Raw genomic sequence first — 72,089 nt, 5'->3', positions numbered from 1 at the left:
GCACACCCAAATTACGTGTTATATAACCACAGTAGTGTATCGCAGAGGAAACCCAGTAATCTCCCACAGTGCTACACTTACAGACTAGTCCCTCAGTCACGGTTTGCATGATGGGCATTTGGGGTACACTCAAGAGGAGGAAAAGCAAAGTTTCCAATGATAATACTGAACTGGTTCTATCACCTGACAATTTGTGGCAGAATTTTCCAGAAATCCAGATTATACTGTCTAGAATCAAACTGGAGTGCTGGGAGGACTCAGATTACTCCATTCTAGGTGCAGAATCCAGCATTTTGACATGTTAAATTTCATCCCATCAATCATAGACCAGTGCTCCAATCTATCCAGATCCCTCTGCAGGACCTCTTGTCCCTCAAGAGAGTTAACAGCACCTCCTAGTTTGGTATCATCAGCAAACTTGCTAGTCATACATTCAACTCCTGCATCCATTGTTGATAAATATATTAAGCAAAACTCACCCTAGAATTGAACCCTTATGAACATCATTGGTGTCACCAGCCTGATGGAACCCCATTCAATACAACCCTTTGAGCCCTGGCGTTCAGCCAGTTCTTCACCCAGCACAATGTGAATCTTCGCATCCCACAGTTGGATAACTTGTCCAGAAGGATGCTGTGAGGGTCAGTATCAAAAGCCCTACTAAAATCCAGAAAAACTACATCTACTTCTTTCCCTTCATCCACTAGGCAGGTGACCGTATCATAGAAAGATCTCAAATTAGTTATACAGGACTTCCCCTTTGTTGACTCTGCCTAATGATTGCATTATTCTTTAAATGCCTTTCAGCAGTACGCAGTATAATCTTCTCCATAGTTTTTCCAGAAAATGAGGCTAACAGGTCTGCAGTTCTCTGGGTCTTCTCTCATGCCCTTTTTGTAGACTGGAATAACACTGGCTAGATTCCAGTTATCAGGGCCCTTTCCCAGACTCCCAAGACCTTTGGTAGGTGATCAAGAAGGGTCCTGCCATGACATCCCCTAGCTCCTTTAGTACTCTGAGATGAATCCCATCAGGCTCCACGGACTTGTGAACATTCAGCTGATATAGCTGGTCCCAGAAAGAATGCATAGGGACGGGCTGGCTCAGATGGAGCAAAGATGGATCCAGGGGGGCTGAAAGCAACTCTTGGTACTTGCAGGGAGGTGGTAAAGAGTGAGCCAGTGATTCAAGGGCATCAGCTGAACCAAGGAAAAGAGGTCCAGACAGGATGTGAGGAAAAGGCTTTTCCCCTGGGGCCAGCAGGGGAGCAGTGCAAGGTGTCCGGGGAGACTGTGCTGGCTCCATCCCTCCTGGGGCCTATTGGAGAGGTGTCAGCTGCAACTTTTAGAAAAGGGAGAACCCCACCAAAAACACTTTGTTAATTTGAATTGTGCTATACCAAACTGAGGTGCTGAAAGTTTGTCTATTCAAGTGGAAGTAAAAGATAAAGACGTGCTCATAACTTTATCTAATACACAAGTGCACTTCCAGCTATATTCTACTTCTGAAGGTGCAGGAGAATACACTATTTTATTCCAGTAAAGAAGCTGGATAACTCTCAAATTGGTATAATGAAACCCTTCAAACCAAGAAGTGCTCTTAGGCCTCAGTGGGAGTAAACAAAGATGGTCAAATTACTTCTCAGATTCCATTTCACAGTGCTAGACTTTGTATTAGGTACAGTTATATATATATATAACAGTTTTTGTTATAATGGAAGAATTTTACTCTGAAACTAAAGTTTTCATCTTTCCATAACATCATGAAGAAAATAAAATCTGAACTTTGCTGTAACTACAGGAATATGATCACACACATCCGTCGATATCTGTGCTTTTCTACACAGAAAATCAGAGCTCAGGAAAAAATAAACTGAAGGGAGAATGAAGAACTCCAGCTGTTCGGAAGAGAGCATATAAAGAACACTGATGACTTAGAGATATACTTAAGATAGAAGCGGCAGTGTATAAAAGAAAGTCTTGTAACATGCATATTTAATTAACAAAATTATATTGTACCTCAGTTGGGATAAACTAAGTGATTTATCTCCCTTGCCTAAGCACTATCGAGGACTTGTCTTTCCCACGGAAGAATCGTAGGTTCAGCTGTGAGACAATGGATACTTGGAAGGTCTCCAAATATGAGATTTCAAATCGTTAATACTGAAAAATGCATTAGTACCTCATAGTACATATTTTACATAGTCTTAAACAGCAACAGAAAAGTGTCACCGTAATTCCAGTTTCAGGTTCTGTTGGGGATCATTCCAGCATACATGGCCAGATACAACACATGAGTTTGAGATCAGTTTTTCTGAATTGTCATTTATGCTTCCTTTTTGAACTTAAACTGTAAAAACTTTCTTTCAAATATCAGATTTATGGATTTCTTTTGCAACAGTTTCTTACAGGTCAATTGAACTTCTAATTTTTACATAGATATAATAAAAGTTTTTCTATAAACATGTTGTCTCTTATCAGACAATCAATCAGTCAGATTGATGTGAGAGTATGACAAGTGTGGCTATTCCACTCCTTTAAAAAGTTGAAAAATAAACAAGGGCAAGCTCACAAACTCTTGGCAAGAATTCTCTCCAGCTTAAGTTAGAGCCGTTTTGGTACTGAACACACCATGGACTTTCCTAGGGCCATCAATCCCCTCAGGAAATGTGAGCCTATGCGTTTGTGGAAAAAATGGTGACATAAAAGCATATACAACTCAAAGACCAATTTTCATTTGCCATAGTACACTTAACATGCCTCACTGGGTCAGGACACTACACAAGCTAGGGCTATAAACTGGCAATTGGAGAGGCAAAAGCTGATAAAGGTACTTACAGCATGAACAGGAAATACTACAGCATAGAATGGATTTTATATTGAGACTATTTACAAATGTTTCGTCATTGTTCACTGTCAACATTACTGAAAGGATATAATTATGGGAAAGTTGCTTTTCAGCTTTTTAAAAAGAAGAGGAATCTGCATGAGTAGTTTTAAGGTTATTAACACTGTACACAAATGTTGATGCTTTTTGTTCTGTGGAAATTATGAGTCCTGCGATGAAAAACATAGCTAGGAGGCCTGTCTACTGTTTTAGGAGTGTTTGAGGAACACTGCTTTGCTGATTGATGAGTAGAACATCAAAAGTTAACTCAATTGTGGAGATGTGGTGGGATACTAGCAGGCAAAAAATGGCAGCTGAAATAATAAAGTCATACAGTTCAATATTGGTTATGACTATAAATAATTTATCCTGAACCTCTGGACCTCATAAATATTTTATTTTCACCAAGATAAGCACCAGTAACTGAGCTACTGAAGGGTGATAAAGAATTGGATGCCGTTGAGTAAAGCACAGTTTCTGATATACATCCAGTTTTGAATGGGAGAAAAGAGAAATGGGACTCCGGTGTCTCTTGACTTTTTTCTTTTTTTTTTTCCTACTTTTCCTATTGATGCAGTCCATCTAGCTGTTAAAAATGTTTTTTCCCCTCTTTTGAATTTGTCTGGCTCCAGTTTCTAGACATTGTTTCTATTTTTTTCTCCCTGAGATTAAAGAACACTTTCTTGATGAGAAAATGGCTAGAGAGAACAATCTAGCAGAGCCAAACACTGAAAAGCACTTTCTCTATTATATTCATAGCATAGAAAGAATACATTTTGGAGAGGCAATAAAAATTTTCACATGAGTGGGGCAATTGCTTGGTGGAGACACTGCTTACAGACAGCACCTTTTTATTGTATTCATATTTGTCTGTAATCAAACAATGGAGAGTTTTAACTATCTTACTGAAGTATTCTCCAATTCCTTTTACAATTTCAATAAATTCATTGTAGTTTTTACTTTCCCTTTAAAAACAGGACCCCGTGTTTTATGGAGTAATTTGCTAATAACTTCACAATGCCTCATACTGAATGAAATTAGCTTGTGCTCCCACCTCCATTTTTATATAATATCTTACTCAGTTATGTTTCCCCAATATCACATTCAGTGTTCATGCTTTTTCTTTACCTATTATCAATTATTTCTTCTTTTCAGTGTCACTGATACTAAGACGAAACTCCAATTTTTTAAGATGTGGACTGAATATCTTATTTCTAGTCCATACATTTGCTTTAAACTCTAGCAAGAAGTCTAATGTTTGAAAGAAGCTAGACCAGTAAGTGACCAGGAGAACCCTCACTGTTTGTTTGCCACTGCAGTAATCTTTGTGTCATCTTGCAAATTAGTTTTGGTTTGATATTTCTTTCCAGACCATTGATGAAAATTTTCAGTAGCATCAGACCTGATACTACTGATAGTGCATATAGAAACCAAATAGTTTCATTGCATGATAATGCTATATTAGTTTTTGTGATTTATCAACCCACTTCCGCAACAGAAGATAGAACCTTTGGAAAAAAAAAAAAAAAAAATTATCTAAAACATTGCTTTCTAGGTAACCATGCTTGAATAAAGTTTGATAAGTTATTATCAGAGCTTTAAAGGTGATTAATATATTGTCATAAGCATTTTTTATGCACAGCTGTAAAAGAATTAACAGAATATGTTATAGAAACATATTTAAATGTATAATTCAAATATCATTGAACTTCTAAAGTAAAAACAGGATTGCAAACTCTTGGTTTCATAATTTCTTGATGAAACAATACTCTCCATTTATTGCTGAAGGTACAAGTGAATTTCCTGAGTTAACCCTTTCCATGCTATTCTTCAGACCTTGCTAACTATCCAAGAGAAAACTATCTTAAAAAAACACGCTGTTTTGAAATTAGTTGTTTTTTCTATTCTTTCAGCTACACTAACTGTGGTTTACCACACCTTCCAGAATTCACTACAGCAATAGAATTTCCTTCCTTTAAGTATTTATGAAGTTGAAAAAGTTCATAAATATGCGATATATGAGAGCAATCCTATTGAACTCCGTCTGAACTAACTTCATCCCATTCTAACAGGCATCAGCATATCTGCAGGAATAAGCACTGGTACAATGAAGAAAAATAGCTTCAGTCCCTTTCTATTTTCAAAGTTCTTATCCAGCAAAACATACCAGTATGCATTGAACATTAAGCACATGTTCCAATCCCTTCAAAGTCATATAAGCATTTAGAATGTGCTTTGCTTAAGTGCTGCTTAAATCAGACTGACGGCAATTTGACTTAAGCATACGCTTAACTGCTTTGCTGGATTGGGATGGGATGGGATAACTAATGTCTTTAAGACTGGAAATGTGCTGCATACGGAGTGAAGGCAATGTGATACTAACAGAAAGTTTTTGTTTCTGCCTGGACTCCACCATCTGCTTCCATTTCTTCACCGCCATTGTCAGTCAGGTTCCAGTTCACCACAGCACCTCGGCAAGTGACTTGCCATAAAACAAGTGTAGGAGGGTCATAAGCTACATGCTGCTCTTTATTACTTCAGAGGTGGAGTGACAGTGAACGCAGGTCGTAAATGAGTCCCAAAATCTGGGTCCTGAAAGAAGGACTCCATAGAGACGTGTTCTTTAGGAAAGTTCAGAAAACAGCTATCTTGGTGGTACTCCTACAGTGGGTAGTTCCTTCTTCTCCTAGTTCCTGCCTTTGCCTTCTCCAACTTGGACGGTGCCACATGCATTTCATGGTCAGTGCAGCCAAGGCTGCCCTTGAGCTTCACATTCCCCACCAGCCCCTCCTTGTTGGTGAGAATAAGGTCCAGCATAGCACCTCTCCTTGTTGGCTCCTTTTTGTTAGGACTTATTTTCTTTCAGTATTTATAAAACTTAAACTAATTAATGGTCTACCCCAACTTTTGAAGATCTAAGAGTCTTTCATAGCAAAATAAAGGGCAGAAGAGGGCTTTTAGGACTTTCAAACTCTATGCCACGTTAATAGAAAATGGCTTCAAGAACAGCTCTTCCCATGTTTTTTCAGATCAGCAGGGAACCCTGAAGCACTGGAATTCCCATTTGTGCAGCAATGTGCCAGCAGGATCCCTCTGAAGTAAAGGGCCCACAAGCATTTACAATGCCTAACCCAAACACTGTGTACGTATTATGAGAGGTGTCCAGAGAACTGCACCATCCATGTTTTTGTGATGCCACAGCTTGGCAGATCCACTTGGTAGGTTTCATTGGAACCCTCCTCATGCTTTGGAGGAAACTACAAGTATAAAAAAGATTTCTACAGAACAGATTTCTGACAAATCTATGTATTTCAGAGGAAAATGTTGTAAGGCTTCCAGCAAGCTCTAATCTTTAGGAGAAAACCTTTGCTACTCAGCTTAACAGTGGCAGCTGTCCAAGAGAATAAGATGTATATGCTTGCAATGGCTTGAGATACTGTCACTTAAGTGTAGCAGTAATTCAAGGAATAAAATGCTGACAATATGCAGCTCTGAATTACATCATCTTTAACCTACAACAAAACTGATTGCAGTGAGTAAAGGAGATATTGGTGCTACTCCTCATTCCTGCAGGAGAAGTCACTGTGGCCCTATCTGTCACCCCAAATGCTTGAACTCCTCTGCCTTCTCTGGGGGGAATTATGGCTACAGCCCTGCTGCCTGTACCAGCACCATAAATTCTGACAAGGTCATGCACATCAGTAAATACTGATTCTCGTAGGGAGGGAAGACAGAGAGTGCCTGAACTCATTTACTCCAAGAGGCAGTCTGCACAATAAAGACTTCAAGATAAAACACTCTCATGCAATACAACAAAATAGTACAAACACTGTCTAACAAGGTAATTGTAATGGGTAATGGGCATTTGATAAGAAAAAAAAAAAAAAAAAAAATAATCACATGACTCTATAATGTCAGGGGAATGAATTAGATTTGCATGGGCTATAGTCATAATGCTGTCATATCATAAATTTTAAGAATGTGATTTAATGAGACTAACACTTGCTTTTGGAAGTAATTTCCTCCTTTTACTTTAAATTAAAAATCTCAGAACTATATCCTGTAAGGTTATATTTACTCTCTGCATGAGTCATCTTCAGGGATGGGATCTTTAGATCTATAACACAACCCTCTAATCATTTGAAAGCTAACTGATTAAGAGATGGAGAAGGATTCAGTTACTGACAGCACTTTTCTTTCAAACTATTTGTAAGCAATCTGAACCTGTCACTACAGAGGGTAGAGATATTTGCTTTATCGGAATTGTAACCATTTGCAAGTAAAAACATTGAGACTCAAGATTCAGTTTTCTTTGCAAAGTCTATACAGAGACATAGTCTGCCGTATGATTTTGCTACTTTCCTCCCCTCAAAATAGTTCTCTCTGTGCGTGAAAAAAAAAAATTGTGGTTCTCCATAGAAGAGATCTTATAAAAAGAGTCTGCGGGCTGGGATCCTGAGCGAGTGGCTCTGTGGCAGTGGAGGAAGTGCACTACTGATATGAGCTGAAATAAAAGTGCTGATAGGGTCTTGAGGAACTGGGAAAAAAATAATCAGTTGAATGTCTGAATACCTTTAACATGCTTCTTTTTCTCCATTCCCTCCCCTCCCCCTATCTTCTTAAGCTTTCTTTTTGCCTTTCTCTTGATCCTGCCCCCACTTCTTCTCTTAGATAAACAGCATGACTTCCATTTGGTGAATTCCGGCTATTGTTTCAAAAAAGGCTGAAGAATTTTACGCAAATTTAAAGAAAACAACCAACCATACCAACAAACAGCCAAAGGCACATATTCAGCTTCTGAAACAGACATTCACATTGGGTTGTTTTTGAAAGCAGTGAGCTAGATTATCTTTAGTTTCATGATGTGGATGATTTTTGGTCATCCTTATGTTCTAATGAAATTAGAGCTTACTTATTTTAAGCATGGCAACACAGATGAAAATCAGGATCTAATAATGCATTGCAAAACCTAGACTCCTGATAATTATTGAAATACTGAGCTTTTGTAACAGAGTCAAATAATCCCTTCATTTCAGCATATGTCTGTCTGGTAGAGCCCACCCCCTCTGACATTATAAATTAATACCTTTCTACTTCTAAAAACCTTTAATATTTTTACAAAGCTATCACTATCATAGTGGCAGAAGACAAGGGGTCTGAAGTCTCTCTGTTCGAGCTCAACAGCATATTTCATCAGAGAAAGCCAAGGAGCAAACATCAATAGGAAAAGTCTGTGTGGAATGCTTAGAAAAGTGTGCAGATCCCACTGGTGTTCTGCAGGGTGGATAGCACTGAAGCTTGAAGGTTATGTCAGGAGTTCTCTCAGGGCTTGCATCCCAAAAAGACTTGTGTATGTACTTAACTTGTTGCACTATGAGTAGTCCCAGCTGCTTAAAACATGTGCACAAGCCTCAACAGAACACAGAGCTCAGGCCTGTCAGTCTGCAAATAGTACAGAAAGTCTGTGGACGTTATATAGCCCTTACTAGAAAGCCAATTTAAACTTCAAATTTAAACAGTGTTGGTGATGGTGACAGTCTTTCTTCCATGTCTCCACTGGGAAAAGGATCACTCATGGAATGGCAGTTTGTGCAGAAAAAATTAAATGATGTTTTCATGGAAAGACCCAATTTCCTAGCTGCAGGAGGTGTTAGGATGTGCAAACAATCTAATCTGCTGGACATTAAATATTTTCAAAGCTTTATAGCTCCAGGAGTGTGAGGAAGGAACTTCCCAGAGAGGAAAATAAAAGTTTTCAAGTGAGAAAGAAAGGGCAAGATTGCTTTTCACACTTATTTCTTTGTTAAATAAGCAAACATGGCAAATCAGCAATTAAAGGCCCAGACTCAAAACCAATTTCAAAGTAGCCTGTGTCCACACATTAATCTCAGTAGACCTTGTATAAATCTATGAAATAAATAAACAGACCTGCTAATGGCAAATGCTGAAAAAAACCCCACCCTGTGTGAAACTGCGGAGTCCAGAAATATGACTCTGGGTTAAAAGCCTGTTAGCACTCCTTGTTAGTGATGTGTGTTTCAGACATAAAATTTAGGTTAGGCATGTCGATGATTAGGAGACGTAATTGCAGGAGTGTCCCATGGTCTGAAATGCGCTACACCAGGCAGAGCTGAAGACCAGGCACACCAGATCTGCGATGAGTCCACAGCCATCATAAAGTATGGAAGTGGTTATTCACATAATCCCAGATGTGATTCAGGCTGCAGAAGACTTTCATATCAGCTTCATGTGAAATCATATTTTCTGCTTTTTATTTCACTTATGTTCATAAATAAAACATGCCCCCTTTTACAACTCAAGCAGGACCTAAAGAAATGTAAACAACTGCTCTACATATGATCCACTGTATAATATAAACTGGATTGATGTTTCTGTAGCAGACTTCACCAAACCCTGAACCATACAGGGAATTACGAGCAAATGAGCTTTTTTTCATTTGTACTCTACCTCACAATTAAGTAAATGTCATCTCTTTCAGAGTAAAGGAGGAGGTGAAAATAAATTTCAGAGCAGAATATACCCTAAAAACATTTCTTTAATCAACATTCTTCTGTCTTTCTTGCAGTCCCTCAGAATGTAACCTCTATTAGTTTTATTTGGAAGAATAAATGGTTTTATAGGTATGACAAAGTCAATCTAGTACTTACTATAATCTGAGAGGTACGCTTGTTGACAAGGAATAAGAGCATACTTAGAAATCACAAAAGGAAAGACAAGCTTACTTCCCACCTAGAGCAGTGAGTCTTCCAAACTATTTTGGAAGGTAATATTGTCTTTAAGATTAATAAAACTTTGCAAATTTGAGGCTATATAAATCTACATCCTTCTTTAGAAAATGAGATAAATATCTATTGTAGTTATATTGCATAAGTAGAATTCACATTGAATATTATAAATATATACATGTGAAGATTCTACACAAAAACATCTGGGAGCTACAGAATTTTATTTGCAATGTCTTAAACTTATTCTTTTGGCTGGACCAGCACTGCAGAAGTGATACTACCATCTACTACACAAAAGAATAGCACAGAGTACAGTGAGTGTTCTTACAGACCAGAAAAAAATACTGAAATAAAAAAGAGCTACAGGGGAACTGTGTGTTGAGAAAGAAGAATGGAAATGTAGAGTATTGTAGGATGGGAAGAAAGTCTTTCCTTTCTTGACACAAAACCAGCAAGTACTGAGGAAAAATGATCTTGCACACCCAAATTACGTGTTATATAACCACAGTAGTGTATCGCAGAGGAAACCCAGTAATCTCCCACAGTGCTACACTTACAGACTAGTCCCTCAGTCACGGTTTGCATGATGGGCATTTGGGGTACACTCAAGAGGAGGAAAAGCAAAGTTTCCAATGATAATACTGAACTGGTTCTATCACCTGACAATTTGTGGCAGAATTTTCCAGAAATCCAGATTATACTGTCTAGAATCAAACTGGAGTGCTGGGAGGACTCAGATTACTCCATTCTAGGTGCAGAATCCAGCATTTTGACATGTTAAATTTCATCCCATCAATCATAGACCAGTGCTCCAATCTATCCAGATCCCTCTGCAGGACCTCTTGTCCCTCAAGAGAGTTAACAGCACCTCCTAGTTTGGTATCATCAGCAAACTTGCTAGTCATACATTCAACTCCTGCATCCATTGTTGATAAATATATTAAGCAAAACTCACCCTAGAATTGAACCCTTATGAACATCATTGGTGTCACCAGCCTGATGGAACCCCATTCAATACAACCCTTTGAGCCCTGGCGTTCAGCCAGTTCTTCACCCAGCACAATGTGAATCTTCGCATCCCACAGTTGGATAACTTGTCCAGAAGGATGCTGTGAGGGTCAGTATCAAAAGCCCTACTAAAATCCAGAAAAACTACATCTACTTCTTTCCCTTCATCCACTAGGCAGGTGACCGTATCATAGAAAGATCTCAAATTAGTTATACAGGACTTCCCCTTTGTTGACTCTGCCTAATGATTGCATTATTCTTTAAATGCCTTTCAGCAGTACGCAGTATAATCTTCTCCATAGTTTTTCCAGAAAATGAGGCTAACAGGTCTGCAGTTCTCTGGGTCTTCTCTCATGCCCTTTTTGTAGACTGGAATAACACTGGCTAGATTCCAGTTATCAGGGCCCTTTCCCAGACTCCCAAGACCTTTGGTAGGTGATCAAGAAGGGTCCTGCCATGACATCCCCTAGCTCCTTTAGTACTCTGAGATGAATCCCATCAGGCTCCACGGACTTGTGAACATTCAGCTGATATAGCTGGTCCCAGAAAGAATGCATAGGGACGGGCTGGCTCAGATGGAGCAAAGATGGATCCAGGGGGGCTGAAAGCAACTCTTGGTACTTGCAGGGAGGTGGTAAAGAGTGAGCCAGTGATTCAAGGGCATCAGCTGAACCAAGGAAAAGAGGTCCAGACAGGATGTGAGGAAAAGGCTTTTCCCCTGGGGCCAGCAGGGGAGCAGTGCAAGGTGTCCGGGGAGACTGTGCTGGCTCCATCCCTCCTGGGGCCTATTGGAGAGGTGTCAGCTGCAACTTTTAGAAAAGGGAGAACCCCACCAAAAACACTTTGTTAATTTGAATTGTGCTATACCAAACTGAGGTGCTGAAAGTTTGTCTATTCAAGTGGAAGTAAAAGATAAAGACGTGCTCATAACTTTATCTAATACACAAGTGCACTTCCAGCTATATTCTACTTCTGAAGGTGCAGGAGAATACACTATTTTATTCCAGTAAAGAAGCTGGATAACTCTCAAATTGGTATAATGAAACCCTTCAAACCAAGGAGTGCTCTTAGGCCTCAGTGGGAGTAAACAAAGATGGTCAAATTACTTCTCAGATTCCATTTCACAGTGCTAGACTTTGTATTAGGTACAGTTATATATATATATAACAGTTTTTGTTATAATGGAAGAATTTTACTCTGAAACTAAAGTTTTCATCTTTCCATAACATCATGAAGAAAATAAAATCTGAACTTTGCTGTAACTACAGGAATATGATCACACACATCCGTCGATATCTGTGCTTTTCTACACAGAAAATCAGAGCTCAGGAAAAAATAAACTGAAGGGAGAATGAAGAACTCCAGCTGTTCGGAAGAGAGCATATAAAGAACACTGATGACTTAGAGATATACTTAAGATAGAAGCGGCAGTGTATAAAAGAAAGTCTTGTAACATGCATATTTAATTAACAAAATTATATTGTACCTCAGTTGGGATAAACTAAGTGATTTATCTCCCTTGCCTAAGCACTATCGAGGACTTGTCTTTCCCACGGAAGAATCGTAGGTTCAGCTGTGAGACAATGGATACTTGGAAGGTCTCCAAATATGAGATTTCAAATCGTTAATACTGAAAAATGCATTAGTACCTCATAGTACATATTTTACATAGTCTTAAACAGCAACAGAAAAGTGTCACCATAATTCCAGTTTCAGGTTCTGTTGGGGATCATTCCAGCATACATGGCCAGATACAACACATGAGTTTGAGATCAGTTTTTCTGAATTGTCATTTATGCTTCCTTTTTGAACTTAAACTGTAAAAACTTTCTTTCAAATATCAGATTTATGGATTTCTTTTGCAACAGTTTCTTACAGGTCAATTGAACTTCTAATTTTTACATAGATATAATAAAAGTTTTTCTATAAACATGTTGTCTCTTATCAGACAATCAATCAGTCAGATTGATGTGAGAGTATGACAAGTGTGGCTATTCCACTCCTTTAAAAAGTTGAAAAATAAACAAGGGCAAGCTCACAAACTCTTGGCAAGAATTCTCTCCAGCTTAAGTTAGAGCCGTTTTGGTACTGAACACACCATGGACTTTCCTAGGGCCATCAATCCCCTCAGGAAATGTGAGCCTATGCGTTTGTGGAAAAAATGGTGACATAAAAGCATATACAACTCAAAGACCAATTTTCATTTGCCATAGTACACTTAACATGCCTCACTGGGTCAGGACACTACACAAGCTAGGGCTATAAACTGGCAATTGGAGAGGCAAAAGCTGATAAAGGTACTTACAGCATGAACAGGAAATACTACAGCATAGAATGGATTTTATATTGAGACTATTTACAAATGTTTCGTCATTGTTCACTGTCAACATTACTGAAAGGATATAATTATGGGAAAGTTGCTTTTCAGCTTTTTAAAAAGAAGAGGAATCTGCATGAGTAGTTTTAAGGTTATTAACACTGTACACAAATGTTGATGCTTTTTGTTCTGTGGAAATTATGAGTCCTGCGATGAAAAACATAGCTAGGAGGCCTGTCTACTGTTTTAGGAGTGTTTGAGGAACACTGCTTTGCTGATTGATGAGTAGAACATCAAAAGTTAACTCAATTGTGGAGATGTGGTGGGATACTAGCAGGCAAAAAATGGCAGCTGAAATAATAAAGTCATACAGTTCAATATTGGTTATGACTATAAATAATTTATCCTGAACCTCTGGACCTCATAAATATTTTATTTTCACCAAGATAAGCACCAGTAACTGAGCTACTGAAGGGTGATAAAGAATTGGATGCCGTTGAGTAAAGCACAGTTTCTGATATACATCCAGTTTTGAATGGGAGAAAAGAGAAATGGGACTCCGGTGTCTCTTGACTTTTTTCTTTTTTTTTTTCCTACTTTTCCTATTGATGCAGTCCATCTAGCTGTTAAAAATGTTTTTTCCCCTCTTTTGAATTTGTCTGGCTCCAGTTTCTAGACATTGTTTCTATTTTTTTCTCCCTGAGATTAAAGAACACTTTCTTGATGAGAAAATGGCTAGAGAGAACAATCTAGCAGAGCCAAACACTGAAAAGCACTTTCTCTATTATATTCATAGCATAGAAAGAATACATTTTGGAGAGGCAATAAAAATTTTCACATGAGTGGGGCAATTGCTTGGTGGAGACACTGCTTACAGACAGCACCTTTTTATTGTATTCATATTTGTCTGTAATCAAACAATGGAGAGTTTTAACTATCTTACTGAAGTATTCTCCAATTCCTTTTACAATTTCAATAAATTCATTGTAGTTTTTACTTTCCCTTTAAAAACAGGACCCCGTGTTTTATGGAGTAATTTGCTAATAACTTCACAATGCCTCATACTGAATGAAATTAGCTTGTGCTCCCACCTCCATTTTTATATAATATCTTACTCAGTTATGTTTCCCCAATATCACATTCAGTGTTCATGCTTTTTCTTTACCTATTATCAATTATTTCTTCTTTTCAGTGTCACTGATACTAAGACGAAACTCCAATTTTTTAAGATGTGGACTGAATATCTTATTTCTAGTCCATACATTTGCTTTAAACTCTAGCAAGAAGTCTAATGTTTGAAAGAAGCTAGACCAGTAAGTGACCAGGAGAACCCTCACTGTTTGTTTGCCACTGCAGTAATCTTTGTGTCATCTTGCAAATTAGTTTTGGTTTGATATTTCTTTCCAGACCATTGATGAAAATTTTCAGTAGCATCAGACCTGATACTACTGATAGTGCATATAGAAACCAAATAGTTTCATTGCATGATAATGCTATATTAGTTTTTGTGATTTATCAACCCACTTCCGCAACAGAAGATAGAACCTTTGGAAAAAAAAAAAAAAAAAATTATCTAAAACATTGCTTTCTAGGTAACCATGCTTGAATAAAGTTTGATAAGTTATTATCAGAGCTTTAAAGGTGATTAATATATTGTCATAAGCATTTTTTATGCACAGCTGTAAAAGAATTAACAGAATATGTTATAGAAACATATTTAAATGTATAATTCAAATATCATTGAACTTCTAAAGTAAAAACAGGATTGCAAACTCTTGGTTTCATAATTTCTTGATGAAACAATACTCTCCATTTATTGCTGAAGGTACAAGTGAATTTCCTGAGTTAACCCTTTCCATGCTATTCTTCAGACCTTGCTAACTATCCAAGAGAAAACTATCTTAAAAAAACACGCTGTTTTGAAATTAGTTGTTTTTTCTATTCTTTCAGCTACACTAACTGTGGTTTACCACACCTTCCAGAATTCACTACAGCAATAGAATTTCCTTCCTTTAAGTATTTATGAAGTTGAAAAAGTTCATAAATATGCGATATATGAGAGCAATCCTATTGAACTCCGTCTGAACTAACTTCATCCCATTCTAACAGGCATCAGCATATCTGCAGGAATAAGCACTGGTACAATGAAGAAAAATAGCTTCAGTCCCTTTCTATTTTCAAAGTTCTTATCCAGCAAAACATACCAGTATGCATTGAACATTAAGCACATGTTCCAATCCCTTCAAAGTCATATAAGCATTTAGAATGTGCTTTGCTTAAGTGCTGCTTAAATCAGACTGACGGCAATTTGACTTAAGCATACGCTTAACTGCTTTGCTGGATTGGGATGGGATGGGATAACTAATGTCTTTAAGACTGGAAATGTGCTGCATACGGAGTGAAGGCAATGTGATACTAACAGAAAGTTTTTGTTTCTGCCTGGACTCCACCATCTGCTTCCATTTCTTCACCGCCATTGTCAGTCAGGTTCCAGTTCACCACAGCACCTCGGCAAGTGACTTGCCATAAAACAAGTGTAGGAGGGTCATAAGCTACATGCTGCTCTTTATTACTTCAGAGGTGGAGTGACAGTGAACGCAGGTCGTAAATGAGTCCCAAAATCTGGGTCCTGAAAGAAGGACTCCATAGAGACGTGTTCTTTAGGAAAGTTCAGAAAACAGCTATCTTGGTGGTACTCCTACAGTGGGTAGTTCCTTCTTCTCCTAGTTCCTGCCTTTGCCTTCTCCAACTTGGACGGTGCCACATGCATTTCATGGTCAGTGCAGCCAAGGCTGCCCTTGAGCTTCACATTCCCCACCAGCCCCTCCTTGTTGGTGAGAATAAGGTCCAGCATAGCACCTCTCCTTGTTGGCTCCTTTTTGTTAGGACTTATTTTCTTTCAGTATTTATAAAACTTAAACTAATTAATGGTCTACCCCAACTTTTGAAGATCTAAGAGTCTTTCATAGCAAAATAAAGGGCAGAAGAGGGCTTTTAGGACTTTCAAACTCTATGCCACGTTAATAGAAAATGGCTTCAAGAACAGCTCTTCCCATGTTTTTTCAGATCAGCAGGGAACCCTGAAGCACTGGAATTCCCATTTGTGCAGCAATGTGCCAGCAGGATCCCTCTGAAGTAAAGGGCCCACAAGCATTTACAATGCCTAACCCAAACACTGTGTATGTATTATGAGAGGTGTCCAGAGAACTGCACCATCCATGTTTTTGTGATGCCACAGCTTGGCAGATCCACTTGGTAGGTTTCATTGGAACCCTCCTCATGCTTTGGAGGAAACTACAAGTATAAAAAAGATTTCTACAGAACAGATTTCTGACAAATCTATGTATTTCAGAGGAAAATGTTGTAAGGCTTCCAGCAAGCTCTAATCTTTAGGAGAAAACCTTTGCTACTCAGCTTAACAGTGGCAGCTGTCCAAGAGAATAAGATGTATATGCTTGCAATGGCTTGAGATACTGTCACTTAAGTGTAGCAGTAATTCAAGGAATAAAATGCTGACAATATGCAGCTCTGAATTACATCATCTTTAACCTACAACAAAACTGATTGCAGTGAGTAAAGGAGATATTGGTGCTACTCCTCATTCCTGCAGGAGAAGTCACTGTGGCCCTATCTGTCACCCCAAATGCTTGAACTCCTCTGCCTTCTCTGGGGGGAATTATGGCTACAGCCCTGCTGCCTGTACCAGCACCATAAATTCTGACAAGGTCATGCACATCAGTAAATACTGATTCTCGTAGGGAGGGAAGACAGAGAGTGCCTGAACTCATTTACTCCAAGAGGCAGTCTGCACAATAAAGACTTCAAGATAAAACACTCTCATGCAATACAACAAAATAGTACAAACACTGTCTAACAAGGTAATTGTAATGGGTAATGGGCATTTGATAGTTTAATTTTAGCCTTCTGCTTTTTGCTGCCCTGTACAGCAGGTTTCTGCTGTGTAAATCCCACCATTCACTCAGCACCATTGGCACTACTTCTGACCAGGAAATAGACTTTGAATGATATCGATGTTTTAAATCTAGCCTTCACCATGTCTCCTGCAGGGATTAATATGAGAATACCACAGAAAGATCACCAACAACCTTTGATCTCATGCTGGAAGCAGACACCTATATCAACTCGTGCTAGCGGGTAGACAAATACATTGCAAGGTCTACATGGTTTCAGGGTTGATAAAAGTTTATAGAGCCAGAGGTTGCCAGCAAATGCTTTAGTGCCATTGGATGGTAGTAAATCAGATGGAAACATTTGCTTTTTGTTAACTGCTGGAGAACTAGCCGAGAGCCTTGACTGCAGTGATAGCACAGCCATCTCCTACTCCTCCTCTGGATACTCCGTTGTCCCTTTCAGTAATTAAGTTGGCTGGGCAGCTGCTCACCATGGAGATAGCCCTGCCAAAGGAGTCAGCCACAGCTAGACAGCAAGGCAGGAGAGCCGGCAGGGTGCCATAGTCACCGCAGAAGCTCACACATGAGGGCTGACACATGGAGATCCACCAGCTCTGCAGGCAGAGCGCTGTAACACAGGGCTCAGGAGCAAAGCGGGAGACCAACAGCAACTTCAGTCAAATGAAAAAGGTGTGATAAAACCCCCGAGCTCAATGTGGTTTCTAACCTTGATTCTCATTTGAAATCAATGACCTGATTTCAGATCAGGTCAGCTAAAAACCATCTTTGTGTCACTGTCACAGGTGCCTCTGTGCTCCCAGTTGCCCCTGCACAGCCCCTCGCAAATACACAGCCGCCTCATGGCAAACACAGCTCCTGCTTGGGCACCCTCAGCAGCACCACCACCAGTCACGGGGAATGGCACCCCAAATGGCTGCACTCTTCAGCAGCTCGCCTTTTAATATCACTCAAAGTGGAGCGCCTTTCCTCCTCCGTTTACCACGGGTTATTCAGCACTAAAAAGCGCATACAGTTCCCTATTCAGCTCACAAACTGTGCACCACCTTTCAGGACTTTTTCTGTTGACTGCGACTGACAGCAGTGTGAAGATTAGGCAGCCTTTTAATCTTTTACTAGCCATGATTACCATCAGTGGAGTAAAAGAGCAATTGCCTGGCAGTGCAACTCACAGACCAATAAAAGGTTCTCAGAGCAGAAAGCAGTCATACACTCAGTTAAGCTTCCAGCCTGTTCAAGTCCATGCTGCCTCTCTTTGAAAACTGCATAACTTAATGATAGTTTCCTGGAGGATTTTTCATGAGCCTTTATGACAAAGGCCCATATTTCTTGTTAATAACACTCTTCTACCAAAAAAAAAAAAAAAAAAAGCCAGAGAGAAAAAGGTTCGGCCCTTAATTTTTACATTGCAAACCTGAACATAATTCTGTTTATCTTAAACATTTCAATACCTTTTCTTATCTGTAAGACTTTAATTTGTATTTAAACAGATTATGAGATAACCTGAATGAAGAACAACTGATTCCAGAAAACTGGAATATTGCACTAGTATTCAGCAGCTACTTTCAGCATTAGGAATGCTCCCACAGAGACACTGATACATCTTTGACAGTATATGAGCAGAGATTATTTTGATTTAAGAATAAAAAAAGAATTAATTTCCCCATTACATAGGCACGGGGAATACTAAGAGCGCTGGTGTTACAGCTCTCCTCAGACTGAAATTAGGCATGCAACTTCAGACCATGGAATTTTGGTTAGCACCAACCCTTAGACCAGCTGCAATGCCACAGATTTCTGTGTAGATAAAGTCCTTGCAGGCGTACCTCATAGCTCTGTATGGTCTTCATTACAAAAGTATCTGTCACCTGTGTCTTCGGTGCTCTTGATATGTACAGTTACTGAACTAAAACATCCTGAGTGTGCTTTCACATGTTCACTCCAAACTCTGATACAGCATGAACATTACTGTCAGGAGTGAAGAGGAAAAGTGTTTCGAGCAGATATGTATAGGTACAAAAATCTGATTTACAAAACTAACTTAACCTGTAAGCAAAAAGTAATCACTGAGTAGTAATGACATAGGTAATACTCAAGTAGGTGAAGTCTAAATTAAAGTTTTAGATATCTCATTGACATGCTCTGAGTCACCCACATCTTTCTTATCTTTGCGGGAGATCTTACATGAGTTAAACTCAAAATGCCTTTTGAAACAAACAGAGCTGATGGGATATGGTTCTGCAGTTTCTTTTTTTATATATTGATTTTGTTTAAGTATTCATTAGAAGCACCTTGCCCATTTAGATAGTCACTTGTCTTACTATAAACTTAAACAAACACCACAAAACTGGCTTTCAAAAATCTCTAGTATTAAAAGAAAAATGGAGCTCGTAATCTCAAAAGTAAATGTGACTGGCTGCACTATTTTCACTTCAGCAGTCAAGAAACATAGGTAGTAAAGAATAAATATTTGAGCCACAGAGATCATCAGAGGTGAATGAACCACCTGATCTTATATGTGAAAATGTGACAGATCATTGTAGTAGAAAGGTCTTAAAATTAAATTCACTTATACACTGTCTCTTATTAAATCTGAATGATTGTTGTTCACACAGATCTAAGCGGAAAGATCACATCCTGCCATTGGTGACATTTTTTCTGGGGTATCTGACATGTGAAATAAAAGAACCTGAAAGGAAAAAGAAAATATATAAATTGCTAAATCATATATAATATAATTTATGGGCTCCACACTGGAACTCATCTGCTTTTTCAGACACTACTGACAAATCAAACTATTCTCATCAAATAAAAGCCTAATGGGAAGTGCAAGACATTTGTTTCTTTTTGAAATCTCATCTTGAAATTGAATTGCTTAATCTTATGACTTTGTAAAGTTCTCCAAAGAGGCTAAGAGACAAAAATGCATGAGTAAACGAACAGTGCATTTTTCAGTATGCAAATATTACAAAATGACTTGATACTTCTTCCTATCTCCTACAAAGAGCTCCATAGCTGAACCATCACTAACAGTGACACTCTTCTCATCTTTCACAACAAAGGAGAAAAAAAACCTCCATGCTGCTCCTGCATATGTGAGCACCAGCTTCCTTCTTTTCCACCTACAAATTACTTTTGAAGAGCATCTCACTGTGTTCCTCAGAGAATAAGATCAGTTAACTTTTTTTACACTGAGCACATCTGGATAAACTCAGTGATTAGTGTATTTGAAAGCTATAGCTTCGTTTGCATAATGTAAGCTCCATGCACCATACAAATAGAACTTGCAGTACTTTGTGAATTCTCCAGCATTTTGAATGATTTAGCATAGTGACAGCACACTTGGTAAAAGCAGCAGTCTGATTTTCTTCTATTTATACACAGGTCTGGGGGACAACAGTAACCACATCAGATACGATGTTAAAGTGGCATTAACTAAAAAAATAAATAAATATCTCTTTTAGGATGTATAATAATATCTACACACACTCAAAATCAGGGTAACCACATACAAGCACTCTTTGGTTGATGAAAATACACAGACACACTGTTACATGATCTCAGCACCCTGGAGCTAGAACAGAAGCTTTTGCTGTAACCAGAGTGTTTCCTTCTTTTATGCTACTTTGCATTTCCAAAATTTTTTTAATATTGTACACTCATGAAGGACATCTACACAATCTTGCAGCATTGTCAAACTGGTTGAATTAGGCAACTGAGGACAGACTGCCACATGCCATCCCAGGCCAATTTTACACTCCAATAAGCAGGTTACATCTTTTTCAGAGTTTTCCCACGGTGTGATTTTCAGCATAACCCTCTTGCTTCTAATTTCCATCTGCTCAGATCAGCTGCTGCTATTAACGCAGGTCCACAGAGGAAGTCTCCAGTGCAAATGCCTATATGATTACCATTCCTGGCAGTTACATAAAAGGTCTATCCATCTCTCTGATAAACCCACAACCATAAAGGTAAGAGTCAATCGAAAGGAAACATTAATGCAAGTTAAAAAAAAATAAATTAAAAACCTAAAAGGATAACTAAAAAAATTATCACCATATTCATAGTATGTTCCATTTGATCAATTTCTATTTTTCATTTTTGAAGTTAGAACCATAGTAATAAATATCTAATTTCCATCTGCTCAGATCAGCTGCTGCTATTAACGCAGGTCCACAGAGGAAGTCTCCAGTGCAAATGCCTATATGATTACCATTCCTGGCAGTTACATAAAAGGTCTATCCATCTCTCTGATAAACCCACAACCATAAAGGTAAGAGTCAATCGAAAGGAAACATTAATGCAAGTTAAAAAAAAATAAATTAAAAACCTAAAAGGATAACTAAAAAAATTATCACCATATTCATAGTATGTTCCATTTGATCAATTTCTATTTTTCATTTTTGAAGTTAGAACCGTAGTAAATAAATAGCAAAAATTTCTTCCCTCACCAGCAACGACGATGTGAGAAAGTACACTGCCAATAAGCTCAAACTGAAACGATGGTTAGTTGACCAACTGCCAATCAACAATGCAAGTAACCGTTTTCCGATGTCCAGCTATCAGTGTAGAACATATTGTTCCAAAATAATTTCTAGGAAGTCTAACTAGGGGCAAATATAAATATTATGCATCAGAATACTTTTCCTGTAAAAACAAATAATTGTCAGTGCAAACATACATTAACATAAGTACGAGATACTGCAAGTATGAAACAAAATCTGCAAAACATACCACAGAACACAACATTTGCAACTAGGAGATGAGAGAAAAGGCAACTAAAACCAGCAACTAGATGTTCTGGAGATTTCCCTAACACACAGATTCAGGTCAAACACTTTCAAACGTGTGCTCATTTGTTTATCTAGACCACTGGACTCTCAGTATTTAATTCAAGCTGCCTGCACAAACTTTGTAGACATGGAAGACCTGTGGGTGAAACAAGAAACGCATGCCCTTGGGACTTCTGGACAAAAATGCCCAGAAAGTTTATTCAAGCCTATTCTAGGACAGCCAATCTGATCCAAAGCAACACCATCGTCCATGCACTTTATATTTCTATTGGGTGCATCTACATTAGCAGTTTATTTTGACTCAGAAGCGTGCTTTACAAACCATCCCCAACCATCCTCACTTTACACACTTTGGCTCACAGCACAGACTTGCCTTCAAGTGCATGAACTTGGATGAAACTACACTGAAATATGGCTTTTAGGAGTGCACCTGCTAGCAAGGGACCAAACTAGAGTTAGTGGAGAGCCTGATGAAATGCCATGCACAGTGGATGTTGATTGGACTCCCTATATCCACTCCTAATAACCTTTACTTTTTACTGTGTGGACAGGGCAATTCTTGGCATCAGTTCAGTGACAGTCAGCACGTAGGTCAGGAGTGTAGCATCTGTCCAAAACCTAAGAAGGCAGAAGAGGTGTCCCCTTCTCCCTTGAAGCACTCCACTACTGCTGATATACTAGGATCACATTTCCAGGATCCAACCTGTGCACCACCTGCCTAGACTGCACTAATGAGTTCCTGAATGAGCTATGTTCTTCCTTATCATCCCCATTTACTTCCAAAGCTCAGATCATCGCTTACTCTGGGGTCTCTTAAGCAGACCGTGTAGCCTGTATGAGTAGCTGATTTAGCGCATAATGCACAGTGCTACTTTAACAGCTTTTTCTACAATCCTCAAAGCATACAATGAATGGCACCTTGCTAGAGTCTGATCACCTTTTTGATAATCTTTCTCCTGTCAAATAGGAGCAATATCACAAATTTTAATAAATCCGATTATAAATGGAAAGAGAATTCATTCTTCATACATTAAATGGGAGAGAAAGGGACTACTGCAGGCACCAAGAACAAGCAACCATCAACTAAAATAATTTCCTGCTAAGAAGGTTGTACCTTCAAAGGATTAAGAAAAAGCAGGTGTATACACTATCCAGCCAGTAAATAACATAACAAGAGGCTGGCAGAAACAAACTGTGATTATTTGTTTTTTTTATGGAGTGTTTGTTTTCAACTGCAATTAAACATCTATCATAAGTTTACTTATTTATCTGGGTTGGACTCACACATACTTTGCTATCCTTAAGTGGGCAGCTGCAGCCAGGTAGTATCACTTAGAACTTCAGTCCTGTAATAAGAGAATTTCTTGCAGGTTCCCTTGTAATCATACAGAGATATTATAAGACTTTAGTAATTTTAAGGTTAGTATTGGACAGGAGGGAAGCAAACATTTTTAGGGTGGGTTTTTTTTTAATGTCTTTCCTAGTGGGGCATGTGCCTACTCCATGTGCTTAGTCATGTGAAATAGTTACTGATCTGCTAACTGTAATCACTCCCTCAGACATTTAATCACAAAACTACAGAGCACTTCTAGTGCCTCTCTGGAAGATGAAACTATTCTTTGCTTCACATATGATTGCACCTCCTTTTATACATACAGTTCAGTCATCAGAAAATATCAATTTTCCCCATGACTGTCTGAAAGGGCACCCAGCTTATCAGATAAATAACTCCTTTCCCTGTTTACCATTAACCTCCCAAACTAATGTGCATACATACATCTCGTCTGTTACAGAGGGTACATCTCAGCATCACAGAACTCTTAACAGTATCTCCACAGTGTTCAAAGTGTCTGTTATAACTCTTCTCTAAAGATGAGAAACTGAGGCAAGTTTCCAAGCTTTTCTGCAACTGTCTCAGCTTTGCTGTAAAGAATTTCAGCCCTGAAGTCATCATTATTAATTTGCTCTCCTGGTTTGACTGGGAAATGGTAAACCCCGTATCTACCAGTGCCTATTAGCAGGAGGAGGTAGAAGAGGAGAATGAACCTAATAGCAAGTAGTATGGTCTGATAAAAGTCTGATGTCTTCTAATTCTCAACACAGAAACTCCAGTCCCAAGAGCCCAAAGTTAATGCATCTTTTGTAGCTTTAGATAGCTGTTATTTTACATATGACCTGCTGATTTCCTTGTTCCCTGGTGACACCAGAAAGACATTTTTATGTCCTACTCTGTAATCAGTTTGCCAGTAGCAAGTTGACCCACTGGCTCTGACCTTCCTCCCTGCCTTCCCCACGTGCATATTTTCAAACATCTTCTCTACTAATGAGATCTTTTTAAAAAGCTTTTTAGTATTTTTGTTTGTTTGTTTTATAACAGGACACATTTTTGTGGAAGGTCATTCCTTCCCTCACATGCAAGCAGCTTCTTAAAAGTATAGTTTTCACTATAGTTTTCTGTTGAGAAGTCTCTGCACACTTCTTCCTTTGTAAATCAACTAGGTGAAAAATGTCCCTGGGTCTCTGAAGGTGAGGTAAAAAAATTAATTCCTACCCACTCTGATTAACTTGTTTTGCAAAGCAGTTTTAACAGATATCCCCTCTGGAAAAATTTCTTAATTGCTTCCTGAAGGCAGAATGCCCATGAATAGTTCTTGACATTATTAGGGAAATATTTCACTGTGATTTTTGGTGTTGTGCACATACTGTATTACTTAGAGGGAAACAAATCTCAATGCTCTTATTCATAATTTCCTGAAGTTTAATAATTAAGATGGAAAGAAGCAGTCAACTGTCAATTAGCTTCATTTTCACAAAGTTCTTAAGTAATAAAAATGTGTACTCTGGCACATGTGTCAAAAAATCCCCCAACTATGCAAGCCTTCTATCCCCAGAAGATGGGAGATGTTATACTTCAGCAAGTTCAAAGTTTTTGTACAAGCGTGAGGAGATATACATCTGTATGTAAATAGAAATATACATTTGCATTTATGTATATATAAAGGGGGTGGTTTAAAGACAATTTTAAAATTCTTAGGTGTAAGATATTAAAACAGTACCCAGAAAGACACATATTGTATGAAGAATATTTAGGCAAAAAAGACCCCACCAACTGATAGGAACTGTAAAATTCCACAAGATTTCTATATGCAAAGAGGGAAACATCAATAACAAGATTTGTCTTTCATAAGACTCCCACCTGGCCCACTTACTGTTCCTAACAAATGGCAAAGTCAACTCAAAGAAACAGACATCATCAGGTTACTGTGACCTATTAAGTATATTACTTCTGCGGGTAGGAGCTAAATGGCGAAACTCCACACTTCACTGATCAGCTTCACAAGAAAGAATGAACTGCACTGGACTTTGCAGTAATTTTTTTTCTCTTTCTGCTTTAGAAACAACCTATAATTTTTTTTCCATCCATAGAAAAAAAAAAAACACAAAGAAAAAATAATAGGAAAAACCCAGAAGTCCTATAACAGAAGGTAAAACAAAGTACAACAAAAAAAGATCTTGGGATATATACTGTCAACAGCAGCTCCAGTTATGAAGCATTATCCTTTTAGACAGTGCCTAGATAGAAGGACATGCTATGGTTTAGTGGTTCATTAAACTGTGATGAACTTAATCCACTGGGTATAACCACTGGGATGCAGTCTACTCTCCATGTATATGTCATGTGCAGTAAACGACTGCACTAATGATGAATTACCTTGTATTGCACCTATATGGTTTAAAACAAGCATTTCAAGCAATGAAGATTAGTATTCTGGCCTCCCTCACACTTATAATGACAGACTATCTATGCAGATTACAAGATGCTGTCTCACTTCAGGAAAAAACACAGATCTGTGAAGATATATCATTGAATCTGGTGTAAAGAGGTAACTGGAATGTCAGGGGAAGATAGCTCATCATTTATTATTTATCAAAACACAGAGTGTACGTGTACTCAGTACCCCTCTTCTGCTCTGGTCCTTTACACTTGATAAAGCATTTTTATCCTCATTCTGCCTACTTTCATGTTTCACCTCCTGCTGTCAGATGAAAACCACAGCAGAAAAGAAGTGGATAGACTATGTTGGACACAAAGCAGAAAGAGTCACCACACAAGAGGAAAAATCACGTCTTTATGAGAACTGTCAATAATGACAAAGACAGATTGGACAGAAAGCTGATTTAGTTGGGCTCAAGTGCCTTGTTCACTGAGAGGATTTCAACTCCCAGGATTTAGCTTTCTGCAGAACCTCTGTAGACAGTTTTTACAGAAAGATTTTATTTTTGGTTGGCCAACCGTACTGTACCCAGCAGCTTCATAGTCACAAGTGCTGATCTGCAGTCACAGTGTGGTTTCAGTTTTGGTTTTGTTTCTCAATATCTTACTCTATTTTTAATTGGCAATAAATTAAATCTTCCCCAAATCCAGTCTCTTTTGCCCGTGACAGTACTTGCTGAAGAATCTCCCTGTCCTTGTCTCACCCATGAGCTTTTAATCTTGTTTTCTATGCCTGTTCTGCTGAGGAGGGGGAGTGAGAGAGCGGCTGGGTGGGCACCTGGCAGGCAACCAAGGCTAAACTACCACACATTTTTACTGAGCTTCTGAGGGATCACAACAGTAACATTCATACTGACAGTGACTACTCTGTGTTGTGTCTGTTGCAGATGGGGCTCGGTACAATAATAATCCTTCTTGCATTAGCCAAGCTAATATGACTAATGGACCATAGCTGCAAAGTAGCAATTGTGTATGTATTTTTTTTCCAGGGGGCAAATTAAGAGATATCTCCTTTCAACCATTTTGCTAATAAATAAAACAGGGAGGTGGTATCAATTGCCACAGATCAAGGATACTTAATATTCTTACTTCTATAAATTAGCACTCATCAATGTTCCCTCCCCTTGCTTTTCATTTTATTCCAGAGGGGTTTCCATAGCAACTAGGTCATGTGCCCATTTTAATCTTCAAAGATGCAACATTACAGTGGATTCTTGCTGAAAGTGAAACAAACAAAAAAGGGCACTTTTTATCTGTAGCCTCTTAGACATGATATGTCTAAGATGATAATGGTGCTCTAGAATGATAATGTCTAAAATGATAATGGTGCTCTACAAAAGGAGCTTTGGCAGTGAGATGTGTGAAAGTGCACCATTTTTCTCAGGTGGGGAACAACTGGTTATGGACAACAACATGGAGGTCTGGAAGCAACTATCTTCTAGAATTTTTCCAACATAAAAAGTAGGACCGCTCCAGACAGTAGCCACATTTCTGGAGGTGAACAAGTGACCTGTCGTTGTTGATTGTCCATAATCCCTTCCAACTGGGCAATGCTCCCTTGTCACTGCTCCTCAATTTTTGAGAATTGGGCTGATACAATTGGAGAGAGAACCTTAGCAGCTTCCATCCAAAACATTTACAGATGTAGAGGATAAACAAAGTGAAAGGAGCCCAGCACTATTCACTTTTAAACACAAGTTTAGACTGCAAGAGACAGCTGGTTTTATGGGATTTCCGGTCATAAAAGTTAACATTTGAATACAAACCAAACAGTTTCTAACATGAGTTTTATATGCTAATGGAAACAATGAGCAACTTGATTCAATTCAGTGCACATTCTCCTATGCTACCCCTGTGCAAAGTAGTAGCAAACTGCCACAATTCAGAAAATTGTCACCTTATTGTCTTAAGCAGTCCTGCATACACCATATGAGTGCCCTGATCTCCCAGAGAGCTGCCTTCCAACACCAGCTAGGCAAGAGACAAAGCAAGAGCTCCTTTTTTGTGCAGAGTCCCCTCTCATTCTAGTCCTCATCCTATGAAGGACCCCATGTTTTGCTTGCCTGCTTTTTCACCAGTTATGACCCAACTAAAAATAGTATTTTCTTTAGGTAAAGTACAGAGTTTAACAATAAAGACAAGGTCCTGGAGTTGGTTCCAAGGAATGGTTGTCATGAAAGTAATAAAGCAGTCTAACATATTCATAGTTAAATGCATAATTGGACTGGATGGAGTTTTTGCCTTGTTTTACAGAGAAGTTTTATGCTTCTTAGTGGGACAAAGTGCAGTAACCAAAGCTCCTGGTTAAATCTTCCATTTCCAAAAAATATTCCAATCAAATGTGAATTCTTGTACCAGGACTTCCCTACAAAATTCTGCAGGACTGCATGTATCATAGAACATTAGTAGCAGTCTAAAACACTGTGTGTGCAACCATGACTCTGTGGGAGCCTGAACTAATTAAATATGACATCATTCCAGTGCCTAATTAAAATGAAATATTAAACTCATCTTTCATGTAAGAGAATGAGAAAGTGAATTGAGTTTAATGAAGAGGAAAAATTCTAAGAAATGAAAACATCTACAGAATTGGTATATCCTCTGTTAAGAGCATTTAGTGAAACAGCCCACTCCTGGTATATGTGCTCATTTTAATGTTTGATACCTAATACTGCACTGCATGTTGGCCTTTGGGAAATCCAGTTCCAATTTTCTTAACATCATGTTCAGCATCAAGTAAGAAAACCTTGTAAAACTATAAAATGTTATTTAACCCCATAAATGCTAACTATAAGTCCTTCATAATCTCTTTCAGCTACCCAAATCACATCATGGCCCAGATCTTGGGCTTCATTGGTTTAAGAAGTACTTTTTATCCATTCTGTTTGAAATGAATTCTGATGTGACCAGTAAACCAAATGCCAGCTTTTACTCTCTTTTCAAGCTTTTCTCGCCTTTTCTCTCTCATCATAGTATCTCATTGGCTTTTTAATGAAGAGCAAAAAACTAAAGTGAAACATCAATATAATCTCACTCCTTTCCTTTGTCTTCCCTCCACCTTCTTTTTGTTCCTTATCCTTTGTGGCCCATGAAGACCTGAACATCTCTTGTCTTTCAACTCTTCTCACCTGGCTCAATTTTCCCCTCATAGTGTGCTCCACTCACACTGCTTTTCTTTTCCATCTCCTGTTACCCTTTCTTTTACAGCATACAGATAAGCATACTCCATTCATCAATAAAAAACTGATTCCTGGTAGTACTTACTGGACTTCAGTCTTTATTGCAATGAATGTGCCACCATCAGTAGATGCCTTCAGTTCCTCCACACTATTTCACTGATTACACGTGTTTCCCCCCATCTTAAAATTTATGTGTCTTGAACAGTGCTACACATGAACAACCTGGCCTGCTAAAAAAACATATTCAGGCCACAGCATCATTCCTTGGCATCTCAGGCTGTGATTGATATGGGCCTACCCGGGACCCCCTGTCTGGAGAACAGGTAATTGCATCAGTCAGATGAGAGGACACACACAGTCAAGCCACTTCTTCCCAGCTGTATTTCTAGGATAATCCTTTACTTGAGTCACATGAGAAGGGCATATCTAGACTGAATGGAGGACATAAATATACATATATAATTTCTTATTAAGAGATCAGTAAAGTTCATATGGAATTAAAGGAGAAGTGAATGGAAACTAGAAGAAATGTCAAGTTAAATAAAAGAAGTGTGACAGATAACAATTCCCTTAAAAATAGATGGAGAATTCATGCGAATGTTTTGACAGCATAAAGCAAGGAAGATGCCAGAGATACTGTCTTCCTTAAACTGCTGAAGTTTCTCAATTGATTTTATAGATAGCAGTAGCTCTTTCTGCAGCTATTTACTATTGCCACTTAAAAGGAAATGGAGATAGCTAAAAAAGGTGGAAGAGGGTTGAGAGTGAGAAGATGTGGAAATTGGGTAAAAAAATAAGAGACACAATGAAAAAGCAGCATGATGAGAATAATATATAGCTTAATTTTAAAAAGGTTAAAAGTTCTATTAAAAGTTCATTTAAATGTATTTTCATCTTGTTTCTTCTGTAACTGTAAACAGATGTTAATGTGCAGCTATCAGTGATTTCAATTAATGTGTTCATTCAGACCTTCCCTTGGTGAAGGGGTGTTGTTGCTGTGAGACAGAAGCTCAAGAGTAAAGCAACAAGCACAAAGACATCACTGCTTAAGGCCATATCTTTTTAGTGCAATACTTCTGTATTTATTGACTTTCCTCAGTAAATTTTTGCTAATGTAAAACAAAAACTGATTAGTCCATGACATAAAAATGCCTAAGCAGGCTATAAAGTTGGAAAAAGAGGACAACCCTGAATTTGGCCATTTCTCCTGAGAAAATAGAGAAGTGTTCCAGGAGTTATTGAAGGCAAGACTTAGCTGGCATGCATGACAGAGAGGGGCATATATGAGTAACTCAGATGTACACATCTTTTGAAGCAAAAGCCAAACATCTAGTGTTTAACTAGGAACTTGAGACCATGTAATTGGCCACGCTGTAAAAAAGTCCTGCTCTGTCTCTCAAAAGTAGGATTGTTTAACTATTCCTCAACCAAAAAATTTCACAAACTTTATGTCCCCTTTTTGGAAACAAGACCGATAAATTATGTTCCTGTATGCTCTTATAAACAATTTGGTTTCAGGGTGTACACAGGGTGTACAGGCTGTAAACAGGGTGTACACAAATACTTTTTGTGTGAGTACTCTAAAGGTGTGATAGATAGATTCCCCCCCTTCTTCAACCTTCCAGTAAAAAAGTTACAAAAAATTAAAAATATGTTTAAAAGTATGTTCTTTGAATGTCTTTCGTTTTAAATTGGAAACACCAAAACAGTCAGTTTTCTGTATGCGGATATTAAAGATTGATAGCAGTGAAACAGGAATGAATTGTGGGACACAAAGGAATGTAAAATACCATAAAGGCCCTTCTTAATCACACCCAAGCCAGACTGGATACTGGAAACGTTAACATTAAATGGAAGAGGACCCGGAGGGAGTTAGAAGTTGCTACTGTGGTTAAGATGCTAGGGCACAAGTCCTGATTTCTTTGCACATGTTAGGCATAGTTCAGTAGTTCATAGTTCAGTAGCTGCTGAACTTCAACAGGTCTGATCTACTTCCAAAACTTTCAAAACCTTTAGTCTGTGTAGCAAAACAAATACGATTCCTGCTTCGGTCAGTAAAAACACATCAGTTTCGCCACACAGCAATCCTTCTGTACTCATAGGGAAAAAAAAAGCAGGCTTTATCCCTCAGAAGTGATTCAGTTCTGTACCAGATGAACTTTGTGGTAGCCTTCCATGGATGCCATTTCCTTCACAAATGAAAATGAGTACTGATTTGTTTTCTAGCAGGGATTGGTTTACATTTACCCTCCTGAGTATCAACTGGTGGTGTTTCCTTTTTCCTACCATTTGCCACTTCAGCCGATCTGTGACCACAGCAAGCTTTTGAGAGGGGAACGTACTTACAGGCTACAGAACAGCCCATAAGCTTTCCCATGAATGTCTGTTTCTTTCCTTTCTGACATTTGAATATGAAAGTCACTCCCATTGAAGTGTCGAAAGAAATCACATAGGTGTTCTAGGGCTGTATTCAGATCACCAGCGAAGCACTAATGGCATTAGAAATGTATGTCACCAGCTAGGAATAAGATACAAGAAAACTGATCTGCCCTATGAGTTTGGCCACCTCTAGATATGATTTGCTGTGTTGGCACATCAGATTAAGAACATTTCATTCAACCAAAGACCAAAATCATCTGTTTTGGTTACCAGTCAATTAAGTTTGTCCTTCAGTTCAAATAAAATAAACACCTGCTGATACACATATGAATTCTAATTATTCTCACAGAATATGGGATGTTTCATGAGTTTGTTGCACTTTGTGAAAAGCATTTTGTAAATGGCATACAGCAATTTAAAAATAATATTAATTAAGATGAAAAGTTACCTCAGCCTCAAGAAATGTTGTTGTGGTCACTTGTGCATTTGCATTAAGCCATAGTCTTTGATTATGCAATTACATCCTATTTTTCTTCATATAATCACTACCTAATTCTGTACATAGAATTAAATGCATAGGAAGCAAAAATAAGGGGTAGATGGATACTATTAACAAGGTATGTTTTGCAACTTTGGCATGTCTTAATTTTACACCTACATAAAATTCTTATAAAACTTTAAAAATTAGATAAACAACAGTATTGTTTGCTTTGACTGAAATACTTGCAGTGATGCTGCAGTTCTATGACAGAAGTCTGGCAATGATGTGTGGGAGGACCTTTATGGTTCCAACAGGTTTTGCACAGTGTTATGAACAATCACTGTTGAACTAATTAATGTGGACACAAATTTCTGCTAAATAAAATTTCTAGGGAGCCTTTCCTTTTGTTGGTCTACAAACAAAATGATGATTTTTCTCCTTAATCTATTATTTAAACATGTTTTTTTAATAAGTTCAGGGTTTCTTTTGAATCAGATTTCAGTGTAAACAGGTTTCCCCATCTTAAGACAACACACAGATCTGGTGTAGGTAATTATCAACACTGGGAGTCATGGAAAAAGCAGCTCTTATAAGAGTCTGTCAGAACCACAGAAGCTCAGTACAGAAACAGAAATCTCTCAAATCCTGAGATATGAAAAGTAACACCTAAAACAGGTGAAAAACATCACCTTGTCAATGGTAATCCCATAATTGCCAGATTTAGGGCAGTTACTTTGGATGCTGTTTAGAGAAAAGGTCTCTCCACCACCTTAGTCTCTGGGTTCTTTTTGGCAGTTGGTCCTTCATATATGGTTTCTGTACTTCTTTATACAGAAGACTTCCTTTCACAGAAGGTTTGCTTTCATTTCCTATCAGGGAAATTAGATAACCTCCATCCCAAATTCTAAGTGAACTGACACATGAAATTAATAGACCTGAATTTGTGTTGTATGATTGGAAAATACCAACCCTACTAATACAAGAAGGGAAGGACATTGGAAGTGCTCATTAATGTAACCTCATTAAGAGCATAACCAATTTAGAACTTAAAAAGTAAACACACAGAACAAGTAAGAAGCAAGATATAATACAATATATGTTCACCTAAGTTAGAGCATGCCAGATCGGCCTGATGTCTTTATTGGGGTAGATTAAGTTCAGAAGGAATGCATAAACTGGATTTTATTAAGCTATTTAGCTAAGGGCTTATTTGAGAAATTATTTAATTGAACAGCAGTGGAATTTGCACAAGGGCTGTAAAGTGGGTAATAGACTAATGGATGGGGAGATCGATCTTCTTAGAGGTTAAGGCCTTAAAAATGAAGGAGAAAGGTAACTCATGGAATTTCTCAGGTGTCACTGATGGAACCAATTTCACTTTCTATTTTTGTGGGTTGGGACAAAAAGTAGGAAGCGTTGCTGGTGGAGGAAAGCGAACAGATCCAATCAACGGAAAGGATTGTCTTGTTGGACAGGAAGAAATGAGCTACATTTGGGGCCAGGCTGAAGCACTGCAAACACCAAACTGCATTAACACAAAATACAGGTTAAGTACTTCAGGACAAGAATTTCTGCTATAAAGTACGAATTTATCCGCAGTAGATGACCAAGAAAGGCAAAGACTACTGTATTAGATAAGCTAATTGGAGGATAAATATAAGTGAAACTACAATACACTATTGATAACATTTTTCATGGAACAGAATTCTGTTTCCTGTAAACTCAAATAACAATGTGGAATTTACCTGGAGACCCAGGACTTTGGATCAAATATTGTGCTCTTGACAGACAGCCTATGCACGGTCTCAGAAATACTGTTTTGATGTATCCCATTATGACAAGGTTCTAGTGTGACCCTTGACAGGATTTGGAAGTTTTTTTATGTTTGTTTGGGGTTTTTTTTTTCCCCCTTTAGTATTTTATTTATTTATTTTTGCTTTTGCAAAGCTTCCTGACTTAAAAATTCAGAGTCAGATAATCATGAAGAAATCATGAGATACAAGACAATTATTTAAAAAAAATAAAATCTCTAGGGCTAGATGCAAAGTCTTCTGAAGTAAATGGAAAGATTCACATTAACTTCAGTGTGCTTTAGTTACAAAATACAAAATGTAAAGGTCATTTTAATACATATTTTGTGCCTATAATTAGGTGGTTTTGATGGAAATTTAAGAGAGAAAATGCAAGGAGGGATAAAGATAGTATTTAGGTAGCTGTAATGTACCCATCCTGATAATCTAACCGTGCAGTAAGTTAGTCAGACACACCATTCAATGCTAGTCCAAAAGATTACTCATTCTCTGGGTAAAATTCATTAACCTTTAAGTACCACTTAACTAAATCCTTCTTTACAAGTGTCTACCTCACTGTGACAGCTTTAAGCTGTTTACAGCCCTAAGAGAAAGAGAGCGAGCGCACGAGCTGAAAACCTAGTATGCCTCTCTACAGTGATAAAGCTTATGCTGTATATTTATTGACTTGCAAATTTTGACAATAAAATAAAAATGAAAGTGGAGGTCATTATAAGGTTTTGTTGTATTTTTGTTATGATTTACTACTCTGCTACAGTGCTTTTGCAAGCAAAACACTGGTTGCCATAGCTATCAATTAATATAGCAATATAGCTCTGTTTTATAGAGAAAATGCCTGTTTATTTCTAACAGTTAATTTGTTATAAGAATATGGATAACCCAAAAAATCCAGTTTGGTAAAATTATATTTGAGAATTCTGAAAATCCTGCTTAAAAAAAAAAAAAAAAAAGATTATGTTGGAGATCAGAAGTGAGATTTTACTTTCAGAGAGGAAAACCTGGCTTAGAGCAGATGCTCCTTTGAACGGAAGAAATAATGAAGATTTAGAGACAAAAAAAACCTGGCTTAGAGCAGATGCTCCTTTGACTCTGAACAGAAGAAATAATGAAGATTTAGAGACAAATGTAAAGTGGCTGAAGCTGAAAAGCTGAAGACAAAAGGAGGCTAGTCAAAATAAACTGCAAAATAAAGCAAACACAAAGTTTAAGACAACATCTACCATATTCCTAGGGTCTCCTTCTGGAGAGGACTGCAGTAGCCCCAGTTTGGAATGGCAAAACATACTGAAGAATTGAAGCCCTAAATAATTTCCAGAAGATTTCTCAGGAAACAAGGAAAATAAGGAAAGTCATGTTTCCTTGTAATTTGATAAAGGATAGCTACACTATTGGAACACTGCAGTAGAAGGACATTTCATTTCTGTGTCATTGAAATAACCTGAGAAAAGTATTTTAGGAAGCAGAGACAAGCAACATGCAAATTGTTTGCAGGAGATTACCTGTACTTTTGTAATTTGCCAAGTACATCTCAAACAGATTAGAATAAGGATTTTATTGAAAAGATGAACAAATATACAAATTAACATAAGCCAAGCTGCTACATACATTCTGGTAGCTAATTAAAGAAAGGACTTTTTTTTTTCATAGCAGAAACAAGGTCAGAAGTAGAGATGTGATGAGTATGTCCAAATCATTAAAGCACTGGACATTCAAAGCAGATAATCAAACTAATCATATTGAACTACAGATAGGAAAATTACTTTGCCAACTTAAATAATGAAAATTTAGAGTTGTCAGATTTTTTCTGTTTGAGATACTTCGCCAATATGTAAAAAAAAAAATAGTGTTTTTTCTTTCTACTGAAGGACAAAGAGATCTGTAGGATGTGCGTGTCTGTGGGGCAGTCTACTTTGATCTTAGATTCTTGTGAGAATAAATTGTCCAAACATACAATCATTGTGTCTTGGCTCTCCTTCAGAAAGCCTAGTAATGCTTATAAAAAATGCGATTTATCATGTTCTCCTCCAGTTTCCTAATAAAAAATGCGATTTATCATGTTCTCCTCCTGTTGTACAATTTATTTTGTTTCATCCCTTCTTATAATAGTACATAATCTTTCCTAAGACTTTGTGCAAAGGTGGAACAGTTAAAACTTACACACCAGCAGCTTCTGAACAGCATCACTTTTAACTGTGAAGAATCTACAGAATAATAGGAGGGTTACTGGGACTTACATTTAGGAAAAAAAAATAATTAGAAGTTCTTACACCAACAGCCACAGCTTATGCACATAAGCAAAATTAGAATTGTAGATGACCTTCATTAAAGCAAATACTGCTTCACCTTTGTGGGAAAGGCTGACAGTTCAGGCATTTTGAGAACCACGCAGTGGGGAAAAAACTTTATCTATCAAAGCTCTTATTGGTTTGGTGTAAAACCAAATTCTTGTTTGTTTATTGCATGTCAGATGGCAATTGACACAGTAAAAACAACCAAATTGCATATGGCCACTTGCTGTTGTTCTACGATGGCATGACTGGATGTGTAGATGAGGGGAGAGCGGTGGATGTTGTCTACCGTGACTTCAGCAAGGCTTTTGACACAGTCTCCCACAGCATCCTCATAGGTAAGCTTAGAAAGTGTGGGTTAGATGAATGGACAATGAGGTGGATTGAAAACTGGCTGAAAGAGCTCAGAGGGTCATTCATGGTTAGTGGCACAGAATCTACTTGGAGGTCCGTAACAAGTGGTGTTCCCCAGGGATCTGTACTGGGTCCAGTCCTCTTCAATATATTCATCGATGACCTGGATGAAGGGATGGAATGTACCCTCAGCAAGTTTGCTGTTGATTCAAAACTGGGAGCGGTGGCTGACACACCAGAAGGATGTGCTGACATACAGCAAGACCTGGACAGGCTGGAGAGTTGGGCAGAGAGGAACCTGATGAAATTCAACAAGGGCAAGTGCTGCACGTAGGGAGGAATAACCCCATGCACATGTACAGGTAGGGGGCTGACCTGCTGGAAAGCAGCTGTGTGGAAGAGGACCTGGGAGTTCCTAGTGTACAACAGCATGAACACGAGCCAGGAATGTGCCCTTGTGGCCAAGAAGGCCAATGGCATCCTGGGGTGCATCAAGAAGAGAGTGGTCAGCAGGTCAAGGGAGGTTATCCTCCCCATCTACTCTGCCCTGGTGACGCCCCATCTGGAATACTGGGTCCAGTTCTGGGCTCCCCAGTTCAAGAAGAACAGGAAAATGCTGAAGAGGGTACAGCAGAGGACTACAAAGATGATTAGGGGCCTTGAGTATCTCTCTTAGGAGGAAAGGCTGAGGGACTTGAGTCTTTTTAATCTGGAGAAGAGAAGACTGAGGGAGGATCTGATCAAAGCCTATAAAAACTTAAAGGGTGGGTGTCAAGAGGATGGGGACAGACTTTTTTCAGTGATGCCCGGTGACAGGACAAGAAGTAATGGGCACAAACTGAACATAAGAAGTTCTATCTAAACATGAGGAGGAACTTCTTTACTTTGAGGGTGGCAGAGCACTGGAACAGGCTGCCCAGAGAGGTGGTAAAGTCTCTGTCTCTTGAGACATTGAAAACCCACCTGGACACGTTCTTGTGCAGCCTGCTCTAGGTGGACCTGCTGCTTTGGTGCAGGGGTTCGACTAGATGATCCCCAGAGGTCCCTTCCAACCCCGTAGCATTCTGTGATTCTTCTGGCCATTACTGACTCCTCCAAGGTAAACACATTGCAGCTAGAAAATATGACAGAAAATCTTGGTAACACTGAGAGAAAGAAAATAGGGGAGGAAGCATAGTTGAGTTCCACAGCATCTGATCATCTCCTACCACCTACTATGGCAATCAAAAGAACAGGGTTAAATAGACCTACCTCAAAGATTTTCCTAATACCTATGAATTGATTTCCTCATCCCACAGAGATACAGGTCTGTTGGGGAACAACAGACCTATTGAACAGACATCTTTATGCTTTACCAGTGAGAACAGGAGCAGTATGGAGCAGTCATGTCAGGGAGGAATATTAGGTGTTCAACCAGTTCTTGTACCTTGCCCCTGCTTCTGGTAGGAAAAACTTTCAAAAGGCTGTTTGTTAGTAGCACTGCATTTTTGTGTGCATCACAGAAATTGAATGCTCACTGTGAAGGATTTTCACACTTCAAGTAGATTATATGTTACCTTGGGTGCTGTGGCAATTGCCATCTGATTTGCCAAACCCTCTGCCAGTGGCTCCTGAAGGCAAGTGAAACATCAACAATATCCAAGCTCAGTATTAATAGGAAGGAAGAAAGGAATAATTTAGCCTAATTACAGAAACTCTAGGATTACCTTATCCATAGAGGAGATTATCTTATCCAAGGATCCAACTTGGTAAAGTTGGAAAGAAAAGATGCCAGGGGACCACTGTCAGGAAGGGAAAATTCATCCACAAAGTAGATTTTTCATTATAGCACAGTGATAGAGTGGAAAAGGTTGACAGTTAGTTTGCTGTTATCTATGCCTGATGCACAAAAAAGAAAAAAGTGAGTTTTTATGCAACCACTTTACAGTACAAAAGGGTCGTAAAGGTAGGTTTCAGAGTCCTGTTTTTCTGTGACTAGAGAGAGCATGTCACCCAGGAACATGATCCACAGCAGTACACTGTAAAGTGGTACTCCCTTTCTATATGAGTCAGAACTTGCTTTACCTAAATTATTGTGGCTCTTCGTGAGCCAAAGCTCAGTCAGGTGAAAGGAACCAATAGCTGCACGTGCTTTACCTAAATGACTATAGCCCTTAGCAAGCAAAGACCCTGCCAGGTGAAAGGAACAGATAGAGGCAATACCAATAAAACTTTCCTAAAAGTCTTTTATTTTTACTCTATAAAATAGTTTTTCTAAAATATGCAAGATAAACAAAAATCCTGGATTGCTTGCTGTAGTAGATGGGTTTATTTCATATGTTTAGGACAAGCAGAATAATTCATTCATAGCTTTGCTTTTTGTGGATCAGCCAGCTCTTCTGTGCTTGAACCAATAAAAATGTTACTCACATCTGCAAGAAAAGCAGCAAATGCAATATGAAGAACCATCCAAGGCAAGTACCTACTAAAAGTAGGTTGCTTAGTCTCTTGGAAATTGTATTCAATGGTGATTTGAATGTCAAGTTAATAAAGATATACAAATTCATATCTGCATTTTAACTGACAGCCTCAGCATTTTTCCATGTTTAAACCACAATGGATTATACTTGTGTGTTACACCTGGTTACATCTGGTAGATGTAGGTGTGGTCACAAGGAAAATTTCTGGGACACATATTATGAAAAAGCCCTTACTGGTTAGTTTATGAATCAGATATATATTTCATATTTTATAATCACAAAGTATACCACAGCATTTGGAAATCATCTGCCAACACAAAACAATTACAAAATAAATTGAATGCCTTTTACTGTTATTTTTTCTTCCAGCTGCACCAACTCCAAATAGCCATGAAGGAAAGATCCCCATTAGCTGCTATGTCAGTGTGGCTTTAGAAAGCAATTCCCTAAACCTTCCGTGGTTGCTTTCCAGCTGCCTCACTTTGCAAGGGGTTGATGAAAGATGCATTATGCCATCTCAGCACTAGCCCTGGTTCCAACTCTTGCAGTTACAGAATTAGCAGACCGAAAAGCTTCTGGAGGGGACATCAGCACTCTGAGAAGCCCTAGAACAAATGTTAAAGGAACATACTGGCACGTTAAGGCTATATTCAAGATCTCCCCCAACTTTTTACGAATATTAACTGCAACCTAGGTTCTCTCACTAACATCTCTTATTGTTTCTTTAAGATATTGCATATGACTGCTTCAGCTACCATTTTAAAGGTCACCTCTTTCCCCTCTGACAACTGTCTGATTTGTGAAAAAGCTGTTAGAAACAGATAGAATTAGATCCAAATATCATAAATTCCACTTGGGATCTTCCAAAGTCCCTTAAAATATGACTATATTTTTTGCAGCTAATGGTTTCAGAAGTTTTGAAATATGGCTTCAGCTGTTGCCCAGAGCATCATCTCACTCCCCTTTTCCTGCATTAAAATATCTGAAATATAAGAACTATGTTACAGGAACATGAAGCACCTTAGCTTTCTCCTGCGAGAAACTGCACTCTTCTGCTGAGTAAGCATGAACCCTACATTATATCACCATTGTGCAACTGTTTGAAAAATTGTATTTCCCTCTTGCGGATTTGAAACATGTTTTGTTCCATCAGAATGGGGAGACAAGTTCCTTCCCTCTCCGGTTTTCAGAACGTATCCAATATATCAAAGCTGAAACAAAATATTTCAGTGAAGTAAAAATGAAATGTCTCACTGATAACTTGTAGAAAACGTTGACAAAATTGGTATTTTCCTGAGAAATGTTTTTTATATTATCACATCAGTATTTTGTATGGAAAAATTGTTCATTTGGACCACATCAGTCCATTTATCAAAATTATTTTGATAACTATTTTAATTTATTGAAGCATCTCAAAATGAAAGCCTGTGCTATAAAGTGTGTTATGTTGTGATTCAGGGTACCTGATTTTATCTCCTGTCAGCAGTGTAGGTCTTGAAGTTTCTACAAGGGAGCACTCTTTATCTGCATATCTTTCATTTCTCCCTTTGTATCCATAAATACAAAATGAGTAAAGAGATGCTATGAACATTGTCCTACTTGTAATTATGTACCAGAAACATAAAACAGGTAAATTATTCATATTTGTGAATCCTACAAGAAAATGTAAAGTTTTCTGTTGTGTCGGTATTATTCTCATCCCTAATTTTCAGAGTGAACTCTCCCTGTTTAAAACAGTGACAAGGCATAAAGGGATTCATTGTGCTTTGTAACTGGGGACAGCTTTCTACTGCCTGTAACTTCACATTAGGGGAATTCAGTCAATTGCTTAGAGTTAGTCCTGACACACACTTCTGCAAGCAAGAAAAGGATCAAGCTGAATATAGAGTGACTGCATCAGTGGTCAAGGGAAGAGCTATGGATGTCATCTAGCTGGATGTCTGTAAGGCCTTTGACACAGTCCCTCACAACATTCTTGCAGCTAGATTGTGGAGATATGGATTTGACAGATAGACTTCCAGTGATGGTGGCTCATGAAGCCTCATACGTCTGTTTGCTGTTATTTCAGAAGAAACACAGAGTTAGCCTGTTGTTACTACTCCATTTTACCATATTCTGTCTTCAGTCCCACCTGAAGACTATTATCTATGTTTCTTATTAAAAATAACAATAATTAGGAATAAATTCTGAACAGATTGGAGAAGTTTGGAAAGAAATATTTATATTCAAATATATAAATAAAGAATGGCGGAGGTGAAAATCTGAGAGTAACTGGAAGTAAATATACAAAACTAACAGGATTTTAATGCAGCTAGGTATATGTGGCAAGAAAGAGAAAGAAACTAAGTGTGACACCTATATATGTTTTGGTGGCACTCTGGAAAAAGGGATGTTCATTCTGTGTACAATAAACATGAATATAGCATACATATGCTTTAACCAGAGAGAGGGAGAAATAATTCACCTGAAGTAAAAGAGGCAATGAATATAACTGGATGTCATAGATACAAAGATCCTTTACAAAACAAACAAACAAACAAACCACTTTTAGTGACTTCCCTTGCAATTCTTGTAATTGTTTCATTTATGCTCACACAAGAACACAACATATAGTTAATATTCAGTTTTAGCTAACCTTACTGCTTCTGCAAGTCACTGGACTCTTCTAAGATATTTCTACTATTAATTTTTCCACTCTTTATTTCCCTATCTACCTTTTCTATTTTATTTCAATCAGCTAGACAAGAACTGGTGCAATGCTGACTTGGTTTCTGAAAATGGAGATCCCATACATTTTTTGTCTAAATGACTCTTACTGAAGAATATTAGGCAAAAAAGCTGTTGCAGAAAATGAAATACTGGATATTGATTATGACATTCACAAAAAAATGTTGATATATCATATGAAAAAAAGGAGTATAAATTAACACCTGCCTGTCAAGATGATGACAGATCTCTGTTATAAAATACCTGCATGGTCTTTTCTTTTAGGCTCAGCAACCTGCTCAAATGTCATTCAATTAAAAAGAAAAAAAAAAAGAACAGACAAATGACAAACTTTTTTCATGTACCAAATCATATGCTATAAAATTTGTCAGCAAGGAGTTTTCAGCCACAAGGATAAAGGGAGACAGAGGATTAAAGAAGTTGTTTGGTTTGCTTGCATGAAGTGTTACTCTACATACCAGATTTGGGGTCAGGAAGAAGTTGAGCATGGTCAACCTGAAGACGCCATCCCCAACATCTTGGGCTTTCAGGAGTGGTCATGGGTGGCGGATGCTGTGGCTAAGTGCTCTTTTTGTGACTATTTACTAAATCATCACAAATAACCTACAGATAAATCCTCAAATTAGGTAAAGTAGGTACAAACAAAGAAGAGCAGAGGGACAAAGAGAGGTAGCATTTGGTCAAACTTGGAAAAGGTACATAAACTGTTTCTGCTGTTACCAAGGAAGGGAGGTAGGAAAATATATCATTAGTCTTCTCGTTCCCTAACAGCAACTGATGAAATGACTTCATCTCCCTTCCAGCTCTCAACAACTGGACAAATTTAATGGTGTAGGCTGTGGAAAAGCCAACTGGATTGCCAAATTGCGTCTCCAGCAATTACAGAGAAACAGACACAAACACAATATTTTAATCTCACAGCCCAAGATCACTGAAGGTCACAAATATTCACCACCAACCTAGGAGAAATTCATAAGCAGAATCCTCAATTCTAACGTGCTGCAACAGACGAGCAGAAGATATTAAGACAAATGCCACCCTCCGAGTCCTGATAATAGGGATTTGTTGAGTGAAACTCTGAGGCAGTTGTAGGAAGTAGTTCACATCCTGCGCACCAGAGGAAACATCCCCAATGCTTTTTAGTTAAAATTGAGAGCTTAATAACATTCTTTCTATTTTCCCTTGACCGAAGTACACTATCGGTTAAATTTGGAACACACGGATTATTTTCTCTGGTAAGTATTGAATGGATAATGCCTAGCATAGTTTTCCATTTTAATTCTTGTCAGATGTGTAAAGGGATGCTCAGATTCCCAGGCTGTGAGGACTCATGAGAATCCACTGAATGCTTGAGTCAGTCAAACTTGGTACTTTGAGCATCTCCAGGCTTCATCCTCTGACACTGCATCTCACGAAGTTCCCTCTAGAACACATCTAAGGAAAAAAAAGAATACTGTAAGAGCTGACACTGACAGATGCAGAGGGGCTAGTTGTTGTTTCTGGACATATGTTTGATTATTGCTTTGGCTGTGAAACTTATAAACATCAATTACCACTCAAGAGAGATGTCTCTTCTAATCAAATCATCTCTTAAACAGCCTGGGCCCTCTCCAGTCACAGCCACGTTTTTTCTTTTGTGGGATGGTTAAGCTGTTCTTCCAAGTTTTCCAGCTTACCTTTAAATTGAAAAGAGGTACTTACACAGCGCAAGCAGATCTAACCAAAAGAAAGCTTTCACGCTTCACCAAGTCCTCAAATATATTCTGAGTTAGAATACAATTGCTAAGCAAAAAGAGTTTGGGGACAACTTTGAATTCTGGTTGAATCACTGTGATTAAACTTTCCCTTCATGAAAAAAAGAAGCAAGTGTGCCCACTTTAGGGCTTTTCTTGAAAAATTTTCTGTTTGCATATACAACCACATTTTTTAGGTTGCAAATAAATGTATAAAAATACCTCAAGAGGCTTACTTTCCATCTCAATAAAAAATTATTTCCTCCAACAGAAATTAATTCATGAAACTAGATGGACATCATTATCTCAAAAGATTTTAACCAGTTTTCTTTGCAGTAAAAGGCCTTAGGGAGCTTCATTAGGACACTGTAGAGAGTGGGATACACGCATAGATATGTACATTTGAGCTAATCACTCTAGGGTCTCTTTACTGCCAGCTGAGAAAAATAGGTACTTCTGGGCTGTAATTCATCTGTCACTGAGCTGGTGGCTAAAATAGACTGGATTAATGGCGTCCTAAAAGTGCCTATAGCTCTTCATTGACTCTAAAGGGAGCCTAAGGTGACTAATTCAGAGGTAAATTTCTACACTGCAGATAAAGTCAGATGAGCTGGAGCACACACTACATGTAGAATGGAAGTTAAATTTAAAACTGATATTCTATTCCTTTCTTTTCAAAGGCATGCTCTGAAGCCGAGCATTTTTACAATGAAATAAAGATATCCAAGGTGGGACATGAATGTGGCTGTTTTGTTTGTAGTAGAAGGCAGAATTTCACAGCTGTTACAATCCCTTGATAGTGTGACCATGTGCTGTGCCTCCTGTTGCTCAGTCCAGCTGCTGCAGCACTCATGAGTTGTGTCCCCAGGCAGAAGGCAGCACAGCTCCATCCCTCTGCTGTGTTACCACTGATAGCAAATTACATTTGTCTGCTTGGGACACTATTGCCTTTTTTCTTATGAGAACAATATCTGGCATCAGAAGTTTAGGATCAAATGTTTGCTAAGAAGGTCTGGCTGGTTTTCCATTTAAGGCTAGTCATTTCAGTGGGCTGCAAGAAGTTTTGAAGCTTAATCCTCACTTATTGTTACGCTTGTAATAGAAGAGGTGCACATAACCTTGTTTCCTTATAAAATTGCAGACTGAGCAAAGGAATGAAGATAGACAGGCAGTGTACAGAAAAAATATCAGGAAATTATTACAATTCCCTGTAAATTTGCTTTTTTTCCCCCTTTAATTAACTTTCCCTTCCAGAGGAAACTTAAAATACTTGTTAATATCAGATTTACAGGTCTAATACTTTCTGTTAGTTTTTTTATTCTAAATCAATTAATAAGAGAAACGAGTATTGGCATTAAAAAGTTTTTCTTTGAAACGTTATTATACTTAGCATGATGTTTATCTGCAGTTGACTCAATAGTTTATTTTCAAAGGTTACTGAGATGTCATGAAACACCTTGACTAGATTTTGAATAAGACCTTCAGTATACCGTGTGGCAGCAATAATTAGAGCTGATTCACAACAACAAAAAAGTAGGATATTATTTTCATTGTATGAAGATGAAATATCTCCAGCTTTACATGGAAAGGAGGTTTTCCTGAAGGAGACAGAGTATCCCAAAGCCTTTCTTGCTACATTTCTCATATATTTCAAAGCAGAAAAGACATTCTGGACTTTAAACTATTCTGCTTACATGAGCTGAAATTAATATTAGGTCAAATTTTAGAATAATATAGAGATGCCTTATCTAGGCATATTCTAGCAAGACCAGCTCAGTCACATATCAAGGAACTCTTCACAGTGAAGACGTTCCTTCTGCACCTAAGGTCTTTGGCTTGCCCCTACCTTGTGGTTTGTGGGTTTGAATTTCTGGATAGAAAACCAATAATAAATCCAACAACAATAATAAAAAAACAAACAAACAAAAAAACCACAACAAAAAAATACTCCTGACATGGAAGGTGGGATTGGATATTGCCAATATTTCTCATTCTAGACGGAGAACATACAAATGGTGAAGCGACGTAAATTGGATTATTAATGAAAGCTGGAGAGGGACTTTTTGCAAGGCCATGTAGGGATAGGACAAGGGGTAATGGCTTCATACTGGAAGAGGGTTGATTTAGATTAGATATTAAGGAAGAATTTTTTTTCTCTGAGGGTGGTGAGACACTGGAACAGGCTCCCCAAGGAAGTTGTTGAGGCCCCATCCCTGGAAGTGTGCAAGGCCAGGTTGGATGGGGCTTTGAGCAACCTGGTCTAGTGGAAAGTGTCCCTGTCGATGGCAGGGGAATTGGAACAACACAATCTTTAAGGTCTCTTCCAAATCCAAGCCATTCTATGATTAGAGGTCAAACAGATTGACCGATGCATGCAGAGAAAAGAGGGGCAGTTGGACAGAAGGATTACATTAGGCATTCAACAACCACTTACAGCCAGAAGGACTGTTCAGGTAAAGCTGCTTATGCTCCTGATGAAGACCCAAGTACCTCAGGTTTCAGGACAAGAGTTTGCTGGATACCCAAGGCTGTGCCATTAGACACATACTGTTAGTCAAACTCCACCAATTTCCTTCCCAATGGTATTCAGAATGAAGATAACAGCATCACAACTGAATTTATCCAGTAGAAAACAGACTTGTTCCTTACATGCACTCAGAAAACACCTAATTTTTTAAAAAAAGAAAGAAATTGAAGCTAACGGGTTTGAAGGAATAGCGGCACTCTGCCTGCTTTTAAGTAACTCATTGTTTACAAAACCAGTTTCTCACCAACCCTCAGTTGCCTCTTGTAAGTTGTTACCTTAATAAAAGGCAAGTAAGCCCTACAAGGATCTAGAGGCTGGGCAATTTAGTAACCTAGAAAAGAAATGGATATAATTCAAGGGAGTAAGGCAGGCACTTACTGAAAAGGCAGATTTCAGAGGACCTCATGGTATTAAACAACACCAATGAAATTCTGTTCAAACAGTATAGATAAAGTTGCATTCAGTGCTGATAAACCCAAAGGAACTTTAATGAGGAACAGACAGACCTAACTATCTGGACACAATGGTAGCCTGACATTACATGTTAGCACTAAGGAAGATATTTTAGAGCCACTGAGCATAGTTCTCTGACAATACCATTATTTTTTTTTGTATCTGTAACATCAAAGAAGTTACCAAGACAGAAAGAGAGGGCAAAGAAAGTATCAAATGCTGCTGCATATATTCATGATATATCTGTATCTTGATTCCTATATGGAGTTCTGGTCACCTGTTTCAAAAGGGATGCGATACATGTACAAAAAGTACAGAGAAAAGTGAAAAAGTTGATCAAAGGTATGGCATGACGTCTGCATGATGAGAGATTAAATTACCTAGAATTGTTAAGGTGGTGAAAGAAAGGACAGCAGGTGGGAATATAGTAGACGTATATATAATAATGAGTGGCACGAAGAAGAAAAATTATTCATATCATCATAAATGTCAGAACAAAGGGAAATCAAATTAAATTATCAAACTGCAGGCTTAAAGCTGAGCACACTTAAAACTACAAAACCATCTGCTGCAGGAGGCTGTTGAGGCCAAAACTCTAAATGGATCTAGGGAAGAAAAGTTAGGGGATATTAAATGGAAAATACTATCCTTGGTTCAGAAATCCCCTACACCAGAAGCTGCAGTGTGTGAGCAGGCAGAATCAGAGAACCTTTTACTCCATGTCTGCAGTCTGGCTCAGGCATCTGCCGCTAGTCATGGTTAGAAACCTCCCTGGAGCTAGGCAAGTCCATTATAGCTGTTTCAGAATTAAGATTAGCTGTGGAGACTTTCTCCCCATAGTTTTTCCATGGAAAGTTTAGAAATCCCAGTTACCGTCTTCTTCTGTGAGTGTATTAAATACCTGGGCTATGAGGCAGGATCGAAGGGCAAGAAGTTAACTTGCCTGTTCTTCCAGTTTCATAAAGCTACATAGGAGGCAAAATCACAGACATACTCCTTTCCTTAGTGTTTCAGGGTAGGTGTCACAGCACTCAGCATGTCATTGTGATGGCTAATATTGCATTTTTACTCTTCCCATGATAGTGTACTGCCATATCTTAGTTCCTAGGTCAACCTCAAGAGATCTTCCCCCAGAACCAGCACCTACTTTTTAGCACTGCGAGACCTTACAACACCCAGAAACGCTCGGCAAAGCCGGAACAGAACTTTTTCATTGTGACTCTCAAATGCTCAGTTTCACTGGATTACAGGCAGGGTGAGGGGACCTGTGACAGAGCAGGGGACACAAGGCAAAACCCCAGGCTAAGCAACACTTTCTTTTGCAATAATATCCTTATGATCCACCTGAGTAGATCTGATCCTATCTTATCAAAATGTCCAGGACCAGAGAGGAGAAAAAAATAGGAAAACTGCTGCGAGCAAAATAGTGGAAGCAAGAAGGCACTGAAGAAAAGGGAAAACAAGTGCAGCCATCAATGAACAAAAAATGAAGAGCTCCTTTTTCAGTGCAGCCTTGCTGTGAAAGGAGCCCTGAAATAAGCCATATTTAGAAAAACAAGAACTGGATTCAGATTTCTGTTCCAAGCCTGAGAGGTTACCCACTGTGAGCAGGAGCTGGCCATCTCTGCCAATTCCACAAGCTAAAAGACAAAAAAAAAAAGTAAGAAGGTGGAAAAGGGAGTCAAAAGTTGAGACCAGTAGTCATGCCTTCTGATGCTACTATCTTTGCCTCATTCAAAGCTACATACATACCTGACTATATGAATGCTCTTACCGAAGGTGAAGTGAAAAAAACTAAGCTTTGTGGAAGTTCATGGGTCAGAACATTACCAAGAGCATGGTACAGGGCCATAATGCACAGAACCAAATCTTGCATGAAACTTCACAGAGAAAAGGTTACCTCATTACCTCTGCAGAGCAGAGGCAGCAATTACCCCACACCCTTTCCTATTTCAGACTCCTGGAGTCCAAAAGCTTGTCTTTTCTAAACTTTGTATGCCTATGTGTCCTGAAGACCTAATGCTAACATTAAGGGAATGGTTTAAGCAGATGGAGAGAGCTGCCAAAGAAAGCACTGGGACCTGCATTCACCACTTGCCATATTACTGTCCCTATACACCCTTGGGGACAGGGACAAGGCAAGGATATTCAGACACAAGTCCAACAGCATTAAATCAGTTTGTTCCTCACACTCCCCTTGCACTGTGCTCCAAGCAGCAGCAATGGAAGCAGCCAGTCATAACTCTCCATTTCACAGCCATTGGTAAGCTTAGAAGGAATATTAGTCAGATTGCCTGCTCCAGATTTCTGGAGCCCCAGAGCAATCAGTTTATCCATATGCTCAGTATACTAACCATAATTTTTTGAATTCTGCCCATATACTATAAAATACTACCAGCCTGATGTTACAAACACAGTTCTGGACTTCTCAAACAATTGCTTGCTACCAGAGCAAGAAGAGAAGAGTAGAAACCCTGCTTTGGATTTGTAAGAAGGGTGCCAGTGCAATAAACTTGGCTGATAGACATCATTGATCACTAGGGCTGTATGCAAACATTTGCTGCTTCAGCCCTCTCAATTTCTAATTCTGCTACTCAAAAGGCAGAGCTACCTGTTTGCCTGCACAGCAGGGCACAGAGAGGCTGTGCTGGGAGTGCATGACTACAGGCAGCAAAGCAGGCAGTGAGGCAGGTACAAACCACCTGGTCTGGCAGCCAGACTCCAAGTATTATTGGCATGGAACAGGAAACCACACAGCCAGAAAACAGTTTTGGCCAATTTATGCATGTCTCAGGACTGTGTGGGAAGAGAGACGAGGGGAAAAAAAACAAACCCAAAACCGAAACCCAAACCAAACTTGTAGAGAAACAAAGCAAAAGACCTTGTGAGATCCAGCTTGTGTGTTGCCTCTAGCCAGGAAGCAGAGAAAAGATGGGTAGTTACCTCCCAGTTCTCTGTAAATATAAGTCGAGTACACCTCAGTACAGATTTACCCATCACCTACCCAAAGACACCCAGCATGACAAGTATTATTCACTTGAACGCTGAATGGCATTTAGGGACAAAGTTATCTCATGTTAGAAAAAAGACTGAGCTGCTGGAGGGACAGCAAAACTAACATGTAATAGTGCGCAGTCTGGTGAGATACATATTGGGAAAGGATATTCTACAAGAAAGCACTGGAAGGCATTCCACTGTTTTTCCTCCATAGGTGCACAGGTGCACGTATAATACCCTGAACGCCAACCCTTCTACATGAGGACTGAAAGTACATACAGCTCATTTCTCCTTTATTCTTAGTTTCCTTACCTGAGTTTTTCCTTTGTCCTTGCTTGTCTTTGCTATCTGTGGTTCTTTGATTCCACCTCAACAATTTCTCTAGATCTGCTGTAGATTGCTTGCAAACCTAAGTAAATTTTTATACAATCCTTGATTTATTTGTTCCAAAGTAATGTATTGTGACATCTTTCTGATCCATTAGGGATTTGATACAGAGTCTTTTTTATTTGCGTATTATTTTGGTGCTTTTGAACACCAGTAGAATATTAAAGAAAAAAATACATAAATTTTGATACCAAGAAAGAGGCTTGGAGGTGGAATTTTTGTATACCAGAAAGTGGCTGCTGCAGATACTAGTGAAGAGTTTCCTGAGCAAAGATAGTTTTAACCATGGAATATTCTATATCTCTGTGTTAAAAGAAGTGTTGCAATTAAAAATGAGTATTTGCTTTACCATCACACTATCACATCTTAAATTATTTATTTTTAACGGAAAGGATGCAATCATCACTACCAACAAAGGGGAGTCATCCCTGTTAACCTCAGGGATCCTTTCATCACTGCACATAAATGCATTTCCTATTCATTGTAAGCACTGCTGTGGATTACATGAAATATTTTCATGCCTTCTAGGGAAAGGCGCACTTGTGATTTAATGTATTTGCTCTTTACATGAACCATTCTGCAGCTCTGGCAGCACTGACGCTGTGAAGGCATGTGACACCTTGACTCCCATTTTATGCTCCCAGATTATTAGGAGCCAGAACAGTGCTGTTTCTAGATTTACATGCAGGCCCCAGTTTGGCGAGTGAAAGTAATTTACAGGCTCTTGAAAGTTGTGAATATTACCCACAGTCATTATAAAAGGCTCTTCTCTGTAACAATAAGTAAAATGAACACCATATGGGCTGGCTAGTTTATCTTAGAAGTTGCTACTGTAATAGTTACACTCACTGCATGAATATAAGCAGTTTAAACAACATCCATGGTAGAAACATACACAGTGTGGTACCAGAAAAAAAAAAAAAAAGAAAAAAGAATTGGCTGAATTTCCCTGGTTATAGTACTCATCACTGGTCTAAGAATCTGACACTATGAACAGCACAGAAAAGCTTTTTGAAATATCACTGCAGTCTTATTCATAACTGTTATAACTGGAGAGTTAAAAACATTTAACTAAACCAGGTTTCGTCCCATTTCCCTCCCTCCCTTATGACAACTAAATGTGCTGCTCCTCCCATGTGAGTATCTGAGTGACTTGAAAGTTGCCCTGTTAGGCCATGTTCAATAACTGCAGTTTAAAATACACCAAAGTCTCTCTATCTAGCATTTCCAAGTAGGTGGCTCTATGAGCCTTTCTGCTATAAGCAGGGTGTCACACTTCAGAGGCTGTCAGATGCTCCTAGCGCTTTCCACTAGCTGGGCACAGGAACAGAGGAGAAAGGAAGATTTTTCTGCTCTTCTCTCCTTGCTTCTCACAACTTGTCTCTGTAGCAGATTGCCCTCAGCTGCAGGTCCTTTGTCTTGAGCAGCTGGTCCAACCCCGCTCCAGTCAGCCTCAGGGACCTGGCACCACCCACCCAGGTGCAGCCACTTTAGAGGCTGAGTAAAGGATTTTCCCCGATTTCTTTGTCATAAACATAACACTTATTTTGCATTTAGAGTTTAAACTTAAAAGGTGCTGAGTTTCTTTGATGAGCAAATCACAATGCATGGGTCCCTGCACCATAGGCCAGACTCTAGCACAGCCTGTGCTCTAGCACAGGCTTTTCAGCCAGCATGGATCATTGCTAGTGGCACTATATACCAAGTATCTCTACATTCAGAATAATAAATTTTAACATGATGCATTTTTTCCTTAGGCAGAATCCTCATCCTTGCCTAATTTCTTGCACCTCCTCTTTGACAACGCCTTTTCTGACATTCTTACAAAATTCTGGCATGAATCATAGAATTGTCTAGGTTGGAAGGGACCTTTAAGATCATCTAGTCCAACCATCTTCCAGTTAGCAATGACACTGCAATTTCAAAAACAGACAGAGCGGCTTCACCATCGTATGCTCTGAACCATGTTCTCAATGGCATTCTGTTGCTGAACCACTCTAAACTAGAATTGAGCTGCAATGTAGAAATCCCCTGTTTTGGCAGACATTGGTTAAGCAGGTTTGTGTTTCATTCCTTGATTGCATGTATAATTTGACATGCTAATTTCATCATTGCCTCCACCTGGATCCAAACCTGTGCTCAATTATACTCAGGACTAGCCTTTCTGACCTTGATGCCTGGGAAGGCCATGGAACAGATCGTCCTGAGTGCCATTATGCAGCGCATGAAGGACACCCAGGTGATCAGGCCCAGCCAGCACGGGTTCATGAGGGGCAGGTCCTGTTTGACAAACCTGATCTCCTTCTATGACAAAGTGACCCGCTTGCTGGATGAGGGAAAGGCTGAGGATGTTGTTTACCTGGACTTTAGCAAGGCCTTTGATACAGTGTCCCACAGTATCCTCCTGGAGAAACTGGCTGCTCATGGCTTAGATGGGTGTAATCTCCACTGGGTTAAAAACTGTCTGGAGGGCCAGGCCCAGAGAGTGGTGGTGAATGGAGTTAAATCCAGTTGGCATCCAGTCACGGGTGGTGTCCCACAGGGCTCGGTACTGGGACCCGTTCTCTTGAATGTCTTTATCAATGATCTTGATGAGGGGATCAAGTGCACCCTCAGTAAATTCGCAGATGACACCAAGCTGGGTGGCAGTGTTGACCTGCTGGAGGGTAGAGAGGCTTTGCAGAGGGATCTGGACAGGCTGGATGGATGGGCTGAGACCAACAGGATGAGTTTCAATAAGGCCAAGTGCCAGGTCCTGCACTTGGGTCACAACAACCCCAGGCAGCGCTACAGGCTGGGGGCAGAGTGGCTGGAGAGCTGCCTGGCAGAAAAGGACCTGGGGGTGTTGGCCAACAGCAGGCTGAACATGAGCCAGCAGTGTGCCCAGGTGGCCAAGAAGGCCAATGGTATCCTGGCCTGTATCAGGAACAGTGTGGCAAGCAGAACCCAAGAGGTGATCATCCCCCTGTACTCGGCACTGGTGAGGCCCCACCTCGAGTGTCCAGTTTTGGGCCCCTTACCACAAAAAAGACATTGAGGTGCTGGAGCGGGTCCAGAGAAGGGCAACAAAGCTGGTGAGGGGTCTGAAGAGTAAGTCTTATGAGGAGAGGCTGAGGGAGCTGGGGTTGTTCAGTCTGAAGAAGAGGAGGCTGAGGGGAGGCCTGATCGCCCTCTATAACTGCCTGAAGGGGGGATTGTAGGAGGTGGGGGTCGGTCTCGTCTCCCAGGTCACAGGAGATAGGACAAGGGGAAATGGCCTCAAGTTTCACCAGAGGAGGTTTAGGTTGGATATTAGGAAAAATTTCTTCACGGAAACGGTTATCCAGCATTGGAATTGGCTGCCCAGGGAAGTGGTTGAGTCACCGTCCCTGGAGGTGTTCAAAAGACGGGTTGACATGGTCCTCGGGAATATGGTTTAGTGTTTTGGTTTTTTATTGCTTATTTCTTATTTATTTTTTTTGTCAGAGTTAGGTTGATGGTTGGACTAGATGATCTTTAAGGTCCCTTCCAACCTAGATGATTCTATGATTCTGTAATGCATAGGCCAGCTTTTTAAGCTTAGATGTCTGAAGTTTGTCCCAGATCTATATTTAGGGTCTCATAAAGCTCCTACTAGCTTCAGGAAATAGCTTCACCCCTAAACAGCAAAATTAGCTGAAGTCACCTTTTAGTTCCTATTTTGTTCTTGTATCAAAAATATGAAATTTATCAAAACTAATTCACAGTAAAACAGTCATTTACAGTGCTTGATTCAATCTCCCTCCTGGATCAGCTGGCTTAGTTTGCACACTGTGAGCCTTGGACCCTGCCTCCTTGCTTCTTGCCTACCTGTATTTGTTACTACAGCTGCAGTCCCTTTCTCAGTATAGGTAACCAGTGCAAGAGTGCCTTACTCTGCAACAGATCTTCACTAAATCCTGTGAAAATCTTCTTACAAATTACTTCTTAAGAGCATTTTGTAACTAAACCCTCACAGGATGTAGCGTTTGCTGCGGCCCAGAAATTGAAAATCATACTGAATATTATATCTGCTTTTTAAATGTCAGCGTGTTGAAAGGAGTTAGTTAACTCTAACAGTACTTTATGCCTCTACATATAGTTTTGATGCTAAAAGTTGTTTTCTTAGAAAAAAACCTAAGTATCATTATGTATTTATTCTAGTTCACATCAAACTATACTCCTTATAGATGATCAAAACTTTGAAGACAACTAAGTCACCTCAAATATTTACTAAGAGCAGTTACATCTGTGATGACTCACTAAAACACGGTAGAAAAAAAATTCCTGTCTTCCTGGGAGAAACTGCTGTGGCTACCCTAAGTCACAATTTTTTATTCTTCGGCTTAAAAAAGCTTGTCCTTTTCCCTTTTAAAAAATCCAAACAGCTTAGTTTGGAGGAAGATCATACCAAGGACTATCTCAAAAAAGACTGTCCTTCACTCTATAGGAAAATGCGTTCTACTCAGCAGAGACAGGCCAACTCTTTCCACTTACAAAGATGTCATCTACTTATTATTTCTCCATAAAATTATGTTTTGACTTCAGTTCCAAAAGAATTAAAAGGATTTGCAACTACCATTTATAAGTAAGTCAAACCCACTGAAGCATCAAATCATATCAGACTCATAAAAGTAGAAGACTTTTGTAAGATCAAAAGCTATGCAAATGCTGCTTTGCGTCTTAGGTATATCACATCAGGAGGACCACAAGAGTACAGTCTTCAAATTACAATAAAAAAGGTTAAGTGTATGTACCATTTTCTGTTCTTATTACAATCATGCATATTCATTAAAAGATTCTTCCTTTTTCAGCTGTCTACATCAGCAGTACAAGAAATCAGAACTCCTTTGCCTAACAACAACTGTTAAAGATAGCTATGAGGATGCTGGACTGATTTAACCTTTTCAATATCCTGTAATTTTGACTACCTGGCATCCTGCCCCTACCTTGAAACCCAGAAGCTGAAGCCACAAGTGTTAAGAAATCAACTGAGCTGTGGAAGAGCTTTGAAAAGGTCACTGCAGTACATTCAGCTACTGCCTTTCACAGCTTGCATGGGGGCTTAAAACCACCTTCTTGTGCCAAAGACAGCAAGCACAAATCCAGAAGAATGGGTATGCCTACACTGTGGTTTGGGGGGAAGACAAAAACTTACTCTGCCCATGCTCCAAGGTGGTTGGGTAGGAGCCAGTGATGATCTGGAAGCTGCATAGATATATTTGCATAGCAGTATGGCCTTGTGTTCGAACCAACATGTTCCTCTGAGGCACATACGCAACACGCAGAAGTGAAACATTTCACTGCATTCTCTGTCTAACAGAAATATGTCTCAGGCAGTACAACCTTAGGAAATGTCATCCCCACAAAATGCCTTGAAAAAGAGAAGGTGGAACTATAATCAGAATCCTTTCTGTCACCCTCCTCTCCTTCACAGAAAGGTTTTCAGATACTTCATTAATAATACAGAGTCTTCAGCAAGGCACCAGATAAATCCAGCCAGCACTGGACCAGTTCACAGAATATCAAAACTTTTCTTCTGTTTGATTTTGCATCTCAGAACAGGAGAGTATTTCAAAGCAGGGAATATACATTTGAAATCTGACTTCATGTAGCAGGCAAGTATGGGGAACAGGGAGAAAGAGAGTCTGGGAGGAAAAGCTTTGCAACATTTCCAGAAAATTACAATCCCAGTTAGGATATTTGCAAGAGTAATGTTGCATTTTCCAAACATTAATACCAGAAAGCACATACAAGTGCACACTGTTTACAGTATGCCAGATTTCAGTGGGTTTTCACAGGTTTAACCAAGGTAAAGAATGATCACTTCCTTCCAATCTTTATATTTACATCAGAGTAGAGATGAACTCTCCAGTCTTGTACACAGGCTAGTTAGAAGATGGGACATAGGGGACAGGGAATCACAAACCCATAGATGGAATTTTAAATAGAAGGTTGCATCTTATTATATTTTAGCTTTAATATAAAGCCTTCTCCATCTCAAAGAACCTGGCATTCCTTGAGCCAACTGCAGCATTAAAGCAGCCTCACACCAAGCAACAACTTTTGAGATTGGCCTTTTCATCCTCCTTTGTCAGATTCTGTTTGCCTCTGACTCTTCTCATCTTCTTCCTGCAGGGAGAAATGCGGTGCACATGAAGGCAGGTGGAGCAGAGCCTGTAAGATCTACAAGTTAATAGAATCAGTGGTTATTTCAAAGGTTTCATTTTCACCTGTGGGAGCTGTTTCCTTTGAACTTCTCACTTGCTCTGGACAAGTTTAAACAAAAAAGCAAACTCCACTTTAAGTGTGAAGACTTTAAATTTTTATTTGTGCTTTTTAATAACTAACACTGTTATTCTGTGAGAGCAAGAAGGAAAATCCACTAAATACCTTATTCTGAAAGGAAAAAAAAGTCCTTCTGAATTCCAAATTCTAGTGATAATGTATGATGAAATAGCATCATCAGAAGTTCTTGAAAATGCAGTTCAAACACCATATGGGGGCAGAAAGTGTAAACGCAGGCAGAGAAGATTTCTTACTGCATAGACTGATTTCATTCACACACAATTTCTACCTCTTTCCTACCTTATATCTTAGCCAAAGGCAGCAGATAGAGCCAGTGAAATCTCTTATTTATCACCAGACCAGAAGCAAGATCGATATTGATTGCTATCAGGTATTCTGAGGAAGTAGGGAGAAGAGGAGATACCCCAAGCAGCACAGCCTGCCTCTCCACTTAGGTCCACTGACCTCAAATACTCTCAGCAAACTTACCTATTTATTGAGACAAGGGCTATGTTGTCCTATGGTTTGTTATGGTGGTAGCATAAACCGCAATTTGTGAAGGCAAAAGAGTGCCAGCAAATTCCATGCAAGTGTATTCAGCAGCATTACAACTTCCTGAAAAAACCCTCCAATTTGCATTGAATTGCTAAGCTTCCTAGAATCATAGGAAATTGTATCACACATCACGCTGGTGATGGTGATTGACTGAAATCAGTTCTGCAACACATATAAGCCAAATTAATGAAGAAAGACAAGCAGACTAGACTCAGATATACTACCATTTCCAGGTCTAAGATACAGCCAGATTTCATATTCCAGTGGCCAAACCATGAGTATAGAAGTTGAGGAAGACACAAAGGTCGTTTCAACACTTCAGCAAAGATAGCAACATAACATAATAGGTAAAAGCTGAAAAAAGACAGGCAGCAACATAACTGCTACACAGTCAATCTGATTTCTGGTTTGAAATCTGGAGTAAGTTCAGGTCCAGCACCCCTGAGTAAAATTTTCTCTAATGTTGATAGCAATCAAGGGCATCTTTTACATAAACTCAATACTGGTTTGCCTTATAGCATAAAGTTAAATAACATTATAAAGCAGACAGATGCAGAGTACTGGTGTACTCACCACAAGACCTTGCCCTCAACAGAAGTGAGTTAATGATTTTTTTCTCTTTTTTTAAGTGATTCAGGCACATCATCACATTTATTTCAAAGATCCTGCATACCCTATTTGCTCTTCAGTTTCTGGAGCTGTCTTTCTTAATGATAGCAGGTACTTTGCCCTTCCAAATTCTGTGCACCCTAAGATATAATTTAATGGCAAAGTACCAAGCACCTCTTCTACTACTCTGCCTTTTTCTTTGCTTTTCATCCTCTGTAGTTTCCAACATTGTGACACAGCTTAAAGTATTGAGGAATATAGTGCTCCCTATGGCACAAGAAATTTTGCGAAATATAAGTATGACATGAAACTTCTCCCAGGTGCTGTACTGCACATTATCTGCACACTTGAGCAAGGAAGTCCATCAAGGTGCTTATTCGGATAGGAGAAGTTCTGTATTAAGAGACCCCTTTCATTTCCATCCTGCTCTCTACTTTCAGTGTTTAACCTCATGTAACTTATCTATTCATTACTTCTTTTGCATACGTAGGGTATATGTATTTTTTTCCTTTTTTTTTTCATAAGACTTTCCACTGAGCCAAGAACTCCTGAACATTCATAATTAAACATTATTTTACTTTTAAATCAGATATTAATGATATATATGATTCGTGCTCTGCAAATTGCATATTCCAGGGGGAGGGACTTCTGTTAAAAGGCACAATAAAGTGAATATCTGGATAGAAGAAGATCTGTCTAATAGATGGAACAAGAAACAGATAGACAGCCTGAGGAGCTTTTCAGGTAGAGATGAAAGTCACAAGTGTGTGTGAATTAAAAAGAACAGATCCATTTATCTCTGTCTCTTTACACCTGGGCTGAATGTTAAGAACCATCTGTCAAAAATGCATGTGAGGCAATAAAGAGCTTTTTTGTTTATCTGTGAATAAATTAAGAGCCTCAGACAGGATTTCAGCAGACGCACAGTAAGTTAAGTTGATTCTTTCACAATGCACTCTGGCAGTTGTCCTTTCTGAGGAACCCCAAGAGGGCTTTTGATGGGTTCAGAGGTGGAGGGGGAAAATATCCAAGACATTTCACAATCAGCTCTTTCCTTTCAGTATTGTCTTTCTGATTGTCACTGCTCTCCTTTCAGAGCAGACAGATGTTAGGTTTCTTAAGTGAGAACAGGTTAACTGGAGCTACTAGAAACTTCTCAGGACTGTCCCACTAAGGATGAGTGATTCTGGTAAGCAAAGAAGATGCCAGATTTGAAGCATCTGAACATCACTGTGGCCTTCATCACTGATGGGAAGAATGTTTCTACATATAAAGCCAAGGGATCTATTACTGGAAAGATCCAAACATGCTCAGTGTGGGAATCCTTCAACAGATCAGTCAGGCCTCCACAGAGGATAAATTAAATTAAATACCTTTACTGATGATTAGAAACAGATGAACTATAAATTAGTTGTAAAAGATGCATGAATTTGGGCAAGTTATTTAACTTTCATCTTTCAGTTGGAGCAAGTAGGAAAATTAGTGTCTCTATTGTCTAGAATATATTGTACTAGTCTATTATATTTATCCAGTATATTGCCTAGTTTATATGCTAGGGATTTCTTCAATCCGAGTTATCCAAAACAGCAATGAACTTTAAAACAATGCTGAAATCTATAAATAAGCAATTCCTGTGTATCAAAATAAAACTTTCCAGACCTGCAGAATGGTCCCAGGACCAATAAAAGACCAACAAACTTTGTAATAAAAGAGACTTGGGTAGGAAGAGAAAGGGAAATTGCCCAGAAAAACTGGAGAGGAATAAATGCCTTATAAAACATTTGCTGTTCACTCTCATGGAAGCATGACCTTATAATTACAGTACTCTGAGAAGGTCTCAAATGAGCCAAGTTCAGGTCCCACCTCTTCCACAGACTTCTGGCACAGCCTTGGCTAATTAACCAAATCCCTTTGTACTACAGAATAGGCAGGCATAATAGTACCCCTCCCCACTGCCTAGTCATCTCTAGTTAGACTGTTAAAATGAATTGTTTCTTATAAAGTACAAGTTGTTCCTTCTTATGCTTTTCTGCAGAGCACTTAGCACAGTTGGAGTAAAGGCTTTAAGTTCCATAAATAAAAAACAAGGCAAGGAAGGAATTTATTTCTTCTCGTTATTATTCAAGTCTCTTGCTGGAATGAGTGTAGGAGCTTTTCTTCTAAGGGCAGATTTAGCAGAATGACACCAAATTCTCAGAATGACCAACCTTGCCATCTCAGCAATGCAAATGAAAAGCAGAGGATTTGCACATGAAGTGGCAGGAGCAGTACATTGCTGGACCCTCCATGGAGAAGTGGCAAGGACTGAGAGTATCCTGGCACCCTCGATCTGTTATCTGCTGTGCGATTTTGAGTATTTTTAGCAATCCCCTTGTGGGGAGGCAGAGGATAAATTGTTGTCTGGCAGGTTATGGTAGGGACTTCAGTATACAGCATTAACATAAGCTAAAAAGCAAGAGTATAAGGTTCCCTGCCTCGTAATGTTCAGTGATGACATTTCCCCAGTGTGAGCTGCAAGTAGAATAAATCTGACCCTGCCAACACTACCTTAAACGTTTTTTTCAGACTGACTTAATGAGGCTGACCCTGCCTGTGGGTCTTGTCCCACAAATTAGTAGTAGACTGTATTTATGTGACCCACACACAAATCTGACAGTGTAGTTTGAGCTGTCATTCTGCTTTTTGTGTTTACAAAATATGTGCCTTTTGTAGCCTCTGGGTACACGTAATGGCTTCTCCTCTGTTCTCTCCTCAGAACAAAAAAAAATAAGAGGATAAAATTTTGTGTACATATCTGTTTATGTGTCTTGACAATATTAACTCATGCAATGTGGAAGAACACCCTGTACCAGAGGAAGTACTTGCTGTTGTTCTGCTGCCTATGGTCAATCAATACAGATCATAATATTGGTAGTCTACAATAGGCACATTTTTCTTTGGTCCTGTATGTGTTGTAACCACAGATAAATTGCCAATTTGTTACTTATTGCTTTCCTAATCATGCCATTTGCCCTCTTACCACAAGATTTAACTCCATGGAATTCACTTTAGTATTCCAAGTCTAGCAACCTCATCTAAGGAGCCTTAAAAAGGCTGACCTGCAAAAGAAAAAGTTTCAATTTCCGAATTTGAAATGTAAATTTAACCCTATTGATTCCCCTCTGCGTTGAGTGCTTGCCATGGATTACATGGAATTATGTCAGCCTGGGGACTGGGATGGAGAAATTCTGTTCTGGAGTAGACACTGATAGTCTCACCACACATTATGTTTCAAAATCCACAGCTGTCTCCATCTGTTAGGGTAGATGGACAGTTTACAAAGCTGAGCACAGGAGATTTCACACTCCTATCTCTGGAGTGAGTGCTGGGTCTTAAAGTGATTAACTATACACAAGAATACTGCGTGTTATACTTTGCAAAGAAGGTTCATTATTTTTCCCTTAATTTTTTTCTCTACTATTGAATGTCTTTCATTTGGTTTCATGACAGGGATAAGAGCCCTGATCAGAGAAGAGCATACAAACTTAGGAAGGGGTGATAATGTAGCTGTAGGTGACTTTCACATATATGCCTTTTCAGTCCTGGACTGGTACAGGAGGTAGAGGTCCTTGGTGATGTATAGAAAAACCCATATAAATTGCAACAGCCAGCCTCTAGCTTTAGAGTTATGAAGTTCCCTCACAATAATATATACTTCATCAGAGCTCCTAATATGTTCTAGCTTCTTTGTCAACAAAAAACTCAGCTGCAGTGTTCAAGATTTGTTCTGCTTTCAGATGTCATTCTGGCTACAGTGGTTGTCACTAGGAGCCTGAATCAGGGCATTTGTATGTGGACAAGGTGTCATCAAGCTTTCACTAGAGGTAAGTCATTATATACTCAATAGAGGTAAATGCATGTCCTGCACCAAAGGGATTTTGAAGCAATAAGACAGTTTCAAAGGAGATTCTGGCCCACAATAGGTAAAATTAAGTAGGTGAAAGATTATAGAAGACAGAATAAATTGTCCAAGCTGTCTCTTTTTAAACCTTCCAAATATTTCTAAAGCGGCTTTTTCAACATGGTGCAAATACGTGAGCAGTATACACAGCATGGTCTAGCACTCTCTTTTCTTTGGTGTGACTTCATTCCTGGCTGTTCCAACTGCAAGTAATGTAATATTTGTAGCAGACCATGGTTTCTCCCCTGTTCTACCTATGTTCATACCTGCCTTGGTAAAAACGTCCCAAACCTTTCTCATCTGAGGAAAATAATCCCCCCAGGGATCTAATACTATAGGAGATTAAATGTTCACATACATATCAGTAGCCCAGAGGGAATATGAAAAAGAAAGAATCGTTTTGAATTTCAGAAGAAACATATTTTTTAAGGAGATATGCCCAAGATTAAACTTGTTTACTGTGAAGTTACATTAGAATTTGGTTGTAGATATCTGTAAGGAAAAATGCTAGAACGGACTCATTCTGACATAGATCTGGTTGTACAAATACACATTCTATTCCTAAATTGTTTATCAAATTGTTCACATCAAAATCTCAGATTCAATCAAATCCAATCTTTTTAGGCAATAAGTGTTACTTTAAGAATTATTTCAAGTAATTCAAATAAATAAAAAAGTTTTCATCAAGTGGTGTAGCAAGCTGAGTCTGCTGTTGAGTTTGCAACCGTTGGTGAGGCAGCTAAATCCTGAATTAGCTCTTTTTCCTCCCTTTACTGTACCCGTTACAGTGTCTCAATTCAGCTGCATTTTGGCTTTTCTCACTTACTTGAAGATCTTGTGGACTTAATAAGAATTAAACACGTGAAATATTTTTCTATAAAATGTTTCAAAAAGATTATAGGAAGGCTTTTTATTTTTGACAAACAGTTTACATTCTTAATTTCCTTAGAACCCCATAGGTTCAATATCGGTTATGCTCTACAAGACTTAATCATAAACATGCTCTTGTCAGAATGCTTCCTCATTTATCCCCTTGAGTCAGCCTGATGAAGATTCGTTAGACTGATAGATCTTGTGAGATCCCACCTGGAGTACTGTGTCCAGCTCTGGAGCCCCCAGCATTAGAAACTGTGTCCAGCTCTGGAGCCCCCAACATTAGAAAGACATGGACCTGTTGGACGGAGTCCAGAGGAAGACCATGAATATGATCAGATGGCTGGAGAGTCTCTTCTATGAACACAGCTTGAAAGAGCTGGGATTGTTCAGCTGAAGAAGGCTCCGGGTAGACCTTATAGCAGCCTTCCAGTACCTAAAGGGGGTCTACAGGAGAGATGGGGAGGGACTCTTTATCTGGGAGTGTAGGATGAGATGAGGGGTAATGGTTTTAAACCAAAAGAGGGGAGATTTAGATTAGATAATAGGAAGAAATTCTTTACTGTGAGGGGGGCGAGACAGTGGAACAGGTTGCCCAGAGAAGTTGTGGATGCTCCATCTCTGGAAGTGTTCAAGACCAGGTTGGGTGGGGCTTTGATCAACCTGGTGGAAGGTGTCCCTGTCCATGGTACCAGGTTGGATGGGGCTTTGATCAACCTGGTGGAAGGCGTCCCTGTCCATGGTAGGGTTGTTGGAACGAGATGATCTTTAAGGTCCCTTCAAACCCAAACCATTCTATAATTCTATGTATAGGAGACAAAGAATTAGGAGAACTGTAAGAGGCTTTGGAGCTTAAATCTAGATTTCAAAAGCCAGCAGTTTTTCTAAGCAGGTTTGTTGGTTCTTCCAGTCCAAGAACCTTTATACATAACTATTTCAAAAAAGGAAGAAATAATTTTGCAAGTAGAGAATCTACTAGAATATGCATTTGGGGACATTAAAAATTAGGTAAAATGTTCAAACATTATTTTCTACTAGATTTTTAGTGCAGCTGAAAATCTGTGGTTATTTTGCTACCTCAGTTGGACACATGTCGTTGTCATCCAGTGTTCCAAGAAAGATTGTATAAGACAGTAATGAATGCATACTTCATTTCAGATTTTGCTGTTATTTTAACAGGGCAAGGTATCGCTCACACCACTGTAGCTTCAACACGCACAGCATGAACACAACCATTACAGCTGACAGGCATCTTCCTATGGCAGCCTTCTTCCCACACTCAGCTCTCCATCTCTGCTTGCACAGCTGTTTAATTCTGTGCAAAAGAAAACTTAGATACAAAACATCAGCGGGTTTCCAAAAGTCACAAACTTTCTGATAACTCTAACATATAGTTGGAGCAGTGTGAGGCTGAATAAGGAGATAAACTGGTTCATTTGAAGATCAATAGAAAGGCTTGTAAGACCAGCTTATTACAATTCAACAAGTTACCTTATACCAAAAGAGGAGTGTAAACAGCAGGTACACTTCAAACCCGTAATCCATCCAGCCATCAATATTCCAAGAAGCTGAAGATGTTCTTGTAAATACCCAAGAAGATGTTCTTGCAAATATCCATTTGAATATGAAAAGCTGTTTGGTCCAGAATTAATTTTTTTTGTTTGTATTAATGGGTTTTTATTTTTATTACTGTTCCCCCAGCCTCTTTGCATATGTAGAAACAAGTATATTTGCATATGCAAAAGAGGATTCTGCATGGACTTTTTTTTTTTTTTCCCCCATTATTGATTAACCACAGGTTTTTAAAGATACTTCCATGAAGGAAAGTAGTGAGCTAACCAGTCACATCACAGAGAATTCAGACAACAAATTTGTAAATAATCCATAACATAAAATGGGTTTCCTGTTTGGCACATGCTTGCAAGTAACGGTTGTTTTCATAAAATTCTGCATCTGCTTATGAACAACAACAAAAAACTCTACATTCAGTCAGATAATTCACAGTAGTACTTTGACAGAGATAATAGAAAGTGTCATTATGCCTGAAAGAAACTACAATAAATGTGTTTTTTTCTTGATGGTATAATCTGTTATTACATTATTCACAAAATCCAGAAGCATTACAATTTTAACAGATCAGAAAGTTAAACAAATCTATCATAAATATCTTCTGTGCCTAGAGGTTGGTCAGAAGTACATAGAAAAGCTAAGCACACCAATCCAATTTTACAAGATTAACATATCTCCATTAATGATAGAAAAATTACTCAGATTACAAAAATGTACCAAATCTTAACTGGTAAGATGCTACGAACCTTTTTTTTCTGTGGCGGAGGGGGGGGCAGGGAAAGGCTAAATAACATTTTGGAGTGTTTTTTCACCCAGGAAATTTTTCATTTACACTTTTCTGTTTTGGTTTTTTTTTTTTTTGGTCCTGGTTAAAAACAGACAGCTTCAACAAGACATCCAAAAAATAAATTTGATTCTCCTGTATTTATTTAAACCAATTAAAATTGTCTAATCACTTGTTGTTGTGGCTAATGTCTTGTTATTAATACCTTATTCTATTCACACACTGTTCTTCAAGGATACACATGCAAATAAAAGTGTGTTGTGATCACAAACAACTGATACACTCTGGCTTAAGTATTGCTACCACAAATAGCAAAAAAAGATGAGTTCTGTGACCTTCTCTATCCAGCAGAAAAAATTAATTCAGGCATCAAACTTTAAGAAAAGTGTAAGAGAGAAAATAATTTTTCCCCACAGCAGCATATATTAAAGTCTCTGTTGATTTTATATGTAGAGTTTTCCTATTGCTCTGAATAAGATATTCTATCACTTATGTATGCTAGTAGCAATTCATGAGATGTATTAGGTAAAGAAAAAACCAACATCGATAAGCTTTTTAAAATAAGACTTGAAATGAAGCAGTGAATGATAACCATCTAATTATTTATCTTCTTACCTGCAGCAAGCTTTCATGCATGAGAATTCTGCAGATTTCAGATGGACCAGTTCCTCTGTCCTAGCAAAATTTTGCTGTGGAAATACATTCTTCAGTTAAGTGGAGTTAACGTTCAACAGGTTTAAAAACAGAACTAAACCTATGCATTTAGTAATACCTTAATTTTTAAGACAATTTTATGTTTTCAGTCTCTTGGTGTTTTCCTTTCTTTTCATTATGTTCTGAGAACATTACTGCATGTCCTTCTGAAAAGTATAAAGACTGTATTACAAGCCTCAGTACAGTGAAGGCATTCTTCAATGAGCCCTAAAGAGTAATTAATTGATTTTCATATACTGTTTAATGATAGCAGCAGAAGAAAAGCTGAACCCCCTACCTATCAGAGCTGGACATAGATAGTGACTTCCTGTTACACAGAGATAGTTGAAATCCTTAATTGACCCAAAAATCCAGATTGTGTGTCAGAGAATTTGTGACCTAAGTTCTGAACTTCGCACACTCTCTGAATTAAAAAAAAAAAAGTTCATTGTTAAGGAAATTTGAGTGAGATGAACAACCCTAATCCAAAAGCAAAATTAAATTTAGTATTCAAGTGTCAAATAGACCCATACTAATTTAGTGAATGCCTGTTGAAAAAAATCCAGCTTGCCAAAATATTCATGAGTATCATGGACTTTTCTTTCACCTTGTTGATGAGTGGCTCAGAATATGTAAATTACTTCATTATATTCTATGGCTTTAAAATTTTTTCAGGAAGTAACAGTTTCGTAAGCACCCGTACATGCTCATAATTTCTTACAAGAGGATAAGAGCTCAGAGAAAATTATGTAGCTCATCTTCCCTTATGCTCACAAATCCAAAAACTTATCTCTGTAGAGTATAAGCTGAAAACAAAGCCCTCTTGCCCTCAGCCACTCTGACTGTACTCCAACTGGGTACTCCAACTCCGAAGAATGAAAAGCACTGAGAAAAAAAAATGCTGCAGGATCAACAAGCAAAAATGGGGCATTAATTTAAGTCTGGTTTTGTTTATTTCAGAGTTTATTATCAGCATGAGGTGGAACCAGGAGATTGTTTTAAGAGATCTGCCTGTTGTGACTGTCTCAGAAAGAATAACTTTATAATACAGACAAAAATGTTTTAAAATATATTCTCAAAGTGATTGAAATGCTGCCTGATGTTATGAGAGGATATCTGCAAAAGGGTGGGGCTTTCATTGTGTTCACCATCAGGAAAAGTGGAATCAGAGTGATATCTGGCAAACAGTTGTTCATTTTCTTTTGAGTCTGATCCCCTAAGTGAATGCCACCGATGATGCTCTGCAGTTTTGGAGAGGTCGTGTTCTTCTGTCCCTAGAGTTCAGTATCAGAATTGGGGAATTGAATTCAATCTGAGAGCAGAAACAGCAAAGGATGCTGAAACCAGGAGTAAGGGGCATTTGTTATCTGCTGTACTTGTAGGAACCACACTGCATGCTGCAGAGCGCAGAGCACCATGCAGTCCTCCATTTCAGCGGTCCCTCTGGCTACCCTTGGCTGCCTGACTGACATCTGCCACTCAGGAGAGCAGCCAATATCCTGACACTACACAAAAAGAGAAGTTTAGTTCTGACAGCAAGAAGCACCACATCAGAAAGTCCAGCAGTGTTTCCAGAGACACGCTTGATGTCTATGGCAGTGCTCAGTCCAGACCTGACCCAGGCATGAGTTTGCAGCACAAGCAGATGGCTGTAATCCCCTGCTCTGCCCAAGAGGTTTCTCAGTGAGGGCCACCCGTTTGTGGAAACAGAGGCAGGGAGCGTGAGGTGGAGGTCCAGGGAGACCAGGAGCAATGCAGGGACGGGTTGTGGAATGGGACTTTTAAGTCCATGACTATAAAGATGAAGGAAGAAAGGCCTCTGCTAAGTCAAATATGGATAGTACATAGCTCCTGGAAGCAGAGTGTGGAGCTAATTGTACTAAACCAGACAAATTCGCTTCTAGCACAGCTGTAGTTTTCCCACAGGGCCTCACAGGGTCTCACTATCCTCTTTAAATGCTTACTAAATGCTCATGTACACAGTAGTGTCCTGATGTAAGTCAGCCAACGGCCTAGAAGAGAAAGATGTTACTGCATTCCTAAATATTTCAGCATTAAATATAATATTTTGGTATTGATCATCCATTTGAGTCTGTACAGGAACATCAGAAAGCTGTGAGAATTCTGAGGAAGAGTTAGAAATTCCAATTTAGAAACTAGTAAATCATGTCTCTATGCAGAATCTGCAAAATGTTAAAAATGAGGCTCTCATTGTTTTCACACCTCTTTGCATTCAACTAATTTCCCTGTGTCCTTTGAAAAGCCAGTCTTCCATTCCCCAAATAGAGCAGTCTATCTCCGAGGTATTGCGAGGAAATGAGAGAACATCACTCCAGTGCACAGCACCTTCCGCTGCTCAGCTCTCCAGATTAAGAGCTCCAGATAAGTCCTTATCTGCTTTCTAGCAGCAGTCAGAAAGTTGCTTTTCTTCAAGAATATAGTATAGCAAAATACGTACCTGAGAAAATAGCCATATTTGCAATTTGCTTCCTAAAAGGCAACTATCAAGCACAGTAGAAAAGAGAAAGTTGTTTTAAGTATCAAGTATCATCCACAATCACTTGTGGGTATTTGGAATGATTCTGATGTTGCAGGTACATCTCTTTTTGAAATATTACACACAGGATCAGTTTTTCCTTGTCTTTCAAATTCATTCCTGCCCATTTCTGTCCCATTGCTTCAGATTTCACACAACACTCACTTCCTGTCCTCCCTAAACATTGTTCTTTCTTCCCCCTTTTTCATCTCTCACTCCTCCCAGGTTCTTTGGCAAGGGGCTCTAGTGGATGCTTTTCATTTCCTATATCCTTCTGGGTATTTTTTGGACTCCTTGAAGTCAGCCAGCCTTGCCATATCAGGTCTCACGAGGCCATTCAATCTCATCCCCTTCAAAGTCTCCACAAATTAAACAGCAGCTTTCTGTAAAATAACACTTTTAAATTACTTCTATTCACACTTTCCAGCATATACTGCTTTGCTAAAGAAAATTTCAGGACGGATCTCAATGGTTTGCCTGCCTGAGCAGGTTATCTGTTTTTTTCCTACAACCCCCCTCACAGCAAGATACCACCAGTAAAAAAACTATTCATGTGCACATCATTAATGTACATACTCAACACCCCAAAAACTACCTGGAGTAGTCCTTGATTTTGATGCAACCAGAATAGACTGAGAACAGGTTCTTTTGTTTTGTTTTCAGAACAGACCAAAGACAAGCAGAAAAATGTTCACAATACTCACATAAGCAAACATGCGTCAGTGGATTTCATACGGACAGGCAGAAAATAAGTAGAAAAGCAAGAACCTAGAAAAAAACTCAAAGTAATTTTCCCCTAGGTATCCTAACCTTCTCTGCAAACAGAACTCTTGATTTCTTAATTTTCCAATGATTTTCTTGATTTCTTAACAAACAGAACTCTTGATTTCTTAATTTTCCATTGACAGAGGCTTCAAGTGAAATCCATTTAATGACTGGTCCTAAACTAAACAGAAAACTAAAAAAAAAAAAAATTTTTCCCCTAGGTATCTTAACCTTCTCTGCAAACAGAACTCTTGATTTCTTAATTTTCCAATGATTTTCTTGATTTCTTAATTTTTTAATGACTGAATATGGAAAGAATGCAAAATATTAATATAAATGTGCTATACACTGCACATATACTGTGAAGGGCACTAGACCACAAACAGGCTGCATTTGTGCTGTGTAAACCGCATAAAGCAACTACAAAACATTGAGCGTGCATCTTTGAGAACTGGATCACAACAGTATCTCTGTTCAAATTCCTACACCCTTGGTCTGGACAGGCCTCTTTCTACTAAGAAAAGAATGCTGAAAAAAAACATGAAAGAGTTTTAAAAGAGGGATATGTCAAGGTTAGGCTGCAACAGGCATTGTTTCAGATATTCCAGATGTTGTAGCTGGTGTAATTAAATGTTTCTAACAGAAACAGGCAGCCATGAGGACACCACCTCTGGAAGGGCACAAAGTAGTTCATCACTTTAGGCTACTTTCTCATGAGGACACCACCTCTGGAAGGGCACAAAGTAGTTCATCACTTTAGGCTACTTTCTCTTGAGCTGCAGGCTCTCAGATGCACGGCACAGACTAGCAGTTCCTCTTTCAACAAGGTTCATCATTACCTTCTGCAGTAGTTTTATTTGTAGGCTTTGCTGCAACAGGCATTGTTTCAGATATTCCAGATGTTGTAGCTGGTGTAATTAAATGTTTCTAACAGAAACAGGCAGCCATGAGGACACCACCTCTGGAAGGGCACAAAGTAGTTCATCACTTTAGGCTACTTTCTCATGAGCTCTCAGATGCACGGCACAGACTAGCAGTTCCTCTTTCAACAAGGTTCATCATTACCTTCTGCAGCAGTTTTATTTGTAGGCTTATATGAAACAAGTATGTTATGATGTGTGTTGATCTAAAAATCAATATGAAAAAGGTTAAATTCATTTAGAGTTTTGGCTAGAAAGCCTGAGTGACCTTTAGTTTAATCAGGATAACTTTATTGTTTTCCATTTTTAGTCATTGATGGTAGCAGAGCTATTCATAGAATGTAATTTAGATGTGGTGAAAGATGTTTCAAAGAATAAAAAACATATTTAGTTCTTGAATTCCCCCAGATAATTATTAGATAAATACAGTACTTGACCTTCCTATTTGTCACCCTAAACCAAAACTTGACCCACAATCAAAATTAGAGAATACGAAAGACCATCAGCACCTTTGGCTTTCTGAGCCATGTGTGAGTGAACACACTCAATCAGAATTCAAATTTGAGGCTAGAAATAGAGTATAAAATATACCACACATGAATTTAAAGAAATAATGCAAAAGAAACCAGCAGCCGTGTTTTAGTAAGTGGTACTTGGCTTTCCAGTGAAAGAAAAGTTAGTTGGCAGGATTAAAAGATTATGTCTAGGCGATGGCTGTCCCCAAGCCAGTGCAACTATAGAGGGTTAATGCTTGAGGAAAAAAAAAAAATCCTAGAGCAGCAGCCCTTGCACTGAATACATCACCAGTATACAAAAATGATCTCATTGATTCTTGGACATTTAAGCTCATGTTCACTTAGCAATAAGCAAACAGAGAACAGGCCTGACCACCTGTATTAATGGTGAACAGTGAATGTGACTGAGGATCAAAGAAGTGCTGCCAAATGATCCATTGCTAGCATAAGTACTGCACTAGTCCAGAAGGGAGTGACCTCACTCAAAAAAAAAAAAAAAAAAAAAATTCCTCCATGAAATGTTGAGAAGTTAGAAAATAGCTCATTTATAAGGCTTTGAACAAAATAATAGTTGATGATTTTTGGAAGCTGCCTTTGGAGTGGCAGCTAATAATTACTGTTCCCAGGACTGCAAAGTTCCTTGGTTGTAGTAGAAATGAATATTCACACACTGCCAACCCATCTAATAAATATATGGAAGAAAAAGAGATCTGCTGCAAATTGATTTTATGCAGGGTAGTTAAGAGGAATGGTACAAAATGTCACCACTGGTAACACCAGCAGATGCCAGGATTCATCTTTCATAGCTCAAGATGTCAAGAAATTAGATCTCTGAACCTAAACTAATCACCTTTGGTTCCTGTTATAATCAATGGGGGGAAAATTGTCCCCAAGCATTTTCCAAGCATAATTCATCTGCACTGTCTTAGATACCTATCTCAGGCAGTTACATCTTGCAGCAACAGAAAGTGTTGGAATGTTTCACTATAATTAATTTGTCAGTTCCTAAGTAATATTTTCCATTTCCATCATAATCTGTTATAATTTCATTTTTCTTTAAATAAATGTTTACTTCACAGTTATGGGTTTAAAAGCTCACGACAAGGAAAGACTCGAGGAAAGCTAGCCTCCAAGAGCTGTCTTAGTGCCTCCCCCTCTCTTACAATACTTATTGCGAAAGTAACCCAATACCAATAACAATAATTCTAAAAAGTTAAAATAATACCACAGTGACCACTAGGAAATTCATAAAAATCATAAATTTGAGGAGAGAGAAGTTGGAAATATGCTTGACTGCAAAATATTTATTATTATTATTAAATTAAACTGGCAGTTAAAGTAGAAAAAAATAAAATTTTCCTCAAAATAAGGTAGTTAGCCTTCATGCCTCAGTTTCCCTAGCCTTATATTGTTTTTTTATTAAATACTGTTAAGATTAAAAATGTTCCTCATATCATCAATATCAAATGTATTATAAATTCTATAGCAGAATGTTTTCCCACCAAGAGTGAAATAAAAATACATTTCTACTGGCAAGTGATTTATGAATAGGTCAGACCTTGGGGTAGGCAAGAATATATCATAAACTCCCACCTTCTTATATTCCAGTAGACACAAATACTGTTTACTTTCCCAGTAATTTTAAAAATTATGAAAATATTTGAAAGCTGCTACTGCATTTTCAGTCTGTAAACTGTTTATTATAATCAGTGTATCATTTCAATAGTCCCAAATATACTTATGCACAGCATCTTGCTTCTACGCTTAAGGAAGCTGGTAGCGAGAAAGTTTACTGGAATCCTCTATGCTGATGTACATTAGAGGTGAAATGTTAATTATTAAATCTTTTCTATTATGGTTGAGTTTTCAGATATTCAAAAGATATTTAATCCCTTTGGTATTTCCCTTATTACTACCCCCAGCTGTATATTATGCACTGCAAAATTAAAACACTTCATCCCACTCCTACGTAATCTTTTTCATTTCTGCTACTGTTATCACCTGAGGCAGAAAAGTATACATGTGAAAGACTACCTTAGTCTTGTCACCAGCAGTTGTCACACTTCATTCCTCTTCCATACAAACATATACACACACGTGCCCTTCAGGGCTTAACCCCTGACATCTAATGCAATGGAACTTATCAACACATATCCTGAAAAATCAGCTTTGCTGAAGTCAATTTGCACAGAGGAGAGGACTTGAGGCAATCCACAGACTGGCTGCATTTCTTCTACAGAAGAGAAATATTTGCATATTTGGGAGTTGAACTTACTCAGTGTGGTTGAGTAAGGTTCAGTCCTTCCCACTTCTCCTTGTTGATCAAAATCATGAGCCAGTGCCATGAAAATCAATATAATAGACTGAAAATGAAATTCTTTATTCATGCCTCTGCTAATCTTGATCATTCCAGAATGTGAACTAAGCCTTTTCAAAATATTCTCTCGTAGCAAGTCACACATACGATTTAGGCATATATAAAATTAGTGATCGGAGTCTACAATTATGGAACTTAATTTAACCTCCAAAGACACCTTTTGAAAAAGAGATATTAATGAAGGGAACAAAGAGAAAGAAATGTTGAAGGAGATAAGGTAGTAGAGCAAAAATTGAATACACTGAACTTTGTAAAAATTATACATGGCTTTGTTTACACATACAATAATCTTACATTTAAATCTATTTAATGCTGTCTTATGATAGATATTTTCCCTTTATAAAACCTCAGCCTATTGGATAAGTATACCATCTCCCTACATTCTTTGCTTTTGTTCACAAACCAAAAACATCAGATTGTTGCATTTTCAGCTCAGTAA

Source organism: Calidris pugnax, unplaced genomic scaffold, assembly GCF_001431845.1.
Source record: "Calidris pugnax isolate Ruff unplaced genomic scaffold, ASM143184v1 scaffold31, whole genome shotgun sequence".
Classification (NCBI taxonomy): Eukaryota; Metazoa; Chordata; class Aves; order Charadriiformes; family Scolopacidae; genus Calidris; species Calidris pugnax.
The sequence above is the reverse complement of the archived record's forward strand: the minus strand, read 5'-3'. Positions refer to the sequence as shown.